Source organism: Gymnodraco acuticeps, unplaced genomic scaffold (assembly GCF_902827175.1).
Source record: "Gymnodraco acuticeps unplaced genomic scaffold, fGymAcu1.1, whole genome shotgun sequence".
NCBI classification, from domain to species: Eukaryota; Metazoa; Chordata; class Actinopteri; order Perciformes; family Bathydraconidae; genus Gymnodraco; species Gymnodraco acuticeps.
In genome coordinates, this window is record NW_022990276.1 from 1038452 (window position 1) to 1106400 (window position 67949).

The 67949-nt window shown below is 40.6% G+C and overlaps 2 protein-coding genes across 4 annotated transcripts in view; both read left to right on the plus strand.

Annotated features, from left to right (window-relative positions):
• gsk3ab (glycogen synthase kinase 3 alpha b) overlaps positions 1–3085 on the plus strand; it is a 31428-nt gene extending 28343 nt beyond the window's left edge. For both annotated transcript variants that reach the window (XM_034221671.1, XM_034221670.1), the window contains one exon: positions 445–3085. In XM_034221671.1, coding sequence (XP_034077562.1) covers positions 445–512 — 68 coding nt within the window. In that variant the 3' untranslated portion in view covers positions 513–3085. The remainder of the gene's footprint in view (positions 1–444) is intronic.
• Positions 3086–10211: 7126 nt separating this feature from the next.
• On the plus strand, positions 10212–60600 carry znf574 (zinc finger protein 574). Of its 2 annotated transcripts, none has more exons than XM_034221556.1 (11): positions 10212–10262; positions 18103–18278; positions 32377–33469; positions 34451–34659; positions 36836–37015; positions 38242–38336; positions 46579–46673; positions 52319–52467; positions 55028–55315; positions 56992–57306; positions 60149–60600. In XM_034221556.1, exons 2-11 carry the CDS (start codon positions 18105–18107, stop codon positions 60428–60430), a joined length of 2880 nt encoding a protein of 959 aa, XP_034077447.1. In that variant the 5' UTR covers positions 10212–10262; positions 18103–18104; the 3' UTR covers positions 60431–60600. The 2 variants fall into 2 exon arrangements, with proteins under 2 accessions (XP_034077447.1, XP_034077448.1); XM_034221557.1 differs by lacking the exon at positions 10212–10262 and adding an exon at positions 15091–15160.
• Positions 60601–67949: the final 7349 nt, after the last annotated feature.

Below are 67949 nucleotides of genomic sequence, written 5' to 3' on the forward strand. Positions count from 1 at the left end.
AAAACTGGACTGCATTACAGTTAAATAATGTGATTTTATTGGTATAAACAGTAATATAGAAATGAACACTCTGAAAACACTACAGACAGTTATTGAAACTTATATGATCAAATATGAGTTATAAATATTGTGATATGTAATTGTCTCCCAGCCCCATTTACAAGTAACCCTTTGTTCAATTTGAAAACTATAGTAACTAGTGTGAGAATCAAAATATTGGCCCACATTCATGGACTATAAAATCCTCCGGAAAAACTGCTTAACCGCCGTCTGAACTTCAGCCCATTTATAAACCCGACTGAGTAGGCGTTGCTACTTTAATGAAGATAACCTGAAATACTTTTTAGATTTTTAGACGTACATAATGTCATGATAGGCAGTAAAGTATCCTATATGAACGGTGTGTTGTGTTTCTGACCCTGCTGTCCCTCTCTCCCCCTGCAGAGGGCGGTGTGTCAGACAGTACCGCCCAGCCCAGCTCAGCACCCGGATCCATCAACAACAGCACCTGAGCACCACCCCTCTGCCATCCTTTTATTTTCGTCTTCCCCCCCCCATCTTCCCTTTTCTCTCCTCTGCTCTTCTTCCTCTCCACCTTCCTCCTGGCTCCAAAACCCCTCTTTAAAAATAGAAATAACTTCACACACACTCAGCAGTGCTATTGTCCCTGACTCTTTAACCATTTCCAATAGAAAGCAATCTCTGTGGCTGCTAGCTTCTGGAAGGTGTGGGCTTGTTTTAAGGATATTTGGGGAGCCAAGCGTGGGTTTAAAATAAGCTGCCGTTCATCTGGCCTGTTAGAATAAATCAACTCGACATTGGTAGGGTTTATTGGCATAAAAAGGAGGGGGGGTTGTACATGTTATGTGGATTTTCTCTGTATTATAACTGACTTTTATCCCTTTTATGTTCATTTTTATTTGCATTGGTGTATTTTATGTGTGGCCGTGGTGCCATTAAATGGGGTCCTGATTGGCTTTTGAGTTGAAAGGTCGTGTGAGAGGCCTGACTAATAATGACAATCATCTTTAGTGGGGTCACGCATGTAGTGTACACACTTGATTATAAGACCCACTGTGTAGACTGGAAGCTTTTAGGCCTCTTTCTACCATCAATTTACTCAAGTATTGTCAGTTCATCCAGCGGCACGGTGACCACGTGAAGTTTTTTTTTTTAATCTTCAACTTTGACCCCAGAATATATTGGCTGATTTTAGAGTTGGTTTTACATTTTATTCAAAAAGAAATGCACCACAGCCTGTCTTTTATAAAAGTTTCCTTTTGAATATTAGCTCCTCGACTGCCTTTTATGTGAATGAGAGGGAGCAGAGTGCACAGTTTCTTCGCGATAAGCTTATGTTTTCATCGATTAAGCTACACGCTTCTCTTATTGCATCCAAAAGGGAGTAGAGCGGAAGCAAAGGGGTGAGTTATGTTAGTCCAGCTGTTATCATAACGTCACACACAGGTTGGATGTGGGGTTCCAGTTGCATCTAATACAGAAGCCTCACATGTCATAAACACCACCTCGTTAATTATGTCACTTTGTGGTTTCTTATGGGCTTGATTATGTTGATCAGGCTCAGAGAGAGACTCCGGACACCTTCACCTGGCTCGTCATCGTCATTTCACACAGTTGTTTCGTGCAGGAGGAGGACTGAATTTAGTTTGTGAGAGCGACTGGCTGAAAACCCTCTTCCCAAACAGTGCAACGCTTCTATCATGTTCTTCTCGTCCCTCTGTGGTGTTAGTCGGAACTGATGGTGAATGTGCAGCCTACCGTCGGCAGTTGTCTTTCAGACGTGCATGTTCAGCCCACACTATATTGCTTCCACTAATCTCAGTAATAATCCGACCAGAAACGATGCTCAAACCCTGAAACCCGGCGTCTTTTTGGAGCCTCCCCTTCCTCCTCCTCCCCTTCCTCCTCCTCCTCCTCCTCCTCCTCCTCCTCCTCCCCTCTTTCCTCCTCCTTTTTTCACTGCTAAACTGTAAATATCAAGTACCTTTTATTTTGTTATTTTTATTGTTATTATATTGTTGTTCTTGTAATTTTTTTTCTCTAGTAGACCGGCGCAGCAGCGTCCGGACTGTTTATCCTCAGTCGCAGTCTGTAAATACGATTTCATTTCAGTCCCTGGTTCAGGAGGGGAAACACAGAACAAAATGTTTCATTTTTACTCTCTCTCCTTCCATTTCTCTATTCACCACTTTCCCTTTTCCCCCTATAAATGTTGTCATAACTGTTTTATTTATTGTATTGTGTTATTTTTTTTGGGCGGGGTGGGAGATTCGTTTCCACTGCGGTGGTACAATTGAGGTTTTTTGTTTTTTTTTATTCCAAATTTGAGTCCAACTATGTCACATGCAAAACGATTTCACATCCAAGATACTGTACAGAGATCCGGACGTTGGTGTGTGTGCGCTTTCCAATCAGTGCTGTTGTGTGTATGCACATAAGAGCCAACACGTGGAACTCCAGTTTTTTCATTTAACTTCAATGTGAAGGGAATGTTACAAGCCTCTGGATCTACAGGGTCGTGGTGTTGAGGGAGCACGGTTAACCCTGTGTGAGTGAGTGTGTGTGAGTGTGTGTGTGTGTGTGTGTGAGTGTGTGTCTGGAGGAAAGGGGGAAATAATGAATTTGTCCATTGACATGTATCATCTCCTGTGTCCGACCGTCTCCTGTTTCACTTACTGTGTTTAGTATGAGTGTACAGGTGTTAGGATGTGTGTATGCTTCACAGATACTTTGTGAGTTTCTGCAGGGAATGTGTGTGTGTGTGCGTGTGCGCTGGCAGACCATTGACATTATTCTCAGTACTCCTGACTTTTTTCCTAAAAATGAAGAGCTCATAAAATGTGCTATTTTAATGTTTTTTTTCTTCCATCTTCTGATCTGTCACACTTTGTTTTTAATTTGCTGTGGCCCTGCTCTTTTATCTCTCGTCTGAGGGTAAATGTCAAAGTTGGTAAACGGAACGGTTGGATAAAGGAGATGATGAAAAGAGAGGGATGGAGGGAGAGAGACAGTTTTTGTTTGTTGGTATAAATAATTAAACTCATTAATAAAGTGATGAAACAGTTCCTGTCTCACATTCGTTATTCAATTATATATATATTTTTTAAAAACTGTTAAAGGTGGGGTTGGTAAGTTTGAGAAACCGGCTCGAGATATGCTTTTTGTTATATTCCATGAAATGCTCTTAACATCCCGATAGCAATGAATATATTAAATGCTTTGACAATAAATACATAAACAAAAGGTCATCAGTGGAAGCCGTGGCGCTGTAAAAAGCACGACCAATCATCCGAGCCGGCCCGGCTAAAGTAACTGGATGGCCTACCTGCCTGTCAGCCTTCCATCTATGCACAAACTTATCTCGTGCCCTCATTGGTCATGTGCGCGTTCGTGTGTTGGAGGAGGGGCTCTGTAAGGAAGTCTGAAGGAAGGGGCAGATTTTTCTTCGGCTGCGTTGTTTCAAATTCTAGCTTTCCATTCTTACCTATCCTACCTTTTTAAGTATGGATTTTCCCACTTCTCCCTGTTTTTATATCTTGTTAAACTAAAAGTATATATTTGTGTAAACATCCCTGTTTTCTGATATTTCTTAGACCAAAATGTGAATCTAGGCAAGGCAAGTTTATTTATATAGCACTTTTCAGCACGCGACAATTCAAAGTGCTTTACAAAACAAATTAAAAGACTTTTTTGGAATAAATACAGTAAAAACACATTATATAATGGCATTTTACAACAGGCATTAACAAGCAAAGATAATAAAATAAACACAACAGGTATAGCCTACAATAGGCCTACATGTTGAAATGGTATACTGTAGTGCGAATATGAGCAGCTCAATTAAAAGCAGCGGCAAAGAGATATGTTTTCAGTCTCGATTTAAAAATAGTAAGAGTTTCTGCGGACGTGCATGATACGGGTAGTTTGTTCCAGAGTGTCGGGGCATAATAGCTAAACGCTGCGCCTCCATGTTTTGTTTTTACTCTCGGAACCGATAGCAGCCCCGTCCCAGAAGACCTGAGGCACCTTGATGGTTCGTAATTATGTAGGAGATCAACAATATACTTTGGTCCTAAACCATGTAATGATTTAAAAACTAGCAATAGTACTTTAAAATCAATTATTTGACCGACTGGAAGACAATGTAAAAGATAATCTGCATTAATGGTAATCGTTAGCCGCAGCGCTAGTACAGATACACCGATATGGGATTGCAGGGTTTATAATTGTAATTTATACAATACAATTACCAGTATTACTCAATCAATTTAAAAAAAAAGTACTAAGGAGTATTTAGGCCTTGAGGTGTTTTGTGTTATTATGGCTGAACTCAGATGAAGGTAGTTGCATCTCCGTGTGATGAGGGTTCAAATAAATGTTGTTGTTCATCTCAGGTGCTGAACTTCGGCTGAACCAATAAGGAATATTTGTCATTCTCATAGAAGAAGTTCTGTTTTTCTTTTGTGCTTTTCTCTTAGTTTTCTCCTACAGATGTTGATAGCTAAATGAAAACTTGAGTATGAGTCACAGTATTTTGTCTTCAGCTTTGTATGAAACCTTTCATCATGCAAGGATTAATTAAATTACGCTGGGAAGTGGAATCAGGGGTGGGGGGGTCAGCAAGCCTCTGAAGGGACCAGTTTCACAGCGAGGAAATCCAAACTGTTGTTATGGGAACCATGCTATTGCTAAATGTCAGTGAAAGTCTTTTTGACCTTGACTGATGAAATCCTGCACTTCCAGTTTGATTATATCAAAGTGAAGCTGGTTCACAGACAATGAACGTGCTGCTGTTCGTACGGTAGGCTGGTGTATTTATATATTTTAACCCTCAGATACTTAAACTGTGTTAAAGAGGCTCTGATGGGCTCAGTTTTAGAGCTACAGTGGAGATAGGCAAATTAAATGCACTTTAAAATGTGTCATTTGGCACCATAACAAAAACGAAATATTTCTGATAGATTTTTGACTTTCAACAAAGTGTTTTGTTGCATCTCAATGAAATCCTCAGGTTTCAAGTTTCATCTATCTATCATCCATCTATCTATCCATCATCTATCTATCCATCATCTATATATCCATCTATCTATCCATCATCTATCCATCCATCTATCTATATATCCATCTATCTATCCATCATCTATTCCATCATCTATATATCCATCCATATATCTATCCATCCATCTATCTATCCATCTATCTATATCATCCATCTATCTATCCATCATCTATTCCATCATCTATATATCCATCCATATATCTATCCATCCATCTATCTATCCATCTATCTATATCATCCATCTATCTATCCATCATCTATTCCATCATCTATCCATCCATCTATCCATCATCCATCTATATATCCATCTATCTATCTATCTATCTATCTATCTATCTATCTATCTATCCATCATCCATCCATCTATCTATCTATCTATCTATCTATCTATCTATCTATCTATCTATCCATCTATCTATCTATATATCCATCTATCTATCTATCTATCTATCTATCTATCTATCTATCTATCTATCTATCTATCTATCTATCCATCTATCTATCTATCTAACCAAGTATAAGATATGAATAGTTATTTGGTTTAAAAAGCAAATCAAAGAAACCTGTATCACATCTATCTCTAATTTGTCATACAGACCACAATCTGTTATTCCCTCCTGTAAAAGAAGAGCAGGATGTAATGAAGTCTCCAGACGTCTGTGAACTTTCACGTCTTTCGTCTGTTTCCTAGTTTTAAATAAAAAATCTTCAAAGACTCAGGCAGAACCTTTGTAGTCCGGTGCTGGACGAACATTTCTGGTTTCCTTTGAGCCGGCCCCTCGAGTTCAGCTCTGATGAATTCATAAGTTTGTCTTTGTACAACCTGGACCTGTCCTTGGCTTGCATTCATAAAAAATGAATAGCCATTTTTCAGTGTGTGATCATTTCTGAAGAAAGTTTTCAGTTCACAAAATGTTTATTGAAGTGTAAATGTCAATAAACGCTATATGGTAACGCTAATGTGGGAAAACTAACCTGAGTCATTATCAATCTTTAAAGATAACAAGACTGTTATTCCAAGGAAGTTATAAAAAAAGTTCCTGTGGTCCTACAACAAAATCCTAAGTGGAAGAATATATTGTTATTACGTTTTTATTTTATAGAAGGGGAAAAAAAGCAATGACGACTATCTTTGTTTTAGTTTTTTACATATGAGTGATAATATTTTAAAGGAGTATTTCCAGCTCGAAAAACTATCATTTGAACTCACAAAATAAGTGGTAAACGTATTTATCTTTCCATTACTTACATTGTTTGGTATAACGACGCAAAAATGTACCCCCAATACACATTTTTCAATTTCTAAAAAGATATTTATACATCTATCCCTAACTGATACAGCTTTGTAATTATTATCATTCACCAGTTCAAGAGGAAATACAGAGAAATTATTTTCTCGAGGTACAGGGATGGGGAAGGTGTTTGACTATTTGTATGTGTGTGAGTATATAGGTGTGTATATATGTACATATGTGTATATGTATATATGTCCATCAACAGGTAAAGCAGATTAATAATAATAATAACAATAATAATTAATAATAATGATAATTATTGCAGATTATAGATTATAAATAAATCATTTAGGGACAAGGAGGTGAGATTAAATAAATTATACTTCTTCTCACTCCTTTTCGAACACTAGATGTGGCACTGTTTATGTTGCTAATGCTGTTGTTGTCACTGCAACATTTGTTTTGTTTTTGTCATTTTTTATTTTACTTGTTCGAAATAAAATGTATCAATCAATCAATCGAACCTTTCTGTTTCATTTGAACCAAAAATACAAATAATTGAGAAAACTTTCCAAAAAATACTTAATTTGGGGAAAAAGTGAGCTGGAATTTTATATTTGACTTCAATAAAAAGTATAATAGGTGATATTGCTATTGAGATGTTGACATTTTTAAATGTTTATTTCTTGTCTTTTAATTTGATTGTACAATGCCATGTCGTTTTATGCTGCTGCAACACAAACATTTCCCAACTTGGGATCAATAACGTACTTCTTATCTTATCTTATATAGATGTGTAATTTTCAATACAAATGTTCCCAAAATCATGTAAATTATTTCATTTTAATTTAATCGTTAATTTGAATAGGGACAATGCACATTAATGAACACTTTAAACAAATAATGCTTCAAGTGTAAATATGCCAGATTTTAGCTTTGAGCTCATTTCCATCCGTAGTCCCTGACATACAACATATAAGAACATGACATTTGTAAACATAGCAACAAATAAATACATGATATGCAGAAAGAGCAAGAGCAGCACACACAAGTATTTACCACATGGCAGTACACTATGGCAGCTACGACATATTAAGTGCAAGAGATGATACAAGAGCTACCTAAAGTGCAAGAGGAGATGCCCCTGTGTTAAAGTGCATTTAGCGGTGATCGCACGTCTGTTTGTTTCTCAACCATTCTTTGAGTTGACCTTTAAAGCTATTGAGAGTGGGACGATCCCGTATCTCAGTTGGGAGGCTATTCCACAATGAGCTGCCTTTAATGGAGAGGACATTTTGTCCAAAAGTGGTCCATCTACGGTGGACTTCACAGTCTCCTCTGGTTTCTGACCTAGTGCAGCGTCCAGTGTGTCTTCTGTGGATGAATTCCCCTAAGGGGGGGGGGCAGTCCATGTTCACAAAATCATTTAAATTACTGTTTGTAGCCTTTTAGCATTATAGAAAATGACATCCCCCATTAACAATTGATATTGTAATGCAACATCACATGCACTCATAAGACTATGGACAAAGATAATGAATGAAACAACACAACGAGAGATGAAGAGAAAATAAAAAGATGTGTGAAGTCTTGTGTGGCCAAGCATCTTCCTCCCCTGGGACCTGCAGTCTCTGAAGAGGCATGCGATGAAAAACATGTCCGCTAAGTTGTCATCGTGGTGAAGTGGTATGTCAAGGTTAAATAATGTTCTAATGTGTCGGGCAGATTGCAGTTTCTGTGGAGCCTGCGTGGTCCCGGCCTCTGGCAGGTTGCCCGGCCGGCTCTTTAATACCATTTGCAGTGGAGTTAAGCAGTCTGCAGGCTGCTCGTCTTCACAATCAGCCAAAGGGGCACCGCGGGGCACTGTGTAATTCTGCAAAAGGAGTGGAGTGGGCTAGTCTATACTTTCTCTGACCTCTGTATATAACACTTGGTGCAGCTGACTCTCAGGAGGGTAAATCTGATAAGTGTGAGGCTATAGAGTGTGGATTTAATAAACCTCTGCAGGAATTCAAGTGCAGCTGAAGCCATGTGAAGCAGTAATGGCTGTCACTGGATAAAAAGAGGTGAAAACTGTCAGCAATCAATCGTTGAAGAGCTGCAGTAATGAACTCTGACCGTGGTTACATCGCGTGTAAACAATATTAATATAACAGACTGAAGCATTAGCCTCGTAGCAGTGCTGTGTGTGTAGTCAAATGATGTCAACCAGCTTTAATTAAATATCCAGGCAACCTGCCAACATCCCTGCTGAAGAAATATGTTGTATGTTTTCAATGTGCTATAAGGTTATTGTCTTATTTACAGTCTATAGTTTTTTACTCCAGCCATAAATAAATACCAGCAACCCTTTTGGTTATATTATGTTAGATTGTATCAATGATTTTACAGTTGCTTTCTGTTCCACATGTAGTGCCACATGTTCTGTTTTTTGTCTGTCTCTTAATGTTATGCTGCATGAACTTAAATAAAGATATGTATATGAGGGGGACCCAAGTTCCCATCAGCAAAAACACATGGGTTTGCAATCCTGGCTCCAAAATGGTGGAATGAGCTCCCCATTGAAATCAGGATAGCAGATAGCTTACACATCTTACACATCTTCCGGCGCGGACTGAAAACTCATCTTTTTCGACTCCACTTCGAGCAATAAAATGAATAAAATGAAAATAAAAAGCACTTATATACTAACTAAGCACTTACATACTAACAAAGCACTTATATACTAATGAAGGACTGGCTTATCTAAAGCTAGTTGAGTAGCACTTGAAATGTTTTGGCTCTATGAAACCTGATTCTTAAACCCGGTACTTATGATTCTGTTTTCTTCAAGTTTATATCTTCTTGGTCGAATGCACTTATTGTAAGTCGCTTTGTAATGCAATGTAATGTCATGTCATGTATATATGTTTACCCTTTATCTGAGATACACCAGGGTTTGTTGGGACACTTTTTACTCCCGGTTCACTTTATGTAACCATCATAGACTGTATATAGGGTTAGAATATTCTTACCAGCAGCACATGAAAGGTTGAGGACTGCAATTATACAATACTCAAAATAATGTAATTCTGCTTTACCTATATCACTCTGGCATTTAACATTTACAACACTTTACATTTTAAACTATATTTGTATGTGTCTATTTGGCATCACCAATAACTATAAATCCCATTTGAGCATTCTTATTGTTTTATATTCTCATTTACATAATGTTACATATTCATGTTGTTGATATTATTGTTATATACTGTTTATCTAAAATTGAGAAACTGTAACCAAACCTTATCTACCACCCAGGGATCAATAAAGTATTTCTGATTCTGATTGAATGTCAGATATAATAATAATAACAATAATAATAATAATAATAACTTTATTAATACAGCACTTTTCAAAACAAAGTTACTTGTGCTTTACCGCCGTTCAGGAGAAAACAGAACATTAGGTCAACCATCCCAACCCCATCCCGGCGTAAACTATATGAATACAATGGAAAAAATAAAGTAAAATCAAACAAAACATGGATGTAGATGGCATGGCATTATTAATGAGGACAGGCTTTAAAATATGAGTTTTTAGAAGTGATGTATCAGTGACATGCTGCTGGGTATACTATCTGTCATGGAGCAATACGTACAATATTTAAATATAGTAAAGTGTGAGTATTGAGTAGATAAAAAACACTCAAGTAAAATATATGTATCCCAAATGTGACCCTTCATTTTATTCTACTGCACTGACCCAGAGCCCTATAATAGAAATCTATACGGCGCTGCGCAGACCCTCTCGCGCGCTTTTGGACTACAAACTCCCCAGTGTTATGTGTAGTCCAACCTCATTGGTCCATGAATTGACCACCACAGCCAATTAGATCCCTCCTGCCAACATGCAAAAAAAAACTGAAGTTGTTGTCCTATTTCCTCGACTGGTAACGTCTGAGTGCGGTGAGTAATGTTGCATTTATTTGACTTATTTGTACATAAATGCTACTGTTTCGGTGAGATATAGCTCATTGATATTCATGTTATGGAGTTTCTCGACGGGGGGAGACAGCTAATGGTAACTTTAAGTCTGTCGCCGCCATTACACCACCGAAGAAGCGTATCCCGCCCTCCTTCTTCGTGTCTTTTCTTCTTCTTCTTCTCCTTCTACCAGAAACTAGGCACCACTGGTCCAAGCGGCAAAAAGTGGTTTAGACACCGGCTAATGTAGCTACAGCTCCCTGCTATAAATACATGTTCTCACGGTTGTTTGATTAGCTTCCGATATAGCAAGAGAGCTAGCTAACCACGCCGGGGAAACGCTAGCCATTTTGCTAGAAAAATGGCTATCGTTGCATGTTAGCAACACAGTAACTGGTCAAAGGTAACACAGTATGCTAGCTGGATGCTAAGGTACTAGCTCGGGTCAGACAGGCTAAACTGTCAAATGAGCTAACATGAGGCTTTATTATTGGTATTTTGCTGGTTTTCCATGTCCCCTTGTGAGTCAATATCGCACTGACATTGACCCTGCCTGTAACCCTCACAGCTACCTAAACATTGAATGTCATGTAACCATAGACATGCAACTCACATACATATCACATGTTAAGTACACCTGTCTAATGAATAAATGCAGAATGTAACAAAAGCAACTGTTACTCCAGAATACTAAATACTTATTTAAGTGTTTTATTAATCAAAATCTACAAAGTCACTAAATATGTTATATAAATGTACTGTAGTAAAAGTACACTATTAACCTCTGAATTGTAGTGGGGTAGAAGTACAAAGTAGCAACCATTTTAAATACTTAAGTAAAGTACAAGTCCCTCAAAATTGTAGTTAAGTGCTTGAGTAAATACACTTAATTAATTTTGACCACTGGTGTGTAGGTCCCATTTTGGGTCAATATTGGACTGACATTGACCCTGTAACACTCACAGCTACCTAAACATTGCATGTCATGTAACCAACATTCATGGCACATGTTAAGCACGCCTAATGATTACATGCACAATGAAAACAATAAAATAAAAAAGGAACTGATGTTTGCAGGTAAATGTGTTAAAAGCAGAAGTAAATCACTTCAAATCTGGGTCTTTACGAGATGTATGAGGCTGTGGCCTCGAGTCCCACTGCAGTCAGCATGTCGTTGCTCCTGTGGGGATTGTCCACAGTACTGAATGTATGTAAGTCGCTTTGGATAAAAGCGTCTAACAAATGACATGTAATGTAATAAATCTAATGTAGCCGTCTTGCAAAAACTGAGTGGTATAAATCCAGGGCCGGCCCTAGACTTTTGGGGGCCCTAAGCGAGCTTTGGCTTGGGGGCCCCCCTCACTCTAGCGCGTTCTCACTTCACACAACACGGAACCAACTTTTGTTTTATTTTTGTCTCTAGGGGGTCCTCACCTCCTCTAGGGAGGTCCGGGGGCATGCACCCCCCCCCCCCCCCCCCCCCCCCCCCCCCCCCCGGGAAGATTTTTTTTTTTTTAAATGTTGAAGTTAAAAGCATCAATCTGGTGCACTTTGAGAGCAAAATGAAGAGATCTATGGATACATCTCTCAACACCCATATGAAACAGAACTGTAAACAGATTTTTCTTTATGGACATTTTACAAATCACTTAAACTGTATTCTTGTTTTGTCATATGGTATTTCATAACTGTTTTTCATTTATTCTCTCTGGCTGTCCATCTCATAATGTTCACATAGAAACTAGCTGTCAATAGGAATATCATTCAGAAGAATTATAATTTCTTGCAAAAATCTGTCACAAAAAGAGGTTGCACATTTCAATTCAGGTGTTGTTATGGCAACGTCAGTGGCCAAACAGCCCATGGATGTATAATAAGAACTGGATACAGCGTGGGAGGCGGGGCCTCATTCATTCATTCAATGAGAGCTGCTCATTAGCGCATGATGATAAAATGGCCCACCTTTTGAGAGAGTGAAACGTCACAAATTACCCAGTAGGGCTGTGCAATTAATCGTATTTTAATCGCGATTACGATTATGGCTTGTGACGATTATGAAAACAGCATAATTGACAAAATACGATTATTTTGCTGGGTGTGCTTTCGCCCCTCCCTAAAAGCCCACTCGGCCACGTGGGAGTGACATGTGTTCAGCGCGAGCGAAGATGTCAGAACAAGAACAGCAACTCGTTAAAAATAAGGGTCGCGGGGAGATTCCCAGTCGATCGCGAGATGTGTAAAAAAATAGAACAACAATATTCTGTTATCGTTAATGTCCTATAACATAATCTTCCTGTGCCAGAATAATGCACTTGAACGCATCAAAGCTTTGTGATTGGCCGGCGTGGCTGGTGGGCAGTGGGCAGTGCAGTGACAGTCCGCACACAACCACAATTATGGCAGAAGCAAAAAAGCCCAAAATATATAATTTTCACTCCGAGTGGGAGGATGATTATTTTTGTATCTATTCCAATTCAAAGTCCATCTGTCTCATCTGCAATGCGAGCGTGGCTTTATCGAAGAAGGGTAATTTAGGAGCGGCATTTCAAAACAGTGTACAAACGCTACGAGACGGAATTCCCTCCTAATTCTGCCCTACGCTCCCAAAAGGGGAGGGGCCTGAGAGCACAGCTAAATGCACAGCAGTCCATTTTCACCAGGCCCAACAACAAGAGCAAGGCTGCTACCAGAGCATCTTATCGTGTCAGTCACGTTCTTGAGAAACACATGAAGTCTTTCAAAGACGGCGAAGTTGTGAAAGAAGCATTCCTGGAGGCTGCCGACGCGCTTTTTGGGGACAGTAAAAATAACAGTAGCATTTCAACAGGTTTTTGATATAATAAAAACTCAAGTTAGATACCATTATTAATCAGCTGTAAGTTTGAGTTTGTTTGAACTTATTAATTATAGTTATTGTACAAAATGGTATAAGAATGCAAACTTAAATTGATTATAGTCTGTTATCAGTTCAGGTTAAGAAACTAGTGTTGCTTGCATCCTATTTTAAAAAGGTATTTATTTGTATACTAAAAAAAGGGTTTGATTCTATTAATTTAGTCTTTTATTGCACTTCGGCAGCAGATTCCTGAGTAGCTTCAGATCTGAGTTGTCTTATTAGTAAGCCTAATTTATACTTTTGTAGCAACACTAATTTTATATAATGGCAAAGAAAGGGTTCAGAGTCTTTTCTTTTTGTCCTGTGTCCTATGTGGCAGCACTGCCACACGTTCCTCTTCAGAGAGGGTCTTCAGTACAGGTGGCAATATCGTCCCCTGCCTGCGCTCATCTCTGAAAGCAGACCATGTCAACAGGCTGGTGTTTCTTGCAAAACATCTTTAAGAGATGACATGAGCAGCCCTACCAGCATGGTGTGACCATGGTGGCCTAAACATTTTTATTTGGTCTTAAATTGTAGTTCAACATTTATTTCCTGTTACTTCTGGACCATGACGGTTGGCCAGCCTTCAACGTTTAACTGAGTGGAATATGTTGAATATGTTTTACCAAAATGTTGGCTATATGTTAAGGAGTTTTCAGTAGGTTGTGCAGTGCACTGCAACATATTTGATTTCATTTATTTTGGTCTAATTTATTTTTATTTATCATATTAATATATGTTTATATGGTTTTGGAAGTGCGCTCCAACATATTTGTTGATCTTGTTTATTGGTAAAATATTATTTGTTTTAAAGTTCAATAAATGGTCAATGAATAATCGTCAAAATAATCGTGATATCAATTATTGACCCAAATAATCGTGATTATGCGCGTTCATAATGCAGAGGGAAATAACTCTCAGAATAACGTTATTAGCACATTTTTACAACTTGAGGAACGAAGGTTTTTAATAAGGGCTATACAAGTGTTCATACTGGGTAGTTTATTTAGTTTAAAAAAAATTATCCAACAAGTTACAGACCACTCTTTCCCCATGTAAGTCAATGGGAAAAAGTGTTTCCGGGCCTGGCAACCAAACGGAAATGTAGTACCGCCGTTTGACCAGCACGAATATTTTCATCTGAGTCCGGCGCACTTCCTGGGGGCTTGAAACAGCAACATTTACTGCTGCAAATACGTTCAAACATGCTGTTGAAAGGTAAAGCAGTGGCAACTATGCCACCATTTCATGTGACTATTTCTCAGAAATACTGTCACATAACATCCATATATTTCAGTGCTAGGTTTATGCTTAGCTAAGCTAACTATGAAACACTTTAACTGACAGGACTCAGGATCAACTGTGTACTGTAAGGTAGCTTCTAGCTTCATGTCGAACAGTAAGTCAACATTTCCCAGAGAGCTTTCTTTGAAATCACCAGGTAATGCTAAAAAACATTACATTTAGATTGTATGACAAAGTGTTTATTTAATATCTCTGGCTAGCTATAGCTACTTGCTAATGGTTTAGCTTACCCCCGCGATTCAAAGTAACGTCAACGTAGCTGTTATTTATGCTTTGCTTACGGCCCGTCTACACTACAGGCATAGAAAAATGCTTTCAACGCTTCGCCCATTCATTTGAATGGGGTGACGTAGAAGATTTTGAATCTTCAACGAACTGCATTCTGGGGAGCGGAGCATGGCTTTGCAAGCATCGTGAGCATCAAAAGTTGAGCAATGTTCAACTTTTGATGCTCCCGATGCTTTCGAAGCTGGCATCGGCCAATCAAATCCCGTTTATGCAAATCCCACCAGTACAAGCGCTAGCCAATCAAACCGCGTGCAAGCTGGGAGAGCCAGACCGCAGTTCATTTCCTCATATTCCAAACGAGAAATTACGGTAGCAAATCACCCGGTTCTTTCGACCAGAACTATTTACCGGGATAAAAACCGGAGGAACCAGGCATGGAGGGAGGTGGCAGAGACAGTGGGTGAAACTGGTAGGTTTTCGTCTGTTTGGGGATTTTATATCCAGTTTACTTCGTTTTAACATTGCTATTGCTTTGTATGTCGGGGGCGGGAGATTCATGTGATTGGTTGTTGGTCGCCTTGGGCGCGAGAAATCGCCAAGCCTCAGACACGCCCAGCTTCAAGATTTTTTGATGCCTGTAGTGTAGACGGGCCGTTACATGTTCGCATAACTTGGAAGTTTACTGACATTTACATACCTTGTTTACCTGGCTCAAGTGGTGGCTCTGGGGTTGTTGTGTGAGCCACCTCTTGAGAATTGTCGTATTTTTTAAGAAAATGTTTTCTTATGTCCATCTTCAAAAACTCTGAGTCCGACTGACAGTTTATTTTAAACATTGTCACAGCTCACAGGATAGGTACCTGTCAGCCAATAAGACAGATGTGTAATTTCCATTCAACTCTCTGGTTGGTCTGGTGTCTTGCCTCTGTTGCATTCACTGAACACGGGAAATTACAATCCTGCCATCGGTTAATGTATTATATTATTGACTCAATAATATAATACACGACTTTGAGAGTAGGCAATCTAGGCATATTAACACAATTAATTAAACATACTTATCACGGCGACGGTGTACTGAATTTATTTATTTTTGCTAGGGGGCCCTGGCTGCAGGGCCCTAAGCCGCTTAATGGGTCGGGCTGGCTCTGTGTAAATCTGACCATTCAACCTGACATTAAAGATTTTGTCAAAGGTAGAAGAATAACTCAGATATAGATATTTTTGTACATCCTGAAAATGTCACAAATAAAGATTTGAAAGATCAAAATCTCTCAGTTGTAACACATTCAGTCAGTCTACTCACTTTCTTCTAAATCATATTGGAGATACAAAGGCACAACAAATGTATCTTATCTGACCAATCAACCTGACATTATAGATTCAGCTGTGAAGAAAAAAGCACCTACTACTAGACTGTCTTCCCAACAGGGGGTAATGAGGCACTATTACAATATTTTATGGTTTAAATTATGCGTTTATATTCAATATTTTCTTCATACATAAACAAGACACACAAAACCAAAATCAACATTAAAGTTATCCCACTAACACGTTTTGCCACTGTAGCAAGATAATTAGTTATAGATCCACATTGTTGTTCATAAAACTGTGGAAAATGTTTCAGCGAGACAAAATATTGCATTTGATGAGATGAAACTTCAAGTTAAAATGACTTTTTCAATGATTTAATCCCAAAAATACTGTTCTGCTGCTTCAAAAACTCACTTAATCACTGAACCTGCCTCTGAAAACCTTCCCCAATGCAATAAAACCCTCTATTTGATTCTTAGTTTTTCTAAAACTTTTTTAGGCAATTACTTATTTTAGACAAGAGGCGCTTTCACACTGCGGTACTTTTCCCACAAAGGTTCATGTGAACTTAGTTCATGTGAACTCTTTTATCGCGTTCACACCAAAAAGAGCCGGTACTAAAATTAGTTCATGTGAACCTTTTTACCCCCTCGAAAGTCCCTGCTAGAGAGCAGCAAAGTCCCTGCTAGAGAGCAGGGACTTTCGAGCGGCTCTTTTGTGAGAAAAGAGCTATATTTCTGATTGGCTGGAAGGATTGCAAACCACGCCCCGCAAAACTCCCAAAAAGTTTTGTGAAGCCGCCATTTTATTATCCTCGCATTAGCATTATTAGCATTAGCATTAGCCCAGCGCAGAAACGCAGAGAGACTAACTTATGGCAACACAAAAGAAAACATGGGAGCGGTGGAGATGAGGAGGTGTCGGCGTTCTGGCGATTTACTCGGAAGGCTTCAGTAGAAGCTGCTGGGAGTCCCAGCAGCTTCTACTGAAGCCAGTCCCCAACTCCGGGGACTTCCGGCCGGGGACTCCGGGTGGCAGTATACGCCGTGAAGTGGTTTGCGGCCTGCCAGTAAACCCAAAGCAGAACAAGTGACGTCAGCGGCTTCATTTGCCTAATTCACCCCCAGGGACTTTTTCCAGTGTGAACGCGATCTGTACTTAGTTCATGCGAACTAAAGAGTTCACATGAACTGAGTTCACATGAACCTTTGTGGGAAAAGTACCGCAGTGTGAAAGCGCCTAAGGTTCCTTTTTTATCTTTAATCCCTTTTTTAAAGATGTCAGTAGGAACACATGAGATGTCACCGACACACTGGGGAAGTTACAAAGCATTGACAGCCAGACTAACATCGCACTGATCTTCTCTTGTCATGGGATTTGTCGACAATAACAAAATGTAAAATATTGCCAGCGGCCTTATCCTTTAAAGTCATAGCCTTGTCTGTCAATGAAAATGATCAACAAAGGTGTGTCACTTTGGTGTCAATCAAAGCTATTGATATGTTGGTCTTTCGAGGGGTTCTCTGATTAATATGGTTATTTTTTCAAAGGAGAGCTTTGCAGCTGCAGTCAGAGGTCTGATTGGTATCCAGAGAGTCGGACGGATTGCAGAGATTGTGTTTGATTATAGCTACTTTCAGCAGCAGCATGTGCTAGACTGCACTTCCAGTGGGTCCAATTACAGCACATATCTAATTGATGTTGGAGCTAAATGTCTGTTCAGCCCACGAATTGGCAGGAAAATAGAGACTTGGCGAGGTCTCCACCTGATCCGCAACCTGCATGGTCAAAATAACAATTAGCTCAGGCTCAGGCACGGTGAGTCATCCTGGCAACCCGGGGTTCGCCTCCTGCCGCTGTGTCCAAGCTGTTGCCTTGATAATATATGCAGGCACTTCTTTTCATCAGGAGAGGGCAATGTTCACAACCTAACTTAATATAATGCAATGGTTGGAAGGCATCTGTATAAGGCTCACGTTCTGATATTACTTTCTATATTCTAAGCATGGTGGGTTTTGTGAACTGTTTCCTCTTTGAACTAAATCAGTTTTGCATTGCTCTGTTTTTTAAATGTAATTTGTTCTCATTCCCTGGCAGCCATGGAAGCTCTGGAGGCCCTGGAGAGTTCGTCGGTGTACATGTGCTTCCCGTGCTACCAGGAGTTCAACACCCTGGAAGAAGTGCTTCAGCACCAGTTGACATGCACTGCTGAGGATGAGCAGCAGGAAACATCTGCAACCAGCCCTGTCACTGTTCCCCTGCTGCAGAACCAGGTAAATAAGATAAGATAGAGCTTTATTGTCTCCCTTAGGAGCAATGTGTCTTAGGCATCGAGATAATACACATAAAACATTCAGGTCAATTAGTCATAGATACAGAACAGAGATCACATATCACATGGCAAAGAAACAAACAAGAAACATACAGGTACAGCACTTTCCCTATTGCACATATCCCTATTGCATTCATACATAATCAAATACTCACTTATCATCTTGATTCTAGCTGGCAGACGAACCTAAGAACACCAATCTAACATCAATCCAGGTGTGGTCTGACACAAGCAGCGTGATCACATAAAAGCCTTTGAATGAGATCTGGGCAGTGACATTGAAGCGACAAATATAACTTTAGTAATAAATTCACAATGTTCTGCTACTCATCATAGCAATAGTAACCTTGATCAGAGCACTTAACATTGAGTTGTTTGCGATAATTTAATGACTGACTCATTTCAAGGGGTTGCTGCGTATTAAAATCTGATTTAGGTGCACGTTGACGTCATAAATTCAGTCATAAAAATAACCAATAGGTGTCTTTTTGGAATAGAAAGTGATAGTGTTTATTGGGGGATGAAAATTAGCTATAATATTTGCAAGTTTATTCGGTTTATGCAGATGTCTTTCTACAATCATCCTGCAATACATCCTATACTCACGGAGGTTATAGAGCAGGGGTGTCAAACTCCTTTTATGTATGGGTCACATACAGCCCAATTTGATATCAAGTAATAAAACCAATGCGTGATAACTTATTCAGAACAAAATGTATAATAACAACTCTCTTGTACAAGAACATCCTGAAAATGTCACAAATACGGATCAGTAAAATCCAAATCAATCAAATGTAGTCAGGCTACTCACTGTCAAACTCAACAACAATATAGTATTTGATGTTGTTATCATTCAAACGCTTGTTATCTCAAAATGTTTTTAAACCTCCATATATTTCCACCCCCGGGTAGTAATGCTTGCATCAGCTCTACTCCAACTAAAGTGCAAGATATTGGGACATCAGGTTAAGTTATCCCCTGCCTTACAATCCTTTTATAAATCAAACAGTTGGGCAGTGCCTTAACTGCACCGATATAGTTTGGTCTGATTTAGTGTTGGAGCTTTAGGTTTCAGAGGTTTAGCGTTCAGTACGTGGAGATCTTGACATTATGATGAAAGCGTTGTGTTTCAATCCACCTTTTTTTTTTTAATTGTCAATGGAAAGCATACATGACGGGGGGTCCGCGGGGTTTTAAAAAGTATTAAAAGTTGATAAATCAAATTAGCAAAAATGAAGGCTATTAAAAAGTATTACATTTAAATGTTAAATGTTGTAGCTTGTTTTCAATAAGTATATGAATGGTCCAAAGAGGTTGTATTCTACAGTCTGCCTGAATGTAATCATGGCGTAGGTGTGTAGTGTGATTCTGTGTAGTTTATTGATGGCATCCCGTTGGGTTTGACGTCATCTGAACAGGACATCGCACGCTCACTGCTTGATAGCGCGAAGGTCCGTTTACGCCGGTTGCTAAACATCGTTATGGGGAAATGCAAGTCTGCGTCTAAATGGTTGGAAGAGGGTTAGGAGATGGAAGACACGCTGGAAGATAAGGAGGAAGGACAATCAATTCTATATATAGTCAATGTGAGGTAAAGTGTGTCGCCAAGGTAACCGGTTAAAACTCCAAGTGACGATGAGGTCTTAAAATGTATGGAAAGGGTCTTAAAAAAAAAGGTATTACATTTGACTTCAGGATTCCTGCATATGAACACTTAATCATATGCATATGAGCACATACTGGTGAACTTATACAAGACCAATATGAGATCTGTCAGATCTTTTAACTTGTACTCTGATAAATTGCCTTTGGCTGCGCGTTAAGGCCTGTAGATTATTCAACAGTTTTCTAAGTACTCGAGTGCCACCTGGACCTGCTTTCTGTCTGGGGCTGCTGCAAAATAACACATTAGCACTTTGTTTATCAGAGTAATGAGTCACTAGAGAAGCAAACAGGTGTAACAGGCACAAATGTGGCCGTGCTGAAAGTGAATTGATTATGAAGTGCTGGATTTTTTTTTTAATTAGGCTTTTTTATTTCAGAATTGATTTGACAGTGAATGTTTTATAGGTTTAAATCGGCTCTGTTGTAGCATATAAAGTGTCGGGTTGAGCTGTTTCTGAAGTCAGAGCATTGCTTAATGGAGAGAATGATTTGTGTTGGTCATATGACAGCATGCAATATGGTAAAATATAGACGTGCATTTTGAGGTCCAGGATGCCACATTTACATGTAATCGCACAAGTACATGCTCCAAAAGTATTAAACGATTAGGTTTGTCCCTGACCCTCAGTGTGATAAATGAAGGCTATGATTCAGGATGTAAATCAGTTGCTTTCGCTCCTATGATATTTGAGAGGATTTCGTGGATTTTTTGCATCGTATTTAAATATTTTTTAGATATTATGTCCAGTTATTTTGATATTTGATTTGATTTGATTTATTTTGAATGTGTAAAACAATAATACAAAAATATACCATGATAATTATTATACAATACAAAATTAAGCAGTGTCAAATTGTTATACACAAATATTACTGATTCTAAGTTATGTATACTATAAACAAATAATCTACTTAATTACACATCCGAAAAGGGGTGGGAAGAAGTTTACACTTATTCAATCCCACCCCTTCTCCCAAAAACTAAATTATTAACATATATATATATATATATATATATTCTTTTATTTTCTTAAAGAAATACATTTTTTGAAATCCATAAAAAATCCCGAGCTCTATTAATTCTGATCCTGCAAAGATTCTATTTGCAGAGTTTCAACGGTGAACAATAAGACGAGTTTCTGCGTTTAACTTTGACATATTTCGGTGCGACTTGAAATCTTTCTTTTCACTCAGTTCCCATGGCAGCCTCTGAAAGTCCTTCAGGGATAAAAACAGTCATCGGCTCTCGTTGGTCTCCAACACATGTCCATAAAGCACGGTGACACACATGACAGGCAAATTGCTGCCTGAGTTGCCGACGGGAAGAAGAGCTTGAGAAAAACATCAGTCAGTGCCCGCCTTCCTCGTGATGAACACTCATTGTTCTTTTCTCAGCTTTGATGAATCAGCCAGAGAAACACTTTCAAACCGGGCTTCTTTATGGCTTCCTTGGCCCCACGTCGTTGTAAACTGAGTTATTTCAAGCATCCTGACTTCTTAGATTATCATAATGTCAGTATACATAATGTGACATAATGAGAATGCTTTATTTACCCCGGGGGAAATGGGGTTTTGTGACAGATGTGCCCTTTTACAATTAAATAAATACAAGTTTAAATGAATAAATAACTAAAATGTCCATTCCAAAATAATATAGAAGGCAGATATTTGTATAAACATGAGAAGTTAAGGTAGGGATGTGCAAAAAAATAACATAGAGTTTAGATAATTATATAAACGTAAGAAGTTAGAATAAAATAGTCCATTAAAAAAACTAAATAAAGATTTTTTATTTAAACATCAATTAGATTAAAATGACCAATAAATGATAAAATAGAATGTGAATATTTTCATAAACTTAAGAAGTTAATACAAAAAGGTGTTGTATATTTGTTTTAATTGAGATCATTATATAAAAATAAACAGTTAAAGTAAAAATTTCCGAAAAAAGATACAATGAAATAGAAAAAAATATGTATATTGAATGTAATGTGTACATTATATCGCTACATTACATGTATATCACAATATATACAGTGGAGTATTAGTGAGTATTGATGCTGCACAGTTTAAAAGGGTTTGGCTGTTGATGGTGAAGTAATCCCAGTCTACAGTTTATATATAATACTTAAATTTATTTCTTAAATGGATGTAAAGAGCTCTTTTCCCTTTTCTTCAGACGAGTGCTGAAATGGAGGGTAACTAATGCCCCTTTCACATCAACGCGGTTCCAGGGCCGGTTCGGAGCTGGAGCTTGAAAAGCACCGGTTTTTCCTGTTCACACCGCAGCGGAGCCGCCTCTAAGCTCCGGAATCCGGTTCGTTTCAAGCACCAAAAAGTTGTCGGTCTAGAAAGCAAGCACCGCATACGTCACGCTTACGTCGGAGGCGGGGGCATCAGTTTTAATGTTATACCATAGTAATTAATGCTGCAAAGCTGGGTATTTTGAGCGCATGCAGAGGCTAACAACAGCTAGCTCTAACGCCATCGAATAGGATGTATATTTACCTTCTTTCTCCTACGGAATCGTCGTTGAAGTTGAATGTATTGTTGCACGGTGTACCGATACTTGAAAGGTACCGCGATACCCTGCAGTTAAAAACGTTACGATTCCTCCGTTTCATTAGTATCGGTACTTTAAGAATGACGGGGAAAAGTCTCCGGTGAGAAAGCGCCGTTTTAATATGTTCGCGTGTGTTCAGCGCTCTGCTTCTACTCCCTGCACTGCAGCCGTGCCTGCAGTCCCTCCCCTCTCAAGCACGCTCTAAGTGCCTCCCCTTTCTCAAGCACGCTCTAGCTAGCTGCCAGAGCATGTGAGAAAACGAGAAGCATGGCTGAAAGTGGGAGTGCAACTGCCGCTGCGCCTCGGCAATTAATGGCAAAGATAACTGTCTAATATGGCTATCTTTTTAGCTAACTTACCAATGTGGCTAACATCTGCAATGTACATTTTGTCAATAATTATTTATATTACTGTAAGGCAAGGCAAGGCAAGTTTATTTATATAGCACTTTTCAACACAAGGCAATTCAAAGTGCTTTACAAAAAATGAAAGACATTAAGAAAATGGCATTTAAAATCAGTCATTAAAAAGAAAAGCTAATAAAATAAACATTAAAAGAAAAAATACATGGATAAAAGTTACAGTGCAGTCTAAGATATGAATAGTTCAATTACATTTTATCCATGTATTTTTTCTTTTAATGTTTATTTTATTAGCTTTTCTTTTTAATGACTGATTTTAAATGCCATTTTCTTAATCTCTTTCATTTTTTGTAAAGCACTTTGAATTGCCTTGTGTTGAAAAGTGCTATATAAATAAACTTGCCTTGCCTTGCCTTGCCTTGCCTAAAAGCAGTGACAAAAAGAAAAGTCTTCAGCCTGGATTTAAAAGTAGTCAGAGTTGCAGCGGACCTGCAGGTTTCTGGGAGTTTGTTCCAGATATTTGGAGCATAATAACTGAACGCTGCTTCTCCATGTTTAGTTCTGACTCTGGGAACAGAAAGCTGACCAGTCCCTGAAGACCTGAGAGATCTGGGTGGTTCATCATTTAGCAGGAGGTCAGAAATGTATTTTGGGCCTAAACCATTCAGTGCTTTATAAACCAGCAGCAGTATTTTGAAATCTATTCTTTGACACACAGGAAGCCAGTGTAAAGACTTCAGAACAGGAGTGATGTGATCCACTTTCTTAGTGTTAGTGAGGACTCGAGCAGCAGCGTTCTGAATTAGCTGCAGCTTCCTAATAGATTTTTTAGTGAGACCTGTAAAGACACCATTGCAGTAGTCGAGTCTACTGAAGATAAAAGCATGGACAAGTTTTTCCAAATCCTGCTGTGACATTAGTCTTTTAATCCTAGATATATTCTTTAGGTGATAGTAGGCTGATTTAGTAACTGTTTTAATGTGACTGTTGAAACTCAGGTCAGAGTCCATGACTACACCTAGATTTCTGGCTTTATCTGTTGTTTTGAACATTGCAGACTGAAGCTCAGCGCTAACTTTTATACGTTCTGCCTTGGCTCCAAAAACCATTACCTCAGTTTTATCTTTGTTTAATTGGAGAAAGTTCTGACACATCCAGTCATTGATGTGTTCAATGCACTTACTCAGTGTTTGAATTGGAGCATAGTCTCCTGGTGAAATTGTTACGTAAATTTGTGTGTCATCTGCATAGCTATGGTAACTTATTTTGTTGTTCTTCATTATCTGAGCCAGTGGTAGCATGTAGATGTTAAAGAGAAGAGGCCCCAAGATGGAGCCTTGAGGTACCCCACATGTCATATTTGTCAACTCAGATGTGTATTTACCTATAGAAACAAAGTTGTTTCTGTCCTTTAAGTAGGATTCAAACCAATTCAGAACTGTTTCCGAAAGTCCCACCCAGTTTTCCAGTCGGTCTAGTAATATGCTGTGGTCAACAGTGTCAAACGCAGCACTGATATCTAATAATACTAACACTGAAGTTCTGCCACTGTCTGTGTTTAAGTGGATGTAATTAAAGACCTTTACAAGAGCAATCTCAGTGCTGTGGTTTGGACGAAAGCCTGACTGGAACACATCCAAACAGCTATTTAAATGCAAGAAATTACTCAACTGTTGAAAAACAACTTTTTCAATGATTTTACCTAGAAATGGGAGGTTTGATATGGGCCTGTAATTGTTCATTACTGAAGCATCTAGATTATTCTTTTTTAAGAGCGGTTTAATGACTGCAGTTTTCAGGGCCTGTGGAAAAATACCTGAGTGAAGAGATTTGTTTACTATATGAAGTAGATCTGAGGCCATGCAAGGAAAAACATCTTTGAAAAATCCTGTTGGAATAATATCAAGGCAGCAGGAGGAGGATTTCAGAAGTTGTATAATGTCCTCTAGGTTTTTATCATTAATCTGATGGAATTGTGTCATGGTGTTTGAATTGATGTTAGGTGGACACAGAGACGACACATTTGCTGTTCCTGATGCAGAGGCACTGACTGCTTGTCTGATTTTCTGAATTTTGTCAGTGAAGAAGGAGGCAAAATCATTGCACGCCCTGGTGGATAGAAATTCAGAGGCTACTGACACTGGGAGGTTAGTTAGTCTGTCGACGGTAGCAAACAAGGCACGTGCGTTGTTTTTGTTTTTGGTAATGATGTCAGAGAAGAACGATTGTCGTGCATTTTTCAATTCCAAATTATAAAGGCCAAGTCTCTCTTTATAGATTTCAAAGTGAACCTGGAGATTTGTTTTTCGCCACCTGCGTTCAGCTTTTCGACATTCTCTTTTTTCTGTTTTCACGCTCATGGCCTTTCTCCATGGAGATATTTTCTTGCCAGACACTTCCTTTACCTTAGTTGGAGCAATGGCATCTATAACATTTTTAATTTTTGAATTAAAATGATCTACTAGCTCCTTTACTGAGATGTTAGCAGGGGCAAGTGTGGAAGAAAAATTCTGAGTAAACATTTCCCTAGTATTTTCAGTTAAATATCGCTTTGTGGTTACCTCTTTTTGAACATTTTTGTGAACAGAAATAGAGCTCTCAAAGAAAACACAGGAATGGTCAGAGAGTGCAACATCAGTCACCACAACCTTAGAGATATTCAGACCCTTTGAGATAATTAAGTCCAGAGTGTGCCCCTTATTGTGCGTGGGCTCCGTCACATGCTGAGTCAGTCCATAGCTATCAAGAACACAAAACAGTTCTTTAGCCCCTCTGTCCTGGGGGTTGTCAACATGGATGTTAAAATCACCAACAATGACTAGACGGTCAAAGTCAATACACACTATAGACAGCAGTTCAGTAAAGTCATCAAAAAAGCTTGCACAGTATTTTGGTGGTCTATAGATATTTAGGAACAGGGCTCGAGAGGAGCATTTCAGCTGAAGGGCCACATATTCAAAAGAAGCAAAGTTCCCATAAGATGTCTTCCTGCATTGAAGGGAATCATTGAACAGAATAGCAACTCCACCCCCTTTCTTATGCATTCTTTCCTGACTCATAAAACTAAAGTTGGGAGGGGTTGATTCGATAAGAACAGCTGCACTGTTATTTTGTTCAATCCATGTTTCCGTTAAAAACATAAAATCGAGATTGTGCTCAGTGATAAAATCATTGATTAAAAATGTTTTTCCTGCCAAAGACCTGACATTTAATAAAGCTAGTTTAAGTTTGTTAAACACACTATCAGTCATGTTTTTGTAACAAGCTGTGGCTGACATGGAATCACTGCTAAATTAGATAAACTCACACAAGCGTTTGAGCGCTTCCTGTTTCTAAGATGATTCACCGCTCTTAATCTATTACCTATCAACACAGATATCGGCAAAGCTATAGGCAGGCAGGGCCCTGGCATGTCCTGGAAAGAGTTGAGAGTGCCATACGCCCTTGAGCCTGGACCCAGCAAATATCAGTTTGCAGCGTTTAGTACACACACATCCTTATCAGGCTTCGGAGACTGCAGATGCCCTCTCGAAGGGAGGGGAGGCGGCCGACGCAGGCACGGTGATGGAGACGTGGGAGATGGTGCGGGGGTAGAGGACATGCTGCCAGGGGGGGGAGGTGGTTGACGTAGGCACGGTGATGAAGACGGGGGAGATGGTGCGCGTCTCTGCGGTGATTTTGGTGGGCGTCGTTGAGGAGCGGGGGTAAAGGACATGGTGCCAGCCCTGTGTATCGCCTTAGTTTGGTCTTTGAACTCCAGGAAGGAATCGGTGCCAACCCTCTGTATCTCCTTCATGTGTTCAACGATCCCCAGGAGGGTGGGCGAGGGTGAAAGGGTGAACGGAGTATCCTCAAAGGCGTTGACAGGGGGGGGGGTGACGGGCGACGGGCAGTGGAGACTCCTCCATGTGTCTCTCATAATCAGAACATTCCTCAGGCGGGTGCAGTGATAATTCTTCAGGGTTTTCTGCGCGATGTGTTGTGTCTTTCTCCTGTTTTGATTCCTCTTGTTGCTTGTCCTTGGCAGAGGACTGTACTATTACATGTTAATAAAATATAAAGTTAACTATCAAAGAAATCACATAAACTCAAGTATAAAGAAGAGACCATGTTGTAAGAAAACACTTAACAGAAACTACAATTGTATCGATCATGAAAATAATTCTTGACTTGGTATCAGTATCGAAACCAAAATGTTGGTATCGTGACAACACTACTTGAATGTAGCATGTAACGACTGTAAAGTTGGTCCCATTTCTTCCGAGTAGCGCTTCAATACAATCGGCCATTGTTGTTGTTGTCGATGTGAGGGTTTTCCGCGAGGTTTGGCTTTATGAAGCAGGCACGCAAACGGTTAGGTCATGACGCAAACGATGACGCAGCACCAGTCAGGCTCTGAGCGGTGTGAACAGAGCGGGAGCTGACCCTAAGAACCGGTTCCGAACCAGAAAAGAACGGGAAAAGCCTTGGTGTGAAAGGGGCATATGATATGATGATAAGACATGAAGAGCACTCAACGTGTTCCTTCACCCTGCTCTTACTTAGAGGCGCTCAAATAAGGATTAGGTTATTTGGATATCACATTTAGCCCCAGGGCTGCTCTCTGAAAGCTTTAATTAATTTCTTAGTTCTGAAAAGTGTAATAAATCAGCTCCGTGGTCAAGTGTTATTTGATTCCAATACAGGGCTTATTATTCCAAGCCTACAGGAAGTCAATATATTCTTCTTTTCAGTGGCTGTTGTGATAATAATGTAATGTCTTTAAAACCCCCCCAAAAACTGGCTCTCCATTTAAAGTGCACATATCCTGCTATTTTTAGGCAATAGCATAGGTCTCAGATATATAAAAATTAGGTCTGTCAAACGATTACAAATTTTAATCCGATTAATCACAACTTAAAAATTAATTAATCATGATTAATCACCATTCGAACTATGTCCAAAATATGCCATTTATTTATGTATATTGTTGTGGGAATGGAAAGATAAATGAAAGAAGGCGGATATATCCATTTAACATACAGTATCTATGTTTATTATAACATTGTTCTGTGTGTCAAAATGAAAGTTAGCCCACACACCTATCAATCATCAAACCGTGGGGTCTTAATTCATTACGTGTTGATTTCTATCAACGGGGGAGTACTTCAGGAAAGTCGACAGAGGGGGGGGGGGGGGGGGCTAGTGGAGTACTTCGTGACCACAGAGTGTGAACGTTGTGATCAGCTGTTTTAGCGCAGTTCTCCAGTGAAAGGGGGGGAGTCTCCCTCCGCAGCCGGTTGGCGTAGTTTTGGCACAATTTCGTTGTACAGACCGACGTTAACAGCAGCCCTGTCTGTGCACACGGAGACCGACTCTGTCGTCCGGTGATCTAAGAAGTACGTCGGTACGCAAATGCGCTTTGTGACACAAGTGACGGTACGCATTTCAGATTACGCACATAACCTGCGTACCAGTTATGCGCACCCCTGTACTACAACAAAAGTATTCTCCGTCGGGACTTCCTGCAACAACACCACGCCGTTATCTTGATTCTGATTGGCCAGAAGACATTATCAAAGATGTTCTATTGAGAAGACGATCACTACGTGACAAACATTTTCAAAACCGTGGCTACTGAAATCAATCTTACTAACTGCTGTCTGTGCAATTTACTCCGCGCGAGTTGGCAGACTTTATTTTGCTTACTTTAACATAATTTTTCATGGTGGGGCTAAGCCATTTCTTGGTATGGGTGTAGCCTACCCCAGCCATACCCTGGCGCTGCCACTGGTGGAACATATGGGGCGGGCCATTCTGCACATAAGTTAAATGCGTTAAATATTTTAACGCAAAAAATGAATTACCGCCGTTAACGCGATAATTTTGACAGCACTAATAAAAATATATTAAAAACATGTCTATGAAGTGTTTTGCTCCAAATACCAAACAGATCACTCATTCTAGCCATATCCCTCTATTTCACTTCCTGTTTCAAAAGTGCTGATTTTGGGTATAAAGCTTAAAAAAATTGATAAAATAAAAAGGAGGGGGCTGAGCTCATGCGGGACCCAGCAGCTATTGTCTAAACTAAATGCTGCCGTGATGAAACGCCATATCATGGATTATCAAGGATTCTCTCTGAAACAGTTTGGAGCTCAAAGGCTTTCTCTCTTGCCGGTTATACCACAAGGTGAGTTCCTTTTTACTTCCTGCTTCTTCACACACATGCTCTCCAGTACAGGTTAGCTCTGAGTGTTAGCGATGCTAATGTAAACACCGACCATATTACGTCCAAAACAGTCGGGCATTGTTTCTGATGGCAACTTTCTGATAGGGCCGTGGGTCCACATTTCCGATATTACGTCATATCGGACGCAAATCTGGATCAGCTCCGTTGTAGCCCCGTTTTTAGAGATTTAGGTACGGAGGAAAAGAGAGAGGGTTTTATTTTCTGACGCTGCGTGAGTTCCCTGACACACCGGGGACACATGTTTATGTATAAAAGACATCAAAAAGTACATTTAGCATGATTTTAAAGGCTGTCCAAGTTTTTTACTTGAACAAGGTGAACGCTTCATTCACAAAGGTTTAGACCTGTCCATTATAATAATCACATATATCATAATATCAATTATCATAATAAGCATAATCACAAGTGCTTAATTTTGAAGCATTTTAACATCGCAGGTTCAGTTATCAAAGTGAGGGATAACTCACTTTTTTTCAAGCCTTTCTCTAGTCAGGGTTCTTACGGTCATTAAAAACCTGGAAAAGTCATGGAAATTCAAAATGCTAATTCCAGGCCCTGTGAAAGTTATGGAAAACAATATTTTTCCCAAAGTTTTGGAAAAGTCATGGAAATGTAACTAAAGTTGCATCAAATATAATTTATATTTGATCTAATCGCCGAAATAGTAATACTATAATGATAATAAATACTGTATCGTATAGTATTGAAACGTAAAATGTAACTGTCGAGGTATTTTGCTGGTGAGATTTTAGTTGCTTTAGCCTGTAGAAGCTAGTAAGCCTACTATTTGATTTTTTTAGATAGGCACAACATGCTTCATATTTAGACCTTATTTTCCTGTTCCATGTTAAAATAAACCATTTTCAGTGGTACGCTGAGAAAGAGTTATTATTTTGGTCATGGAAAATTAGGTAAAGGTCATTGAGAAGTCATGGAAAAGTCATTGAAAATCATTGGTGAAAAAGTGTATGAACCCTGTCTAGTCGAATAACAAAGACTGTTTTTCGTTGTGGGATTTGTTGAGCTGTATCTGGGAATATTGCCGTTTTGTGCATGCTAGAGATGTAAAAGGAAGATTTACAGAAACATTATTATGTATTGTGAGCGTCCTCGGTGTGTTAAATGTGTAATGGTTTTTCCACCAGATTCAGTCCTGCCTAGATTACAGATTTACAAAGGGCTCATATCTGTCTGCTTTTAAGTCCATCATTGTGTAGAGCCGTTAGATAAAAAGCATTCTTTACATTCACTATGAGTCAAAACATCGATCTTGATCTGGACTAATCCTGATTTTTATGCTCCATTACAGACATGAGTGATGTTGATAACAAAGCCGTTTGTCAGGATCTGCTTTAGAGATAACAATGTTATGTTCTCCACCACAAAATGTGCGCTTTGTTGGGAAGAAACTAACGATTCTCACGAAAGAAAGAAAGACACCGTTACCTAATCCTCAGATGTGACACGATGATGTGTAATATTCAACCTTGGATTATCATCAATGGCACTTCTAGTTATCATTTATTCTGCACAAGGACGAAATAATCCTTGATACTTATTTCAGACAGTAAAGCCAAGTCTCTACGAGTACAATCTGAATGATGGTTGGTGTCTACTTATTGGTGCTTATTTTCATTTTGTCCGATATCTCTGCTTATGTTTCCTATTTTAATCCAATTTTAGACTGAAGTAAGGGTATTTAGTGAGTGTTAGGTGTTTTTTTAGTAGGGATGGGAACGATTATTCGAAATGATTCAGGTATTCGAATATGAATATATATTTTGTTTTTCTTTTTTGGGAGGGGTGCCTAAGTTGATTACATATTATCAAATGGAATAATTCAATGTATACGACAGTGCCATAGCTAAGTGTGTTAGGTCTAAATGTGTGTTTTGCTCCACTCACCGGTCCCTGACAGCGGGCAGAGCTGCAGGTGCTGATCTCTCTCTCGCGTCCGGTTATACTTCACTCGCGTTTATGTCCAAATCCATCAGATCTAGCTAGTTCTATCTAACGATATGGCTGCTGCCCCTCCCTACACGCAGATCACGCAGACTCAAACCTCATCTTATGCCCAAATTCCAGCTGAGAGGGTCTTCTCTACAGCTGGCCTGATTGTAAATCGCCTTCGCACCCGCCTCTCGCCTGAGTAGACATGCTCATATTCTCAAACAAGAATGAGTATTGAATAGCTGCATTCTGTGCTTAGGCCCTGTTATAGGTTGCTGATCTCTGTTGTAATAGGGTTACGTTACCCTAACCCGTTATGTTGTTCGTGTTTGATCCCTCTTTCATTTGAAAACCAAGTTATGTTTTAAGCATGAAAGCTGTAGGCCAACTGTTCAAACTGTGATCACCAGCTCAATACATTTGACAAATTCGACTTGGTTTCTATACTTATTTCAACATGTATTTATTTATTTTTCAAAATAAAATTTTAAAATTTTTAAATTTTGTAAAATCTTTTCCCACATTTTCTTTTTTATTATAGGATATGTACATTTCGGTTAATCTTGGGGGTCGAATATTCGAATATACATTTGCTTTCAAATTCCCATCCCTATTTTTTAGCCTGTAATGTTGCTGTAAAACACACACATGTGTTTGTAGTATTTCTTGTAAATACTTTCTGTTTAGTGTCTAGGCACCTATTTTAAAGCTTCAGATCGTTCACCCGGTTCTCCGATTTCACACAACTCCCTTTATGCCTCTATGATTCTTGTGTTTTTAAACTGTGTGTGAAGGAACACATTGAATTGCGCTGGCCTTTTAGTATTCACATCCCTGGAATGCTAAAACAAAAGCCCATGAATCTTTAAAGTATGTGAGACATATTGAACTCGTCGTAATTGAGACAGTTTCAGACGTCTTTAACCTCGACCTTGATGCTCAGGTTTTATCATCCGGATAGATTGAGGGAGCGGAGGTAAAACCGCGTGGCCCGTTCAACCCTGATGGGACTCTGATAGTTATCGGCAAGGCGGAGGTCTTATCTGTCTGGAGCTCTCCGAGGAAACTTGGCTCAAAACACATGCTGCTCTAATTGACCTCAGTACCCCCATCACTGAGTCCTCATCCCCCATCTGCCAGAAAGCATAAAAGAAAAATGAAAAATACTGCAGGTTGCATTTACATGAAACAGCTTTTTATTAGTGTTGCACAGAAATTACGCAACAAGTAATCCATTAAAGATAATGTATTTTTCTTGTCTTTGCAGCAACAGGTGATAAATATATCGGGGGCAGTTGCAGTCCCACAGATTCAACCTGTGCTCAAGCAGACAGCGCTCAGTGCAGAAGCTGCAGACCAGCCCAGAATCCTCTACCAGTGTGGGGACTGTGATGAACTTTTCAAGAGCCTGGACCTTTGGCAGCAACACCGTAAAGAAGAGACATGTCAGAGGTCAAAACCTGACTCACAGCCTGAGCCCGAGACCGCTTCAGCTCAGAGCTCAACTTTTAATCCAGATGATTGTTCGGAGATAAGTGTAATCCTTAAACCTGAACCAGAGGAGACTCCTGTTGGAGAGGAAGAGGAACTGGAAGAAGGGCAGCTCGTTACAGGGGGCTCTGATGTGTCTGAGGCGGCCCCTTCCACCTCTACTCAGGAGGATTTCTCTCCCAGGAGGAGAGGAGTGAACAAAAAGCCCAAACCTGAGCCCGTGCTCCTGTGTGTGGACTGCGGCTCTTGCTTCGGCCTGGTGTCTGAACTTGTGTCCCACCGCAAGACCCAGCACGGATTTGAGGAAGCTCTGCACCGCTGCTCTGTGTGCGGAGAGAGCTTTCTGAACACCACACTGTTCCTCTACCACCGCAAGCAACACCGGCAGAAAGGCGAGGAAACTGTGGTCGGGGAGGATGCTTGTCCTCAGGGAAACGGCACTGAGGAGCAGGACCAGGATGTAGCTGCTTCCATGGAAACTGAGCCTTCAAGTTACACACAACCAGAGTTATTCATGTGCACCCAGTGCGGGGAGAGCTTCAACAACGAGGGGGGGCTGGGAACCCATCGTAAGCAGAAGCACGATCTAAAGGAGCCACTTCACAGCTGCCCCCACTGTGGAGAGAGCTTCATGAACACTACCCAGTTCCTGTACCATCGCAGGCAGCACCGCTTCACTTCAGGCACGGAGGAGGTGGTGGATGGAGTTGAAACGAGTGAGGAAACAGTCGAGGCTTTAGCTCAGGCGGCAGTGCAGAACTCCAAGCGGCTGCTCTCCCCCCTCGCCTCCGCTAGTGAGTCAGGATCACCCCCTTTTAAGAGAAGCAGGCTCTCCTTGAGGATCCTCAGCGGCTCGAGTCCACTCAAAGGTCAGAAAATGATTTGATTTTAAATTGCAATTTTCTTTTTTGATTATTTAACTTTTTGGATTTTCTTTGAAGTCAAAATTAATGTTCAAAAGAGCCAGAGAAGAATGGAGTGTGTAAATCCTAATGTAGTGTAATGTAGATAGATAAATGTAAAGTAATTTGCTTAAAGGTGGGGTAGGTAATTCACTTCAGAAACACTTTTTGTTATATTCCATGGAATGCTCTTAACATCCCGATAGCAATGAATATATTAAATCCTTTGACAATAAATACATTAAAAAAAAAATTCATCTGTGGAAGCCGTGGCGCTGTAAAAAGCACGACCAATCATATGAGCCGGCCCGGCTAAAGTAACTGGATGGCCTACCTGCCTGTCAGCCTTCCATCTGTGCACACACTTATCTCGTGCCCTCATTGGTCATGTGCGCTTTCGTGTGTGTTGGAGGAGGGACTCTGTAAGGAAGTCTGAAGGAAGGGGCAGATTTTTTCTGGTTGTGTATTTTCAAATTCTAGCGCACTCGAGCTGGTTTCTCCATTCTTACCTACCCTACCTTTTAAGTGTATAATGATGTATAGATACAACAAAGTAAGAGAACAAAATACAACTATTTATAATATAATGTATGTTATTATGTCCGATTAGATTAGTTGTTGTTTGAAATGTTTTTACGGTTTTTCTTCCACAGTTTGTTTTGAACGTCTTTGTCTTCACTACATTAAAAGGCATTCGGCCTACGCTTTACCCAAAGTGACTTACATCCACTTCAATACGTTGAACCGATTGAACCAGTGACCTTATTTGCAGATCTATCTGTGTATTGGTATTCTGTACATCAAACAATATATAAGATTGATCAGCTGACAACTGACTCATTTTGACAGGCAGCAGATTGATTATTGATTATTGCTTTAAACCCCGTAAAATCATGTCATTTATTATGGGATGTTTTTGGCCTTAATGAACAGTTTTGTGTTTGTCAGGACTCAAGGGCATCAATGATGAATCAGAGGTCGGCACTGCGGCAGACTCGGACCACACGAACCACCCCCCGCCTGCCAAGCTGCTGCAGGACTGGGCCCGAACCCCGCTGCCTCACGTCTGCCCGTACTGCGGAAAGACCTTCACCCGCAGAGTCTTCCTGCGCACACACGTCTACAGCCACACCGGAGAAAAGCTTTTCACGTGCAAGGTGCCAATCTCCATGTTACCATACGATAATACTTTATTGGTTTATCTGATATTTGACTTGCATCACAGCAGCTCCATGTGTAACATCAACATGGACAAATGTCAATACACAATACATGAAAAACAAACATTTAAAGGTCACCTATTATGCAAAATCCACTTCTTCATGTCTCTTCTACATCAACATGTGTCCCCTCTTCTTCATGTCTCTTCTACATCAACATGTGTCCCCTCTTCTTCATGTCTCTTCTACATCAACATGTGTCCCCTCTTCTTCATGTCTCTTCTACATCAACATGTGTCCCCTCTTCTTCATGTCTCTTCTACATCAACATGTGTCCCCTCTTCTTCATGTCTCTTCTACATCAACATGTGTCCCCTCTTCTTCATGTCTCTTCTACATCAACATGTGTCCCCTCTTCTTCATGTCTCTTCTACATCAACATGTGTCCCCTCTTCTCCATGTCTCTTCTACATCAACATGTGTCCCCTCTTCTTCATGTCTCTTCTACATCAACATGTGTCCCCTCTTCTTCATGTCTCTTCTACATCAACATGTGTCCCCTCTTCTTCATGTCTCTTCTACATCAACATGTGTCCCCTCTTCTTCATGTCTCTTCTACATCAACATGTGTCCCCTCTTCTTCCTGTCTCTCCTACATCACCATGTGTCCCCTCTTCTTCATGTCTCTTCTACATCAACATGTGTCCCCTCTTCTTCATGTCTCTTCTACATCAACATGTGTCCCCTCTTCTTCATGTCTCTTCTACATCACCATGTGTCCCCTCTTCTTCATGTCTCTTCTACATCACCATGTGTCCCCTCTTCTTCATGTCTCTTCTACATCAACATGTGTCCCCTCTTCTTCATGTCTCCTCTACATCAACATGTGTCCCCTCTTCTTCATGTCTCTTCTACATCACCATGTGTCCCCTCTTCTTCATGTCTCTTCTACATCACCATGTGTCCCCTCTTCTCCATGTCTCTTCTACATCAACATGTGTCCCCTCTTCTCCATGTCTCTTCTACATCAACATGTGTCCCCTCTTCTCCATGTCTCTTCTACATCAACATGTGTCCCCTCTTCTTCATGTCTCTTCTACATCAGCATGTGTCCCCTCTTCTCCATGTCTCTTCTACATCAACATGTGTCCCCTCTTCTTCATGTCTCTTCTACATCAACATGTGTCCCCTCTTCTCCATGTCTCTTCTACATCAACATGTGTCCCCTCTTCTTCATGTCTCTTCTACATCAACATGTGTCCCCTCTTCTTCATGTCTCTTCTACATCAACATGTGTCCCCTCTGTGGAAAGAGACTCTGAAAGTTTCAGGAACAAAGATTCTCTCTCTTTTTGTCCTGATCCATTTCTATAAAAACCTGTCTGAAAATGAGCTGATCAGATTTTGGTCACTTTATGATGTCATAACGATGTGTTGTCTTGTGTAACCATCAGCCAATCACCAACCAAGGTAACAACCCCCCCCCCCCCCCCCCCCCCTTATCACCTGAATCTCCTCCTAGAGCACCATTGAGTTCTTTGTAACCAAATCTCTCTCAGAGGGGCATGGGGAGGGGCTCCTTATTTTCATCTAAAGTAACAGACAGAGAATCAGCACTTTGGAAACAGGGCTGAAACAGAGGGGATTATGGGTAATGCTGCAATGATCAGTTTGATGTTTCAGCCAATCAGAGACAGGCTCTGTATATATCTGAGACCTGTAATATATTGATGAAAAACAGTATAATAGGGGACCTTTTAAAATAACAACACAATCATTGAGAGAAAACATTGCGTGCATTTGATCTGGGAGCTCTGCATTTACTGTGAGGATTGACTGATGCACCGAGGAGTGCTTCAGTCTGACTTTATTGAATCGAGGGACCCTGTATCTCCATATGTATGTTCAAAGTTTGTCCTTTCTTGAACATGAGAGATAATTGTATCTGTTGGAAATGCCATGTACGTCATGCGGCAGAGATAAGAGAGATGATGTAATGCTTTTGAAATGTGTGATGATTTGAACCTCATTATATTTGACATATTCTCCATGGTCTCCGCACGATGCTAAGAAAGTGATAATATCAGCAAGTGTAGCCTTTTACAACTTGATTTATTCCCTTACAAAAACTGTTTTTGGCACTGATCCTGATTGTTGTTGTTGTTGTTGTTAAGGTTTGCACAAAGTCCTTCACTAACTCCCAGAGCCTGCTGCGCCACAGCATGAGCCACACGGGCAACAAACCCTACAGCTGCGACGTTTGTGGCAAAAACTTCTCTCAGGCAGCCACCCTGAAGAGACACCAACGCATTCACACATCCACCCTGCCTCGACGCAAGAGGGGACGCAAACCGGTACAGTCCCTTTCCTTTTCTCTTATTCTTTCTCACATCATTCAAACAAAACTCACCTTTTCACTCTTGCCTTCAACTCCTAATCCACTAACCCCTCGCCCTTATTCCTCCTAGCTTAACAACTTTTGTTGTTATTCTGTTTTACTTGCTTGTAAAGCGCTTTGAGCACCAGGAAAAGCGCTAGATAAATGTAATGTATTATTATTTATTATTTGTAATAAAACGCCTCTAAATTTGAAGGAAAACGCCTCTAAATTTGAAGGTAACGCCTCTAAATTTGAAGGAAAACGCCTCTAAATTTGAAGGGAAACGCCTCTAAATTTGAAGGAAAACGCCTCTAAATTTGAAGGAAAACGCCTCTAAATTTGAGGGAAAACGCCTCTAAATTTGAAGGAAAACGCCTCTAAATTTGAAGGAAAACGCCTCTAAATTTGAAGGAAAACGCCTCTAAATTTGAAGGAAAACGCCTCTAAATTTGAAGGAAAACACCTCTAAATTTGAAGGAAAACGCCTCTAAATTTGAAGGAAAACGCCTCTAAATTTGAAGGAAAACGCCTGTAAATTTGAGGGAAAACGCCTGTAAATTTGAAGGAAAACGCCTCTAAATTTGAAGGAAAACGCCTCTAAATTTGAAGGAAAACGCCTGTAAATTTGAAGGAAAACGCCTCTAAATTTGAAGGAAAACGCCTCTAAATTTGAAGGAAAACGCCTCTAAATTTGAAGGAAAACGCCTCTAAATTTGAGGGAAAACGCCTCTAAATTTCAAGGGTTTAATTTCGAATAAAACATTTTTTTCAATAGAGAGCTGCATACATTTAAGCATATTAATTAGGACTGCAGAATTTGAAGACAATGACTAACTGGTATAAGTATTTATTTTAGTAGGCTCTGTACCAAACATTTTAGTTTAGTCTGTAGATACAACTGAAAATCTCTGCAGAATCTTCCCAATACTTACATTACTACTGCATTAAGGACTTTAAGGTTTTATAATGTGCTTCTTCCACATTTAGTATTCATATTTGGATAACATTTTGATTATCTCTGCAGCTCTTATATTAATCAACATTTGCTGTGTGGAACTGATTCTAAGAGATGCACCTAAATGTGTTTTTTATCACACTTTTGGAACCTTTAAAAATAATAATAAATACATATATTTTCGGCTGTAAAATCATGTTTTTTCTTGATTCTGTGATTTCTGGCTTCTGTGTCCCTTATTGTAGGCGTGTACTCTGGACAGTGAAGGAGCCGCTCATCTGTTCCCGTGTCCTAACTGCCCGTCACGCTTCAACACGGAGGATCAACTTAACCATCACAAGTAATAACACAACAACAAAAACACTTTAGTAACACTAGTCTTTCTCAGAGGTGGAAGAAAAAAGGAAATACTCAAGTAAAGAATCTCACAATTGTATTTAAGTACAGTACTTGAGTAAATGTATGTAATTACTGTCCACCACTGGTAGTTTAGCATTCTGTATTTGCAGGAGTGTAGGTGTAAATGAAAACAATACATCCATTACATACCATACATTATATTCACCATTTCCCCTCCCTGTTTACGGCGTAAATACATCAGCATTACGGTTCCAAACTGAACCCAGGACAGGATTTAGATAAACCTCCAGCCTCTGCCCGGAGCTTTAGTATCTGAGTCGTGTCTGACTGCTGAGCGAGACCTTACAGCTGTGGAGAAACCCACCGACTGAAATGTCTGGCTGCCCTTGAGACACATATGATTGACAGACAGAGGCCCAGCAAATTAAGATGATTAAGATAACAACCCAGGACGGGGGCAGAGCCTGGTCCTGTCCTGCATGGCTGAGAGAGAGGCTGAGAGAGAGAGAGAGGCTGAGAGAGAGAGAGAGGCAGAGAGAGAGGCAGAGAGAGAGGCAGAGAGAGAGGCAGAGAGAGAGGCAGAGAGAGAGAGAGGCAGAGAGAGAGAGAGGCAGAGAGAGAGAGAGGCAGAGAGAGAGAGAGAGAGAGAGAGAGAGAGAGACTCCTAATGTTACCACGGAACCTCAGTTTCGCCGCTGTTCAGCGCCCCCCCGTCAAGGCTCGCCGGCAGTACACTTCCCGTCACAGGAACACGCTTTGCTGGCGGCAAAATTAATCCCACCAGACTCCTTTGCCCCTCCAACAGAGGGACGTCCTTTTTCCTTTTCGTTATTTCAAGCGATAAAAACTCTTATTTATTTTTATTTTTATTTGGACGCCCTCGGCTCGAGTTCAGGGCGTTCTGAGCTGAATAAGGGCGTCAAATGACGGCAAGACGCCCCCCTGGGGGAAACGCTGATTGTAGCGTTTTATATGTTGGCTTCAAGAAATACTGATAGCCATTCTATGGGTTGATTATCATCAGTATTGTACTATGCAACTTTAACCAACACTCTTTCACTTGAATACACACGCCGTAGCAAACAATGTAAATGTAAACACGTGTGGCCGTTATCACATGGAAACACTGCGAGCATCACAGGGTGCTCGTGGCATTTTATACCTTTTTTACTTCACCTACTCTCAGCGCTCGTGCATGTTGAGTCTTTGGGACCAATTGTTTCCGACTCAGGTTCCTTTTTTTAATCGTAGCATTCACAATTCAAGTATTCGTTTCTATTACATTGCATTGTGAATAATAAGGTGCTAGGTTAAAGCACAAACTTTAGGCTTTGAAGTGTGTTTTACCAGCAGGGCCATGATCTAGATGTAGACATGAACTCTGTCAAATTAAATCTGAAAGTTGTGAGTTTCCAGAGTTTCATGTTAAATCCAATGTTATGGAGATCCAAGAGCAGAAGAAGCCAGAGCTGCCCAGAAAGGTTTTTTAAAACATATTGGTCTCCATTTTCTTCTTCTCTGTCTTGATATTGACAGCCTAACCAGTGGCACATTCTGGAAACCATTGAACCACATGTCAACAACACTTTCACGTTTTTACAGTTAATCTGCAAATCATATTTTTATGAATTGCCATTTATTCGTGTGTAAAAATAACAACCATTGATTTATTAGTGTGTCCTTAAACAGTCCAAAAGTCAAGGTCCTCTTACAAGCTTTTCACAGAGCTTCTCACAGTATTCATCATGAAGTGGAGTTCACTCTTATGTTGAAGGATAGTTAGTACTTTTAGCAGCTTTCACACCAAGTACTTTGCTGTACTTAGTTCCCAGCACTTAGTTCCCCCATGGAACTAGATCGCGTTCACACCGGAATAAGTTCCCTGAGGGAAGATTACGCAGATGAAGCCGCTGACGTCACTTCTTCTTCTTCTTCTGCTTTGGGTTTACTGGCAGGCCGCAAACAACTTCACGGCCTATACTGCCACCCAAAGTCCCCGAACGGAAGTCCCCGGAGTTGGGGACTGGCTTCAGTAGAAGCTGCTGGGACTCCCAGCAGCTTCTACTGAAGCCTTCCGAGTAAATCGCCAGAACGCCGACACCTCCTCATCTCCACCGCTCCCATGTTTTCTTTTGTGTTTCCATAAGTTATTCTCTCTCCGTTGGTGCGCGGGGCTAATGCTAATAATGCTAATGCCAGCAAATAAAATGGCGGCTTCACAAAACCTTTCAGAGTTTTTACGGGGCGTGGTTTGCAATTCGCCCAGCCAATCAGAAATTTGAGCTTTTTTCTCCCCAGGAAAGTACCACCTCTCTAGCAGGGACTGAAGAGGGGGGAAAAGTTCTCTTTTTGGTGTGAACGCAAAATCCCAGGGACTATCGCAACTAAAAGGGAAAAGCACTCCAGTGTGAAAGCGCCTTTTGTGTTTCATTCCCAAGGTCAAGAATGAACCTTCAGTTGTCCAATTTGCTTTTCTGTCTTAAAGGATGAACAAAAGCAGCTTCTTCACATTTGACAAGCTGGCGTGTTGGCTTAAAATGCCTTAAATGATTCAGTGATTATCAAAATTGTTGCTGAATATTTTTTGCTGTGGGCCAACAAGTGGATTTAAACGAGTCAACGTAGAGCTAAGGCTGAACACAGTGTCACCGCTCCTCATTAGAGAACATCTGTCTGGGAGAAGAGGTGACCCTGGCTGAAATGTTAATCCTCCCAGTTGCCTCAGGGTCAGCTGTCCCTGAATTATTGATTCCTCGTGTCTCTTAAACAGGGAAAAGAAACAGCCTAGCCTCGAATCCTGCCAATGAGAGGTCCTCGCACATCACCTCGGGCATCCTGCTTGACTTTAAATGACTCACACGGTTAAGTGCTTCTGCTGCATTACCTGTAGCAGTATAACATACATAATAAACAGATATGCTTGTGCAATATCTAGAGGAGCATTATGGTTCATCACTTATACATCACCCTTGTTCGTTCTGATTATGAGAAGCCGCTCAAAGAACCAGCTTTTTATTTATTTTTCTTGATGCAGCATAAGGTGAATTCATCCCAACACTTCTCTCCTCCCTTCAGGCTGTATCCACTGTAACGTTATGCAATGGATAAATATAGTCTTTCATGTCCTTATTCGGACTCCTCCCAGTTAACTGCTGGGTTTTTATTCAGTTTTTTGATCTCCGCAGCAGTCAGCTAATGCCCCTTATTTAACCTGAGAACAGCTAAGCACATACTTACTGGTAATCCTCCGACGAGTCTAATATAGGGTGGAAGTCGAAGATTAAAACACAACTTTTCCCCCTCATTATTGCAGATTTATGTGTCTTCATTTGTGACCTTTTAAGTCTTAAAACTGTGTAATGCAATTTTTTTTATTCAACACTTTTCGGCCTCTGTGAGGGATTTTTGCTATATCTGTTATCGAGTCCATGGGATTCTTTTGAAACAAGTTCAGTCTGACAACTCACGTGTTTCTTAATATGTTTATTAGAAGCAGCATCTAGTTTGAGTTTGGCGTCTAGGCTCAGGCCTAATCACAGATTTACAAAGAACATGAGTGATGATTAGATAACTATCCCCGAGCCTACAGGTGGAAGCTGGGGTGGAAGCTGGGGTGGAAGCTGGGGCGGAGCTGGGGTGGAAGCTGGGGTGGAAGCTGGGTTGGAGCTGGGTTGGAAGCTGCGGTGGAAGCTGGGGTGGTGGTGGGGTGGAAGCTGGGGTGGAAGCTGGGGTGGAAGCTGGGGTGGAAGCTGGGGTGGAAGCTGGGGTGGAAGCTGGGGTGGTGGTGGGGTGGAAGCAGTGCTGGAATTGGGCCGGTACTCACCGGTACGCAGTACCGGCACTTCTGGTTCTGACCCATGGAGTACCGGCACTTCTTGCTCAGTACCGGCATGCTGGTGGTACTCCGGTACTCATGCACCGTGCCAGTACTCAACACTCTCCCGCCGTTCTTATTATACATCCATATATATATATACAGCCGCCCGGTACTCAGTAGATGCGTCATGAAGTGCCGAACGGACATTCTCATCGCTCTAACCGCTGGAGTTTCACAGCGGCTGTCAGCTGTTTACTCCTGTCATTCAAACAGAACGTGCTGGAGAGGGGGCGGGGCTTATCTTCTCCATGTAAATACTGTGGTGGAAACGACTATTTCAAAATTAACCTATTTGACCGTGATTTAATAGTAATACACGTTTCAAAATAATAATAATAATAATGCCGAAGTAACAACATACTGAAAACTGTTAGTAAAACCATGTTTTAATGCTTTACAATTTACATACCTAGATGCACGTGTGTTGTGTTTATGCAGTGCAACTCCCACCCAGTGGGTGGCTATGTAGAGTGATAGAACAGAGCAGGCACGCCCCCGAGAGAAGGAAAGCAAGTCACGTCACAAATTAGCATTTCTAAAAATGTTAGCGTGGATTAATAAAAGTGCAAAAAGACAGCGGTTGTCGCCGGAAGAAACTTCAAATACAGAGAATGCTGTGTCTGTGTTGGAAATTGTGTCTGATGGGGAGCTTTCTTTGGTTGATCCTCCTGCTCCAAGTTCTAGTGCATTAGCATTAGCACTAGCTCCGCCGCCTCCTCCAGAGCCTCTAACGTTAGCTGCTGCTGGCTCAACTGCCACCACCAACACCGGGCAAAGCGATGCACCTGACTGCTGGACAACGGACCAGGTGCAATATTTTTGCAAGACCAATGCATGGCTCCTTCTTAAAGATAAGAAGCTAGGATGTCGGATATGCAGAGATGTCAAATCTTTGGGAATACACACTGGACAAGGACTGAAACTGTCAACTGAATGGGGTGAGTGTGCAGTGTCTCATTTCGGTGTTGACAAGAGCAAACAACAAGCTAGCCTGAGAAAAAAAAATCAAAGAACATAAAGAATCACAAGCCCATGTAAAAGCTGCTGACATCCTTACATCTGCTTCACGTGAAACTATTCAACATCAAGTGCAGTCTATGCATAAATCTGAATTAGACACCACTATCAGAGTTTTTCGAACGACATATAAAATTGGCAAACATAGCCGGCCATTCACAGACATGCCAATTGATTTGAATGTACAGAAACTGAATGGGCTGAACGTGGGCAGGGTTTTGCACTCCAATAAAACCTGTGGCGAAATCATCGACCACATAGCTCATGAGCTGAAGAAAAAAATGGCAAAAGACATTACAGAAAACCAAAGAAAACTCTGTGTTTTGGTCGATGAATCTACCACTATTAGTGGTAAAACGGTGCTTGTTGTGTGTCTACGCTCAGCATTAGCTGATGCTGAGCCCGAAACGTTTTTTTGGGAGCTGATCGAGTTGGATGGAACAACGGCTGATGACATCACAAAGGCGTTAATGGAGTGTCTTGGAAGAGATTTTAACGAGGACTTTTTAGGTCAGTGTTTCGTTTCTTTTGCATGTGATGGGGCTTCAGTCATGCTAGGGAAGAGAACAGGCGTTGCTACCCAGTTGTGTAGTAAATTCCCAAGCCTGTTTGTGTGGCACTGCTCCAATCATCGGCTAGAGCTGGCAGTTGGGGATGTGCCGTGGTCAAGGAGGTCTCAGGGCTCAATCATTTCCAGATCTTTTTTGACAAACTCTATTCCTTGTTCCATGCCTCCCCCAAAAATCAGAGGCAGTTAGCGCAGTGTGCGCAAGCAGTCGGACAGCGTCTCCTGGTGATAGGGCGTGTTTTGTCCATCCGCTGGGTGGCTTCAAGTGAAAGGAGCGTCAGAGCAATCTGGGAAAACTACCGAGTGCTTCATGATCACTTCACAAATGCTGCAAATGACACGAGCAGGGATTCCAGAGACAGAGCAAAGTACAAGGGCCTGGATGATGTGCTCACATCTGCAACGTTTGTCAGCAATCTGGGACTGATGTACGATGCGCTCACAGAGCTCAGCGACCTCTCTCGGCAACTCCAAAAAAGAGAGATGACACTGCCTACAGCAGATAGGCTCTTAACTCGAGAAATACGAGTTTTGGAATCCATGGTCACCATGCCTGGCCCACACATGACTACAGTTCATACAGCTCTAGCTGAGAAGTCCTTCAAGGGTGTTGCCCTGCGTGAGAATGGCAGGCTTGTACAGATTCATGCAGGTCAGTTTTTCCGCAGTATGGTAGAGAATCTGAGACACAGAATGACTTCCACAACCTCCTCTCATGTCAGCACAAGAGAAATCCCATTACATGGCCGGGAGGCCCGGGACAATCAGCTAATCCAGGACATGAAAGTTATCCATCCTGGAAGTTGGCCTGAAGAGGAGTTAGACGTACAGTATGGGGACGTAGAGGTGCTACGTTTGTGCGAAGTGCTGAAAGTGGACAGAAGAGAGACTGTTCAGGGCTTTCGCGAATACAAGGAAACCAGGGCATCCCGTACACCTGCTGCCATGGAGCCTCTACTGAAAGCAGTCCGAACCATCGCTGTCTCCACTAGTGAGTGTGAGCGGGCATTCAGCTGCATGAACGATATCCTTACTGCAAAAAGGAATGCTCTCTCTGTCAGCCGACTGTCCAGCCTGGTTTTCATTAAATGTAATGGACCATCACTAGGACAGTTCAATCCGGAACAGTATGTGAGGTCCTGGCTGGCAAAGGGAAGGAGAAGTGCTGATGAAAGAGCCTGTCCAGCTCCAGCCCCTGATACTGATGTCCCCAAGGCCTTCTGGAGCCTTTTCTAACAATGTGAAGTATATTGCAAAGCAGCTCACCCAGTGAGAAGACTTTTGGCATAATGTGCCGATTTGTACAGATCCTGGAGATAGAAGGACTTCAGACCAACCAGGGAGTTATCTGATCAGCTTGGTGTTCAATGTAACTCTTTACCATGGCTCAGACTTTGTTACTTGCAGTTACAGTTTCTCATTTTAGATTGTGCAAATTTTGCATTTGTTTTTACATGTTCTTTGTTCATGCTCTTTATCATTTTTCTGAGTTGGAAAGTTAGATTGCATCATAGTTTACTTTATACATATTTGTATTCTTCAGTGGTGAAGTATATTGCAAAACAGCTCAGCCATGTGAGAAGACTTTTGGCACTTTTTTCGTTTTTCGTTTTCTGAGTTGGAAAGTTAGATTGCATTCAAAATGTACAGAAATACTTAATTTTGTTAAAGCTTTTTATAAAAAATGCTTCTGACCAGAGCTTTGTTTCCTTGTCATTAATGTTGAACACCACCAGAGGGGCTCTCACCTGAAAGGTCTCTGCTTCATGTGTCTTCAGCAGAAGATCTAGACTTTGATTGCTATATTTTCAGTTAATATTGACCTTACTGAGCTTTAGCCATATCCGCTGCCTATCATAAAAAATGTTAAGTACAGTGAACCTTTCTAAAATATACAGTAGTAAAGAGACAACCCCACCAGCATTATAGTAGCCAAATTCTTGTTTGTGGGCTGTATATATAAAATTGACTTGAAAAAGTTGCTGATTTTAGAGTACTGGCACCTTTTTCATTCCAATTCAAGCACTGGGTGGAAGCTGGGGTGGGAGCTGGGGTGGAGCTGGGGTGGAAGCTGGGGTGGAAGCTGGGGTGGAAGCTGGGTGGAAGCTGGGGTGGAAGCTGGGTGGAAGCTGGGGTGGAAGCTGGGGTGGGAGCTGGGGTGGAGCTGGGGTGGTGGTGGGGTGGAAGCTGGGGTGGAAGCTGGGGTGGAAGCTGGGGTGGAAGCTGGGGGGAAGCTGGGGTGGAAGCTGGGTGGGAGCTGGGGTGGAGCTGGGGTGGAAGCTGGGGTGGAAGCTGGGGTGGAAGCTGGGTGGAAGCTGGGGTGGGAGCTGGGGTGGTGGTGGGGTGGAAGCTGTGGTGGAGCTGGGGTGGAAGCTGTGGTGGAGCTGGGGTGGAAGCTGGGGTGGAGCTGGGGTGGTGGTGGGGTGGAAGCTGGGGTGGAAGCTGGGGTGGAAGCTGGGGTGGTGCTGGGATGGAAGCTGGGGTGGTGGTGGGGCAGGCGAGCAGCAGCAACATGAAACACAGCAGGAACATGAACGCAGCAATAGCAAGTGAACACAGCAGTGGCAGCATAGCGAGGCAGAGGCAGGAAGACCTGGCAGCTTAAATAGAGCGGCATGTTTAGGAGACTGTGTTTGGTTGGTTGTAAGAGGGACGAGGTGCGTCACGTGTTAATGTATTGGTACTCGAGTTGACTGCCTGAACTAGCTCGCAGGCTTCGCCCCATTTATGTGAAAATGTGTGTTTTTATTTATTTAACAGATTGCTCCACACCAGCCATCCGTTTCCTTGCGAAGAATGTGGAGAGGCCTTCAAACGCAGGAGAGACCTGGACCTGCACTCGCTCACGCACCAAGGTGAGAGTTCAGGGCTCAGTCTAGCATTTTATCATTCACCAAAATATCTTTATAGTAAAAAGGAGAAACTGGAAGCTAACAGAAATGCACAGCAGTGTTTTTCTCTGTAACTAACTATTTATTTTTCAGCCTTTTGTGTCACATATGTCACATCATTTCCTCCTTTGTGACTTTTACCTTGAGACTAAATGTGAAAACATCAACAAGTCAGCATATTGGAATGAATTTATAATGTTACATTCATTATTCTATAAAAGAAGACCTGTCTCGTTTTAAAATGTAATATTTAATCACATATGTTAAACGTATTCATTAATTCAACCAGCTCCAAACTATTCGATTAAAAAAAGATTTCAGAGAGACTTTGATTGAATTTGAGTTTTAGGTCACTGCTGTCTGATTGCATTTATTTAACATTTGCCCAATTATAAAGATTTATATTCTAAACTTCAGTTATTTGATATCAGAGAACACTAATGAAAGTTTGGTCTTGCTTTAGAGGAATATGTTGGTTGGTCTCCTTGAAAATAACACACAGCAATAACAAGTGTACTAGATTATTATTCTGATGATGGGCAAATTCCAGATATACATTGAATTCACAGGTAAGAAACCACGCCTTAATAACCTTTATCAACGTCTTCAAACAATGCATTCAATCAATTCACCTTAATTTACCTCCATTTTTGTTAGCCTTTACTGTTTGGGTTTTGGTTATATCACTTTGAAGTGTCTGTCAAAGCACTTTATAAACTCTTTATTTCAATAGGGCTATATATCAGAATCAGAAATCCTTTATTAGTCCCACAGCGGGAAATGTACATTGTTATCGCAAAAGTGGCATATATGCAAAAGTGGCATAGCAGGCATGCAATGACACAGAATAAGCTAACATTAATATATAGAAGAGTAAACGGGTTATTGTATAATAAGCAAGCTATTGTTGACACCAAAAACTGTCTGCATCTGAATCACCAGCTCTTTCTGTATGCACCACCTGCTGCTTCATGATTGTTGTTACAACAGCCAGTAATCAACAAACTCAAATCAGTAGCACTGCCACTAACACTAAGGCCCCATTTACATGGGAACGCAAACGAAACGCAAACGAACCGAATTCGATATCAAAAAGTCTTCCGTTCACACGGATACGGCTCAATAAACGTGTCCCTTCACACGAGACCGCTCGACCCGCTGGAGACACTGTAGTGCATATGCCGGGCCTGTAAGTGGCGCTGTACTTCCGCCACAAAATACACCAAAAGCAGCGAAGAAGACCCCCGAGCATGGTTGCCATGGTTGCCTGGTTGCCCTTCTGTTTATTCTCCGAGGTGGATTTAGCAACATGTAGTTCATGTAGTTCTCCATGTCCACTTGTTTCTGATGGTTGTGGTAGAGGAGCTGTATATTTTGCACTAACATCTGTAGCATGGTCAGTAGCAGTAACACTAGCAGTAGCTACTAACAGTAGTTACAGCAGTGAGCAGCAGAGGTGGGGCTATGGCTTCATCATTATCAGAAAGATGATCGTATAGGACGTACACACGGAGCCGTTTGGCCCCCCAGAGTGTTCCGTCCGCAGATCTATCCACCTTGGGAACCGTTATCGTTATTGATATACCAGGGCGGGCCCACCCCGAAACTTACATTTCCCGGGAAATCTGAATTGCCAACGGGGGGGGGGGGGGGGGGGGGCTGTTAGACGCTCGAGATTTGTCAACGGGGAGGGGGGGGGGGTGAGGGAGGGAGGCGCTCGTGAATTGTTGTTACGGAAACAGAGGGGTTTTAGGTTGCCATAAGTTGTTGACGGTCTTATTATAGGCTACATCCATTGGTTGGTTTTGTGGCACTTTTGTAACGCTGTGCCAACTTGGGCAAGCACGCAGGCAAACTTGAGGAGCGCACACAGGGTGGAGAGGTTGAGCGATGGAGAGAAAGGGAGAGAGAGAGAGATTGAGCGAGGCAGAGAGCGTGTGCAGTGGTCTGCTTGCGCACAGAGCAGGAGTTTGTGAGAGAGCCGGCTTGAGAGTCAATTTCTCTTCAAAATATAATTGATTGCCAGCCTCCCTTGTCCCTGGCTGGCTTGCTAGCTCGTTGGTAACGTAACTGATGTCTTCTAATGTGCCTGCATCTGGCGCTGAGTTGCCATATTCCTTTCATGAACCACTTCCTGATATCCATTGTTGCAGATAAATGATAATAGCCAAACTAACCTATAGAGTAAACTGACAGGCTGCTGTGCCGCATCTCACTCAAAAACCCACACGACTCAACCCAGCGAAAAACCAGACTCGCGCGCAGCCTTTCATTCAGAATTTCATTCAGAATTTCATAGCAAAATTAAAAAATGATATTAAACTAATCTTTCAACATAGTTTAAAACAAAAATAAATATTAGGACAAAGCCCTACAAATAACAACAATAAACATAATAATAAAACAATTAAAATGTTGTATTCAGCCCTGATTAAAACAGCGGGCCCAAATCCTGGATGGGCGGGCCCGGCCCCATGGGGTCCGCCCATGACACCGGGTCTGCCCTTTTGTACATGTGAGGCCCTTCCAAGGTGTCTTTAGAAAGAAAATCAAGAGCCTCTCAAAATTGATTTTCTGCTCGACGCTCTTGAAAAGACAAGATATTAGTGCAAGTAATAAGGAACAGAATAGACCATTCAAAAAACATCAAGAAATCAGACACAGGCCAGCTTGTAATAGAAACCAATTAGACGTGATGTTTGCATCATATCAGAACAGCGTGCAGTGAATTACTATTGATTAACACATCGCTGCTCCACTCTGCCTGGGTGGCCTATCTTGTTTTTTCCACGTTATATGACGCATTAGGTCAATGACTTGCCATTGATCTGCGTCCCATATGTAGCGGAGGAGCAAGGTGGAGGTAAATGAATTGGGTCAACATGTTGGCTCTTCATCTTAATCAAACGGGGCGTTGGCAGGGCAACCTCCTTAGTTAAACTGGAAGAGTCGGCGTCAGAGAGATGATTGGAGGGATTGATCAGTCCCCAGGGCCATAGGCTGAGACTGTCCGTAGTCTAGGTTTAATTAGAGAGTCCCAGTGGGCAGTAGAGTGGGTCGCCCCCAGGACAGACAGTACAGATGGTTAGCAGATTGCAAGATGTTGGCGACCTACAGACACGCTGATGAACCATCAGTGTCAGCGATTTCTCCGCCAGATCCTCAAGAGCAACACAGTGAGAGTGGGCTTTACTCTGCCAAAATACAACCAGGGCAACAGCTGATCGCAGCGGAAATGATTAGCTGATTAATTGGTTAACCGACTGACAAGAAAATCACTTAATATCAAGTAACAGGACCAAGTTTTTGATTGTTCTTGGTTCTACGTTGTGAGGACTTTTCTATGTTTTAAATATATATGCACATCTTCATAATCAGTGTTTTCTCACCAACAGTCTAACATCTAAGAATATATATTTCTTTTTTAGTACGTTTAAGCCGAAGGAATAATAATTATTGGACGGTCTGTCATTGATTGTATTGATATTTAAATTAGTCTGTGAGAAAAAGGGAAAAAAGGCTCGCCACAATTTCCCCAAAGTGACTTCTTCGGCATTCTTGTTCTCTACGACATTCAAGAATCTGAATATATTTGATTTATTCTATAGAAATCAGAGAAAAGAAACAAACCATCGCATTGAAAAAGTAACAAGTGTTTTGCTCCAAACTAACCTAAAAAATGAATAATTTACAACCCGTTTAAAAGTCAGTAACTTAAAATCAAGAATAAATGACGAAGATGTGCTGATTCTCAGTTCTCAAGAGTGGTCATTTTTCTCAATTTTAATATATTTTTAAATGTAATATATTGAGGCTTTGGAAATAAAAGCAGATTGAAGATGTCACATTGGATCCTAGTGAAACGTTCTGAGACTATGCTGGCTCAATTGATAATGGAAATAATTGTAAGTTGCAGCTCCAGGAATAATGATTATTGATGAAAGTGTCAATGACTGTATTGATTAGACCCTCCAGAAAAACGCGGGCAAAAATCCTTGATTATGCGATTAAACATGCAGGGTTTTTATGTGATTTTATGCGGTGAAATTGCGGAAAGTTGAGAAATATGCTAAATATATATTTTGAAATATTTTGAAATATTAAATATTTTAAATAATATATATAATAATTTAATATTTCAATAATAAATATATTTTTTAAAATATTATTTATTCTCTCTCACACAACCTGCCATTAACGTTAAACCCCTTTACTATTCAATTAAACACATTCAATGTTTATTTATTGTAAAAGCAATAGGGCTATTTTAATCACACACACACACACATACACACACACACACACACACACACACACACACACACACACACACACACACACACACACACCACACACACACACACACACACACACACACACACACACTTCTCCGCCTCATTCTGTTTTTCGAAAGGGTTTTGGAGGTTGATAACTCGGTGAACGTGAGTTGTTTGGCTTTCTTGTCCGCAGCAGCAGAAAGCATTTTCGAATGTTTGAATGAATCAAAGTGGGTCGTCACAGTCGATTTTCTCTTATATCTCTTATGTTTTCAGCATTCCTGTTTTGTCCCAGCACGAGTTCAACATCCAAATTAGTTTCCCTTTATTATTTGTATCAAGGAAAACATTAAATCCTTACTTTGATAATGATTTTACTGTCAATAAAAGCAGGTGTGTCATTTATATTCTGTCAATCGACTAAACCATTAAGTCGCCTTTTTTCACCGCAGACATTTTAACTTGTCGTAGTTAACATTAACGATGCCTCCTTCCTCTTTGGGAAGTGTGTCTCAGTGAGTCTATAACTGAACATTACTTTGATTATTTACACCTGTTTTTCCTGCCGTGACGTGTCAAAATTACTTTCCCTTAAAGAGCCTGTGACACGAGTTTCCCCCATCATCCAAACCCATCAATTTGAGTAAATATTGTCCCCTTGAAACCGTTACTGAACTGATTTGGGATATTTGTACTTTGATAACCATTAATCTCCCCTTCAATGTAGTAGCACTAACACTAAGAAAGTGGATCACATCACTCCTGTTCTGAAGTCTTTACACTGGCTTCCTGTGTGTCAAAGAATAGATTTCAAAATAGTGCTGCTGGTTTATAAAGCTTTGAATGGTTTAGGCCCAAAATACATTACTGACCTCCTGCTAAATGATGACCCATCCAGATCTCTCAGGTCTTCAGGGACTGGTCAGCTTTCTGTCCCCAGAGTCTGAACTAAACATGGAGAAGCAGCGTTCAGTTATTATGCTCCAAATATCTGGAACAAACTCCCAGAAACCTGCAGGTCCGCTGCAACTGTAACTACTTTTAAATCCAGGCTGAAGACTTTTCTTTTTGTCGCTGCTTTTAATTGAACTATTCACTTCTTAAACTGCACTGTAACTTTTATTCATGTATTTTTTCTTTTAATGTTTATTTTATTATCTTTGCTTTTTAATGACCGTTTTTAAATGCCATGTCTTTCATTTTTGTAAAGCACTTTGAATTTCCTTGTGTTGAAAGGTGCTATATAAATAAACTTGCCTTGCCTTACCACAGTAGCCACTTGTAGTTTGAAGACGGACCAGCTGACTTAAACCTGACTCTGTTCCATTTCAGACAAGCAGCCAGCGACTTGTCTTCACTGTTCAAATCAGTTTGTGAACCAGTCCGTTCTGGAAATCCACATGCAGCGCTGCCCCTCCACAGAGGATGACAAGAACACGGGGCGTGGACGAGGCCAGGGCCGAGGACGATGCACCGGACAGGTAGGGAACACTAAAAATAAATGTTCCTTTGCTTTACAGTGATGCAAATGAGTCGCTTTTCGGCACCTCCCGCTTTTTTAACGCTGATTTGGGTGACTTGTGTAATTCGTGGAGAACCGAAGAGTTTTCGTTGGGGGGGGGGGGGGGGAGTCTCGTCTGAAAGGAGTGTAGACTAGAGTGCTGACGGAACGCCGCTCCAGCTCTTCAAATATTGCAGTACCCATAAGGAGCCGTACACATGCCGCAGTGTTTGCGTGGCTGTGTCTTTAGTTGTAAGCACAGTGGCGATCTGTTGTTATTAGCATCTGGTTAGCTAGCTATGCTAACGAATTTAAAGAGCTTTTCTACAACCAGGTGGAAGAGCTCTCTCCTGAGAGGCTCAAATAACCTCAGCTCAGTGAGGTTAAGGCACACCTTGATATGATCATTATAGTTATTAATGAGACATTAGAGACTAAATGAAAAACAGGTATAAAATATTATATGACAGTAACAAAAAAGTTGTTAAAAATAACAAGAGTAGAGTTTAAAAGGGGAGTGATTTGTAAAATATCCAAAAAGAAAAATCTGTTTACAGTTCTATTTCATATGGGTGTTGAGAGATGTATCCATAGATCTCCTCATGTTGCTCTCAAAGTGTACCAGATTGATGCTTTTAACTTCAATATTTAAAAAAATAATCTTCCCCGGGGAGCATGCCCCCGGACCCCCCTAGAGGAGGTTAGGTCCCCCCCCACTTAAATCATGTTCACATGGATAGGATACTAAATACATTTGCACACATCTTGTGTCCATATCTTTCTGTTTTGGTGGTCATGCCACACCGTGCACATGCATGCATGCGTGAGTCATGGTGAGATATCTGGATTCAGAGGTTGCTTTTTCTTTGCACAGCATGAAAGAAAGGCGAAATGAATGGGCTGTGATTTTAGTTTTTTTAAGCAGAGGTTGAGTTCAATCATTTGTACGGCCCTCGGAGGATGTTGTAAAAATGTAAAGGAAAAAGGTTCCCCACCCCTGCTGTAAATAATAATACAAACAGATTGATTTATAACTTAACATCTCTGTCTCCTATTGATTTGAGTATATTATGAAGAATAGCAGTTCATTGAAGCATTATAGCACAGGCCTTTCTCAGATGGTATATTACGCTGTTTTGTTCTGCTTCGAATAGTTCTCTCTTTTTTCACCATACCTGTGTTTGCATCACTTTAAGGTTGCTCTTTTGTACATGAAGATTTCAACCCTTTTTCTGCATTTCAAGTTTCATTCATTGATCCAAGATTTAAAAGCTTTATTGTCATATGCACAATAGCTACAGCAAAGTTGTTGGCAAGGAAAATCTTAAGTCCCAGGTTACTCCAAGGATGCAACGTAAGACACAAAAAGAAATAAAAATAGTGCCAAAATAATCAGAAACAAGAATAGGAAATAAAAAAGGGAATGGTGAAGGTGACACAGTGGTGCAAGTAAAATGCAAAAATACGTACTATATACAGTACATGTAAGATAAAATAAAAAGCTAATATATATCTAAATAATGTAAAGTGTAATAAAATACTGCATACATAAATATTTAGAATTTTTTAAAAAGAAATCTGGCAGGAGATACCTTTTTTTCCTCATTCGTTTGTTGAGAGTAATGAGCCTGATTGCACTTGAAATGTTCTGTATTCACTTCATACAAATGTTTATCGTTAAAAATGATGAATTATAGTTTATCTAGAGCAGGGGTGTCAAACTCAAGGCCCGGGGGCCAAATTCGGCCCGCGACTTCATTTCATGTGGCCCGCAAGAGCTCTGAAAGAATGTAATATGTTTATTATACGGTTACATGCCGATTTACAGATGCACGATGTCCATAAACTACATGTCCCACAATGCATCTTAAATTAGCCTTTTTTTCTCAGAATTTGCCTTTTTTTCTTCAAAATATACCTTTTTCTTAGAATTTGACTTTTTCTTAGAATTTGACTTTTTTTTAAAAATAATTTTGTGACATTCTCACTGAAGAGACTTGCACTTATTTGCCCTGGACTTCTGCTTTCAGACGTAGTTAATTATGAAGTTTTTACCCTATCCGATAATAATCCAATGCAGAGGCAATAATGTAATATAATACGTTATTTTATATATATTAAATATTTATATATGTATGTTTATATAGTCTTAAAGTTACAATCGGCCCTTTGAGTGCAACCATAATGCTGATGTGGCCCGTGATGAAATATAGTTCACACACCTGATCTAGAGGATGTATGATGCAGGTTTTGACTTCTCCACTCTAAAGATATTCATAGCGTGAGAGATTGTACTTGTTTCATCCTTGTTAGAAACATATCTGTCACTTATGATTTAGCAGAGCCCATTATGGCATTTTGCCAATCCAGATGGGAAGAAAGTGGGGTTAGCAAGAGGGGGACAAACTGTGACATTGTGGTTACGTATCAGTCAGACGATGAAGACGCCGACCTTTTCTCTTTTCATTAATTGCCCGGCTCTTTGTCCATTCTCCATCTCCTTATTTCACATTTGTATCTCTTTTTCTCTTCTCCTTCAGGTTGAGTGTGACCTATGTGGCCACCGCTGCATGACTCAGGAGGGCCTCGACCTCCATCGGTTATCCCACACGGGCCAGACGCCTCTCAGATGCCCGGTGACGCCTTGCCGCCGCAGATTCACCTCCGACAGCACCCTGGAGGAGCACGTGCTGGCGCATTTCCAGGGAGCGCTCGGCAAGTCCAAAAGCCGACCCCGCTACCGCTGTCAGATTTGTCAGAAGGATTTTGCATACAATTCCACCTTCAATGTTCACATGAGGACACATACTGATGAGAGGCCCTTTGAGGTAAGAAGAGTGGCTGTGTGTGTATTCCTATCAGCCCTGTGAATCATATTTTGTCCTTTTTTTAAACCCTGCATTCAAACTATTTAATGCTTGTATTTCAAATTGACACCCAGCACTGCCTCACCCCCCATGGACATACCCGTTCATATCTGTGGCCGTTTCTCCCGCACTGGACCATGGCCATTTGTGCAGTGTGTGTCCTGCGGGTGTTTCCTCCCTCCCGTGTACCTGTGATTAATGACGGGCTGAGTTAGGGCCTGTCAGCTCCCCTCTGCCTGTTACTATTCTGGGACTCTCTTCCCCTCTCCCTCAGTTGCTCTGGTGACGAAGCAGGACATCAACTATAGACCCACCCAAACCCATCAGAGAACTGAGACTGTAGAAATTGATTTAACATGGGTGGCTTTGCTTTGAGCCATTTCTATCAGGCATGATAAGGATCGATGTTCAAGGAGTATCGGTCCTCAAACACACTGTTATGGGGATGAATTTGAATTCAAATCAAATTTACTGTTAGTTTCTGAAGGAACACCAATATTTACTGAGTATATAAAGATCAGACTCAACGGCAAAGGTGATTTTATTAGAGTATATCTCACAGAGATATTGAAACAACAGGGATTACTGATTCAATCTGAGTGTCCCCAGTGGGAAAAAAAGCAGAGCACACAAAGTCATTCCTTTGTAAGGCTTCAGATTTAATCAAGTATCTGTTTGTAGTTCATTGTCTGCACTCAGGTGTTGGCAAGCAGAGAGACAATCTTTTCTTTGTGATGTCCACTGTGTAGCTGATCATTCTGTCCCTTGAGGCCGGACCATACAACAAGATTGTTCACATTTTACCAGATGTTGAAAGTTGTGAGAGAGCCAGCACGTTACAACATGTCATGATAACTTCTGGCTGTCCTCGGGGTCCCACAAACACACAACACGATCGTAAATTAACAACATGTTTCATTTTTGCGACCGGGTGGACTCCCAAGCAGATGGGGGGGTGTAAAAAACACAATTAACATTCACTGCGTCAGATGAAAATCTGGCAAGATAATCTTTAGAAGCATTAAAAAGTGAGGGCTTTGCTCATCATGTCAGAAGGAGGGAATCGGGCCAAAACTCTGCCTTATTCTCGTGTAATGTGTATCGTCACAATCATTTAGTTGTTTATCTGAATATTAACCTTCACATTTTCTCATAATCAATTGATTTATGAATTTTTTTAGGCAAAATCTAAACACATGCCTGTTTTCTATGAGAGTAAACTGAATATATTTGTGCTTTAGGATGTTTGGAGGCCAAAAGAGGATCTTGAGGACAGATCACCTTGACTCTAGGGCATTATAACGCACATTTCAAAAAATAATTTCTGATGTTTTATTGACCGAAACGCTCATTGATTCATTGTCTGAAAATAAGGCAGATTAATCGACAATGAAAAGAGTTTTAGTTGCAGTGTAAGACTCTTTTGTCTTTTTTATTGCTTTCTATCTCCCCCCCCTTCTTCCCCCAAATCTCTCTCTCTGCTCTCCTCTACCCCTGCAAGAAGTGCTGCATCTGCAGAAAAATATTGGTCTCCAGAAATATTAATTATAGTACACTTTTGTGCATTGGCACTGAACATAACTGTACTTTCCTGCCACCTTCTTACATTATCTATATTTCTTCTCTTCCCCATCCAGTGCGCCACATGTGGGAAGCGTTTCCGGCAGCTGCCCCACCTCCAGGACCACGAGCGCATCCACAGCGGCCTGCGACCTTTCTGCTGCTGGATTTGTGGAAAGAGCTTCAGCGTGGCAGCCCGGCTCACAGAGCACGCCCGCACCCACAGCGGGGAGAAGCCCTACCCCTGCCCCCACTGCCCCGCCGCTTTTCGCTCGCGCTCCAACCTGGATAAACACATCCGGCTGCACGGAGACCTGCCTTTGGAGAGCATTGAGGAGGCGGCGCAGGCAGCTGAGGCCGCCCACGTCCAGAAGGTCCTGGAAGGGGCCAAGGTATGTGTTAGAAAAACATCACTCGTCACCGGCTTGATCTTAAATATCAGGATGTATTTATTATCCTTGCAAGAATGGAAGTAGTCATCACACACAAAGCTGCATGGGACAAAATAGTTCTCCGAATAGTGTCCTTGGCATGCTTATATACAAGAGAGTGTTACAGTCACAAGATGCAGGAATACCGGTTCAAAGCAGTGTTCTGGCCTTAGTTCAGATTAGCTAAGGCCTGCGTAAGCAATAAACATGACTGTCATATGCCTATCTCCCTTCAGTCATATGCCTATCTCCCTTCCTATCTCCCTTCAGTCATATGCCTATCTCCCTTCCTATCTCCCTTCAGTCATATGCCTATCTCCCTTCAGTCATATGCCTATCTCCCTTCAGTCATATGCCTATCTCCCTTCAGTCATATGCCTATCTCCCTTCAGTCATATGCCTATCTCCCTTCCTATCTCCCTTCACTCATATGCCTATCTCCCTTCAGTCATATGCCTATCTCCCTTCAGTCATATGCCTATCTCCCTTCACTCATATGCCTATCTCCCTTCAGTCATATGCCTATCTCCCTTCAGTCATATGCCTATCTCCCTTCACTCATATGCCTATCTCCCTTCCTATCTCCCTTCAGTCATATGCCTATCTCCCTTCACTCATATGCCTATCTCCCTTCCTATCTCCCTTCAGTCATATGCCTATCTCCCTTCACTCATATGCCTATCTCCCTTCCTATCTCCCTTCAGTCATATGTCTATCTCCCTTCAGTCATATGCCTATCTCCCTTCAGTCATATGCCTATCTCCCTTCAGTCATATGCCTATCTCCCTTCCTATCTCCCTTCAGTCATATGCCTATCTCCCTTCAGTCATATGCCTATCTCCCTTCAGTCATATGTCTATCTCCCTTCAGTCATATGTCTATCTCCCTTCAGTCATATGTCTATCTCCCTTCAGTCATATGCCTATCTCCCTTCCTATCTCCCTTCACTCATATGCCTATTTCCCTTCCTATCTCCCTTCAGTCATATGCCTATCTCCCTTCAGTCATATGCCTATCTCCCTTCAGTCATATGCCTATCTCCCTTCAGTCATATGCCTATCTCCCTTCACTCATATGCCTATCTCCCTTCAGTCATATGCCTATCTCCCTTCAGTCATATGCCTATCTCCCTTCAGTCATATGCCTATCTCCCTTCAGTCATATGCCTATCTCCCTTCCTATCTCCCTTCACTCATATGCCTATCTCCCTTCAGTCATATGCCTATCTCCCTTCACTCATATGCCTATCTCCCTTCCTATCTCCCTTCAGTCATATGCCTATCTCCCTTCACTCATATGCCTATCTCCCTTCCTATCTCCCTTCAGTCATATGCCTATCTCCCTTCAGTCATATGCCTATCTCCCTTCAGTCATATGCCTATCTCCCTTCACTCATATGCCTATCTCCCTTCCTATCTCCCTTCAGTCATATGCCTATCTCCCTTCAGTCATATGCCTATCTCCCTTCACTCATATGCCTATCTCCCTTCACTCATATGCCTATTCCGATTTCGATTCCGGTTCTGCTATCGATTCCGGTTCTTATCGATCCCGTCCCGTTTCGATTCCAAAATTGTAAAATAAAGAGGTCAAACGTTTAGATAACAAAAATATATTTATTCTTCAAAGCTTTAACTGATAATTGTTACTAAAAATATACATGCAATACAAATGTATTGCACAATAGCTGTGCTTTATTTTAACTGAGCTATGCCGTGGCAAGCTATTAACAGGCATTACACTTTGCCTTTTCTTTTCTCTTTTTAGTGTAGTGGATGCCTCACTTCAGAGCGTTCCTACCGCGACCTATCTTTGGTGTTATGAAGTGACTGAGCTCGTGAATGAAATGTCCTACGGGAGGGGCGGGGGAGCATCGCTGCGGGGCAACTGTGGACCTCTGTCGCCTGTCAGCGCAATTTATATGATGCCGTTTAAAAAAATGAAGGGCGGTGCCGGCCGTCAGCGAACCGAGCCGGCCGTCAACGGCACGCTGACGACCGGCCGTTCTGTGATTCTCCAGGTCCGCCCTGTATTCCACCGGGTCACCGCAGCAACGCGGTGCAGACGGACCCGCTGGAATACAGGGTCTACCGCGTTTAGGAACCGTTAAGCAGAACCGAAATTGTGTATTTTGTATGGGTACCCGGTACCCGGCATTTTCTTATCGGTTCTCATCTGGAACCGAGTTTCGGTTCCCAACCCTACTCATATGCCTATCTCCCTTCCTATCTCCCTTCACTCATATGCCTATCTCCCTTCCTATCTCCCTTCAGTCATATGCCTATCTCCCTTCAGTCATATGCCTATCTCCCTTCAGTCATATGCCTATCTCCCTAGTGTGTCATCATGTTTAATCGTAGGAACATAGCTATCGTATATAATAATAATAATGCATTTTTATTTATATAGCGCTTTTCACAACTCAAAGACGCTTCAATAAATATATATGTGCTGTGTATTCATTTACATTTATATATATATAAAACAGTGTCTCATGAGCATCATCCATGTAATCATACATCTGGTTACGTACACAGTTACAGTTGGGCCTCTGTTATCATGTGCTACTCTGATATAGAAAGAGTACATTCAGTATTTTCCCAACAGTATGTTTTACATGTTATATTTGATATTGTTGCATCGACTCAGTTGTCTTGTGTCAGAGAGAAACCATTGTTTGTTTTGTTTTATTTTTGTTGTCGTACGTTTTACCTCCTTGTGTCTGTTGGCCTGGTCAGATGTTATGTTTCGCTGTGTTGTATGAAAAGTGCTATATAAATAAAGCTTTATTATTATTATTAAGGTGCTGTCCTCGCTGGCCTCCACGGGGGACTTCGATTCTGGCTCAGTGCAGACCATCTACGTGCTGCAGGGCGACGGAGGCACAGAGACCGTCATGATCCCCTCCGATCAGTTCGGCAACATAGACGGCACCTCGCAGGTCGTCATCCTGCCCTCCTCTGTGCTGGGAGGGCAGGGCATCAACGTTCCCACCATCACCATGGACGGAAACGAAATCACCATGGTGGAGACGAGCCAGTCGGAGCAGCACGCCATCGAGTTCATCGTGGAGGAAACGGTGTAATCGAGACATTAAATACTATTTTCAGTAGAGAAAAGGCTGAAAGAGGAATTGACTGTTGAGTTCAAAGTTCGAGTTATTACCATAAATGTATAGTTTGATTGTTTGACTGTGTAGCAAAATTATTTTACAGCTTGAGAGGAAAATCTAATAAAATTGTTCAAAAAAATAAATGATTCAAAAGTCATAAATGAAATGCTCAAGAGAACAGCAAGTACCTTAAGTTAATATTTCAAACTGATTGGAAAACAGGTCATAAAATTGGCCCCTCGATTATAAAAAGACATCGGAGCCCCCTTTTTTATTAGGGGGAGACAAGTGGTGTTAGCCCCTGAAATGTCTATTGCTTTCTTTATAATATAACACTTCCACTTTCACACTTGTAAGCATCCATCAATTTATAAGGTAGATGACACCGGGGCATTGCCCTCATCCTGTCAGATGGGATGGACTTTATAGGTCCTGCTGTAAATTGCCACTTCTGCCTTTTGACAAACATTACGAGGTCCTTTACTGAGAAATATACTGACAAGTCACTGTCCAGCTTTTCAAACCACTCAGTTTCTCTCTGTCACACTTATACTCGCGAAAAGGTAGAACGAAGTGCTGTTTGTATAGATCAATCGTAATGTTCCAATAATTTGTAGGACATTGTGTTATTGATTGCATTTGCCTTGTAATTACACACAATGATAACAGGGAGATGGCAAGATGTACGATGCTTTAGCTGAAATACAGCGTTATGCAGTGGCAAGTAGTGCAATGAAATCATCCAGCACTTGCTGTAAAGTTATCAAAAATAATGATCCTATTTGTGTCTAAATGGGAAGAGGCATAACGATATAAGTTTTGCCAGCGCTGCACTAGCCCATTATACGATTCTAAAGCGCAGTTTATGGCTGTCTCCTACCCAGTGATTGCTGACAGGGGGGTTTGAAACCACACACACACACACGCAGAGGCACTCAGTCTTAGTTTGTTTTCATGTCATGGAGGGAGAAATGCTGATGATTGTGATTGGTACTGAATTGGGAGAAATGGCAGAATATCTGCAGAGTGAGAGGCATATTGGGAAATAGAGGACACCACAGGAGCGAAAAGAAGCCGGTGCCAAGAATTTAGATGCTCCTCAACGCTCAGCCTGAGAGAGTCAACAAGCAGCCAGTCGAGAAATTCATGCTATTTCCACCCTTCCTAGAAAACCTTGAGAGGTAATATTCTGGTAGAGTGCCGTTTATCATACCTGCTGCCTAGCGGTGAAAATGAAAGCACCACACACACACACACACACACACACACACACACACACACACACACACACACACACACACACACACACACACACACACACACATACGTGTAATGAAATTGTGGATGCTGGAGGTGAAATCATGAGACTTGTATGCTCTAGGGATGCTGCCTCACTGAAGTGTATTGGTCTTTTTGCCGTACAGACGGCACTGTATGTTCATTACTTTGCTCAGATTTGACAATGTGGTTTCGTTTTTTCACTTCTTGTTCTGGGATCCGGGCCGTTTCTCAATGTCGAGTAAAGCTGTTCCAGAGCCACTATTTCAAGCATACTACGTCATCGAGTGGTGCCGAAGGACTGTTTAAATGCCCAGCATACATGTGCTACCAAGCAAGCCTCCTCGACATTGAGAAATGGCCACAGTTTAACTTATGGCCCTTGGTGTGATTTTAACATAACATTATGATGTCAGGACTTGGCTGACATGTCCTATCTGGTTTCCCTTGTTATGTGTGACCAAAGTAGTTGACATTTACAAAGAAATGCAGCTGTGAAGTGCACATATAGTAATATAACATTAGTCAAGGAAACAGCAGTTTTATTATAGAAATGTCCTTGGACTGATACTTTTTTATTTTATTATTTCAAGGACCCTTCAGTTAACAGAAAATATGTTTAGCTGTTAAATGTTTAACTGAATAGCTTCTCTATTTTGCACTTCACTGATGAAAATTCACACAAACCAATATGCAAATAAATGATTCATAATCATGCATGCATATAGCTGAGAGGAATATAAACTACTGTGTATGCTTGCATGTGCATAGTTTCTACAATTATGTATGTAAATTATTCATGGCATTTGTAGGCAGTGACATTTTTTTTTTTTAAGCTTTTAATACAACCAAATGAAATAGACAATTATGCAGATTCACAGGCCGTTAAATAACCATCAGATTTAGAAGTGTCCTTATTACAAATGAAAACAGGAGAAACAAGCACACATGATATAGCTGCCCTCACCCTGGGCAACGCTTTGATTCACACATCTTTTTATAACACAATCACTAAAAATACCCAAGTGACCCTCAGGAGAGAAATGTGCGTATTCAGCTCTCACATCAGTAAACTCGCTGACATCACCGTGTGCCTGGCAGGTGGAGGACACCGTTTCTCAGGCTCATTTGACACCTCCAGGTAAGAGGACATTATAGTATATGAAGGTGATACACATGTTTAAAACGGTTGCATGTTGCTGTGAATTTTGAGTGTGGCAATATTTGAAGTTTTCTTTCTGTAGTCAGCCAGAGATGGAAGAATGGCTCAGATATTGTACTCAAGTAAAAGTAGAAGTTCCACAGTGTAGGAATACTCTGTTAAAAGTTAAAGTCTCGCAATCTAAATGTTATACTACTGTAGCATCAAAATATACTTAAAGTACCAAAAAAGTACTCATGGCCCTTTTCAGAATTATAAATGATGTGAAGCTAATTTGTATTCCTTTTTAAAGTTCAAGGTAGCTTGTGGTTATACTCCAGGTGTAACAGAAGTCTTATTTAAATGTTGAATATATTTCACATCATTAATCCAAGTCTGCAGAGAAACTGAAGGTATTAAATGCAGTGGAGAAAAAGTACACTATTTGCCTCTGAGTACTAGTGTGGTAGAAGTACAAAGTAGACACAATTGTACTTAACTACAGTACTTTACTCAACTCAAGTAGGCCTACTGTAGTTAAGTGCATTTTTTCAACTGAGTGTTTGACACCGTTTCTCATGCTCATTTGACAACTCCAGGTAAGACAACAATTGTAGGATATGAAGTTAATATCGAGTCTGCAAATATTTGAAGTTTTCTTTCTGTAGTCAATGAGAACTTTTACAAATGTTCAGTTGGAAGAAAAATTGACGTTTCAACTGTTCAGCATTAGCTTAACTACTTTTAGCTAGCCTATATTTCAAAGACTTATCAATTTCGGCCATATGTCCACAACTTTTGTCAAAGCAAATTCGACCTATTAACATTACCTTCAATTATTATTAACATTTTACCATTACTTTTAGCTGTTCAACTTTGTATGCGAATATTACTTTTAGCTAGCGTTAGTTTTTTCTAGCTAACTAGCCTACTCAGGGTCATCTCTATGTTCCAAGGTTCCTATATTGTTGAATTGAACTAACGTTGAAAGAGATCTGCAGAGGAAGTAGAAGTATCAGACTTTAAGAATACTCTGTTACAAGTAAAAGTCCTGCAAGTCTTGTTACTCAAGTAAAAGTATAAAAGTACTTAAAGTACCAAAAGTTAAAGTGCAGATTGGCCGGTTTTTACGACGCTGAAGTTGGCTTCCGATTCAGAGCATCCGATTCGGCAGTTAAGGGTTAAATTAAGGGACATTTAATGTACAGCGCTGAGCGAACAATCCTCCGTGTTTGAACCTCTTAAATCGCTGCATAGCCGATTTATTTGGACTGGATTATCCCAGAGAGTCTAAAGATTCTTTATAACACAGTTTCAGATTTGTGAAACCTTTATTCTATTTGTGAAAATACAAAAAAGGGAGATTTCAGTGCTTTTTTCGCATCCTGACCACATTAGACCAGGTCCTGATCTAAAACCACTATACCTAGACTCATCAAATCTGGACTGGATTATCCCAGAGAGTCTAAAGATTCTTTATAACCCAGTTTGAGATTTGTGAAACCTTAATTCTATTTGTGAAAAATACAAAAAGGGAGATTTTGCTGCTTTTTTAATCTAGACCACATTAGACCAGGTCCTGATCTAAAACCACTAGACCTAGACTCATTAAATTTGGACTGGATTATCCCAGAGAGTCTAAAGATTCTTTATAACACAGTTTCAGATTTGTGAAACCTTTATTCTATTAGTGAAAATACAAACAAGGGAGATTTCAGTGCTTTTTTACATGTAGACCACATTAGACCAGGTCCTGATCTAAAACCACTAGACCTAGACTCATCAAATCTGGACTGGATTATCCCAGAGAGGCTAAAGATTCTTTATAACAGTTTGAGATTTGTGAAACCTTTATTCTATTTGTGAAAATACAACACAGGTGGAAGGCTGAGGTTGCAGCAGCAGGCCAGGATCAGAATCAGAGAGTGAACCTCCCAGCTGGGCAAGCCTTTATGCCTTCTTGTATTTTTTTTCACAAATAGAATAAAGGTTTCACAAATCTCAAACTGTGTTATAAAGAATCTTTAGCCTCCGTGGGATAATCCAGTCCAGATTTGATGAGTCTAGGTCTAGTGGTTTTAGATCAGGACCTGGTCTAATGTGGTCTACATGTGAAAAAAGCACTGAAATCTCCCTTTTTTGTATTTTCACAAATAGAATTAAGGTTTCACAAATCTCAAATTAGGTTATAAATAATCTTTAGACTCTCTGGGATAATCCAGTCCAAATAAATCGGCTATGCAGCGATTTAAGAGATTCAAACACGGAGGATTGTTCGCTCAGCGCTGTACATTAAATGTCCCTTAACTTTCCCCTTAACTGCCGAATCGGATGCTCTGAATCGGAAGCCAACTTCAGCGTAGTCCGGTTTTTAGAGTTATGAATTGTGTGTTTTGATTATAATGATTGATCATTAAAGTGTTCTCAAAGCTGGTAAAGGTACAGCTAGTTTTAATGACTTTGTATACTGCAGGGTAGCTTGTGAATTTACTCCAGGTAGAACTAAAGTCTTATTTTAGTGTTGATTATATTCCACATCATTAAACCAAATCTGCAAAGTAACTAAAGGTATTAAATACTTGTAGTAAAAGCATACCTCTGAATTGTAGTGAAGATAGAAATGTCCTTAGTTCAAATTCAAGGCAATGGTTTCAGTCAGGTTTCAATGTGTTTTTAACACCAGGAGGATGTTAGCTGCAGGGTGATGCCTGTCAACATATTGCCCATGGGAAACATGCATTGAACATGTGGCTGAGGGAAAACCTTACAGAGAACATCAACTCTTTAATGTGTTAAAAGGATATTGAGCCGGAGAACTGGACCCGGGGAACATATGCTCCCTATTTACTCAAGTGCTGTATTTAAGTAGAGTACAATTTTTATATACTTGTACTTTACTTGAGCATTTCCATTTTATGTTACTTTACACTTCTACTCCACTACATTTGGAAGTCAAATATTGAACTATTTTTTTATTTGTTTCTTTTCAAAGGCATACTAGTACCAATACCAATTATGAAATTAAGTAGAAAATATATATTATTATCGGTAAAGCTACCCAGCCGTATAAAGAAATAGAAAACCAGCCCCACCTCTTCTTAACTGCTGCATTATTCAAGTATATCATATATATAATCATATATTATAATCCAGTAAGGAAAACTAAATTCGTATGATATGGGCGATATACTGTATAATGAGTATTTTAACTTCTGGTACTTTATTACATTCTAATGCTTACTGTGTACTTGTATTTGAGTAAGATTTTTATTGCAGGAGTATTTTAACACTATAGTTATCTTTTTCTACTTTTTTTTTACAAATGTATCTATATTTGAAGTGTATCTGTTGTTTTTGCTATATTTGTACCTCTTATTTGTGACTTTAAGCAAAATGTGCTCTCTGCTTCTTTGCTTAACATTTTTTTTACAAAATCTAAAAACAAAATATGATGTTCACGCTTTACTGCTCGATTGAATAATCATTTCTATTTTCTCCCATGAGTTGATCTTGCTAATTCTCACACTTTTAACCGACCCCTTGCAACTGTAGAAATAACCCACAGGGTGCTAGGATCACTGCTTGAGTATAACTAGTCTATCTTCTCTTAAAAGTAGATTTAAAAACACCAATAAAGTAGTAGTACTTTTGGAGAGGGCAGACCTACTCCAAGGCCATTTCTGGAGTAATTCAGATCCACTCCAAAATGTATTTATATTAAATATAAATTGAATATTTTTCAGTTTGCAATATGGTCTTTTAGTACAAGCTCTCCTGCAGTGTTATCATCATTTGGCTGAAGGACACGCTGCAAATGTGCAAAACTAGGCTCCACAATGCTGGAGGTATAATATAGTAAATCATTATAATCCTACAGGGAACTTCAATACAGTCTTTGTTAACACACAAACCACTGAGTCCTCTGAGAAGTATTAAAGTAATCTTTGTTGATGGCATTTCTATTGAAACTTGGCAAGTTTAAGATGCTGGGCACAGCTTTGTTTCCAAGGTAACATATGAAACTCCGCTTGCTTTTCAATATTAATTGCAGGTTAACTGTGTTATTCTTTAAAGTGACATATGTGTTATGTCTTTAAGTGCTGTCTAAAACCCTTAATGGATTGATTGAGGTATTTATATGCTCGAAGGATTTCTTTTACCCTTAGCATTGAATGCAAATCATTTCCCAGTTTGATGTGATGGAGGGGAAACGTATGTATCTAGCCACTTCAAATAATAACAAAAGGAACACTGCAATGTTTCTAAGAAATGCAGTATTAAAAACACAGCAAAGCTATCATGTACCCACTAAAGGTCACCAGTGGAAATCACATATGCGGTAAAGCTAAAGGAGAAGGAAAATATCATAAATCCTGTTAAGGTCAATGCACTGAATGTACAATTTGTCCCTGCAACATAAATAATACTGTTTTTATTCACAGGAAAAATAGATGTTTTTGTATTAAGTTATATCCGTACGTACACTACGGGGATGTTCATGCAGAATCTCAAATGACCATGGTGACCTCTGCTTGAGGGTGTTACATACAGTATGATATTTAAATGTTTTTTATTGAGCTAAAGAAGAATTACCTTACAGTATGTTGTGTTTTCTAATTGCCATTTATAAGAAAGATTGATACAATTACATTAATGAATATAAAAAGATAGAACTTTGAGATTGGACAAGTATAAGAAAATAAGCGAATTAAATAGAGAAAGCCACATTGTTTTTGATGATTAAATACATATTGAAAAAGATAAAATAAAATGCAAACAGGTTGTGTAGTATATGATGGTTAAAAAAAAATGGTTAATGCATTATTATTTATATTTAGTGCGAATGCTGTTTTCTTATTTCAATAGTTTGCCGTCGAATAACTTCAGCATACTTTCAGCTACAGAAATCATTCCAACTTTAAAATTATCACAAGACCTTCTGCTATAAAACTTGTTATTCAGATTTCTGATATTTTTTACACTTTTTGAGATATTTAACTTAGTTTGGAGCTTAGTAAAGAGGCCTTCTTCAGATTTTAACATTAGTGTGTATTATGCAGCTCGTTAAGGCTG

Bases quoted from the DNA above. Each gene is read 5' to 3' on its own strand.
- znf574 (XM_034221556.1), top strand. From the start codon at position 18,105: ATGGAAGCTCTGGAGGCCCTGGAGAGTTCGTCGGTGTACATGTGCTTC. The intron at 37,016-38,241 runs GTACAGTCCCTT...CCCTTATTGTAG, and splicing joins GCAAGAGGGGACGCAAACCG to GCGTGTACTCTGGACAGTGA. The intron at 57,307-60,148 runs GTATGTGTTAGA...ATTATTATTAAG, and splicing joins AGGTCCTGGAAGGGGCCAAG to GTGCTGTCCTCGCTGGCCTC.